The sequence below is a fragment of the Antechinus flavipes genome, chromosome 4, assembly GCF_016432865.1.
Source record: "Antechinus flavipes isolate AdamAnt ecotype Samford, QLD, Australia chromosome 4, AdamAnt_v2, whole genome shotgun sequence".
Taxonomy (NCBI): domain Eukaryota; kingdom Metazoa; phylum Chordata; class Mammalia; order Dasyuromorphia; family Dasyuridae; genus Antechinus; species Antechinus flavipes.
In genome coordinates this window covers 138,248,928-138,321,016 of record NC_067401.1, presented here as the reverse complement: position 1 = coordinate 138,321,016, position 72,089 = coordinate 138,248,928, and the positions used below count along the sequence as shown (strand labels likewise).

At 42.4% G+C, this 72,089-nt stretch overlaps 1 protein-coding gene across 1 annotated transcript; it reads right to left on the bottom strand.

The window, feature by feature from the left end:
- Window positions 1-23,255: 23,255 nt before the first annotated feature.
- NGFR (nerve growth factor receptor) lies at window positions 23,256-54,226 on the bottom strand. The gene is made up of 6 exons (XM_051994778.1): window positions 54,061-54,226; window positions 47,923-48,064; window positions 36,633-36,992; window positions 28,570-28,822; window positions 26,211-26,371; window positions 23,256-24,641 (listed from the first exon to the last, which is right to left on the bottom strand). The coding sequence occupies exons 1-6, from the start codon at window positions 54,109-54,111 to the stop codon at window positions 24,340-24,342; spliced, it is 1,269 nt and encodes a 422-aa protein (XP_051850738.1). The 5' UTR covers window positions 54,112-54,226; the 3' UTR covers window positions 23,256-24,339.
- Between the last annotated feature and the right edge of the window lie 17,863 nt (window positions 54,227-72,089).

Here is a 72,089-nt window from a genome sequence, read left to right as displayed (position 1 = left end):
TAGTAGCTAAATGGCAGAGCAGATTCAGCATTATTTCCATTGTTCCATGCTGCTTCTCTTTGTCTTTCCTCGCCAGTAATATTCCATTATATTCACATATGACAGTTTGTTCAATAGTTTCCCAGCCTCTAGGTAGCTATTTTCTTTATTGCTTTTAGTTCTTAAATAATTTTGCTATGAACATTTTTGTATAAATGAGTCTTTCCTTACTGTCAATAACTTCCTTAGGGTATAACTTTAGTGATGCAATCTCTAGATCAAAGGGTACAGACAATTGAGAAATTGTTCTTGTGTAAGTCCAAATTAGTTTTCATAATGTTTAAAGCAATTCAAGTCCTACCAAAAGAGAATTAGTCTTTCTGTCTACCCAAAAATCGTCTGATGATAATTTTTCCATCTATGCTACTTTAATGAATGTGAGAAGATGTCTCAGGTTTGTTTTAATTTGTATTTTTCTCTGGTTACTAGTAATTTTGAAAATGTTTAATGGTTACTGATAGTTTTTATTTCTCTTGAAAATTGTTCAAATCCTATTTACTTCAACTCCCCCAAAATTAGGGGTGTCAGACTTTCATCGGAGATTTTTTAATATGGATAAATCAACTCAAAAATATTTATTTCAGTCAGATTTCAATCCTGTCTGACTCTTTGTGACCCTTTTGCGGTTTTCCTGGCAGAAATAGTGAAATGATTTTCCATTTCTTTCTTCAGCTCATTTTACAGGTGAGACAACCAAGGCAAATAGGGTCAAGTGACTTAACCCAGTGTCACAGCTAGTAACTATCTGAGATCAGCTTTGAACTCATGAAGAGGAATCTGACTACAGGACTATCATTCTGTCTACCACACTACCCAACTGCCCAAATAGTTTATGCTAGAAATTGGATGAGGTGTTAGAGAAACAAAGACAAAATTAAAAATCTCTGCCTCACAGAACTTGCATTGTATCAGAAAAAAGTAACATGTATAGATATAAATAGACACATAATAAATACAAAGAAGATACATGATAATGTCAGGGAGTTGGGAAGCTCAGGCAGCTAAGATGATCAAAAATTTAAAAAGTCTCAAAGAAGAGATAGTGTTTAAACTGAGCTTTGATGGAAGCTAGGAATTTAAAGAGGCTGAAATAGAAAGGGCATCTCAAGCATAAGGGACAGCTTATAAAAATACCTAGATATAAGAGATAATTCATATGTGATGGTCTAGGAAAAAGATGAGTTGGACAAGACTATAGAATATATGAAAAGGAATCATTTGGGGGCAGCTAGGTGGCACAGTGGATACAACATCAGTCCTGAAGTCAGGAAGACCTGAGTTCAAATCTGACCTCAGACACATAACACTTCCTAGCTGTGTGACCCTGCACAAGTCACTTAACCCCAATTGGCTCAGGGAAAAAAAAGGAATCATTTGTAAAAAGTATGAAAAAGTGAATTAAAATCAGATTTCAAAGGGCTTAAATGGACAAACAACAAGTTTACAAAGATATTTTCCCCAATCCATGTCTTTTCTTCTGATTCTAGTTGATTTTTTTATTTTATTTCTGCAAAACTTTTTTAAATTATGTAATTAAGATTTGTTTGGTATTTTATGATCTATTCAAATTGGTTTAGTTACAAATTGTTCTGTTATCCATAACTACAATAAACAACCTTTTATTCACTTCTATTTTTTATGATAGAACTAGAACTTTTTAATATTACTTTTCAATGAACAAAAATAATTTCACCTTCTTCCCATCTCCACCCCCTACCCACAACTTTTTATATTTAGATAGCTCATGCTTTGGAGGTTATTGTAGTATATGATATAAAGTGCTTATCTAAACCTTTTCTCTCCCAGGTCATTTTCCAGTTTCTTTAGTCATTCTTGTGCAATAAAGAGTGTCCTCCCTAATACTTTGTGTTCTCAAGTTTATTGGATTATAGATTACTGTATACATTTGCCTCTAGTTCTTTCTTTTTGAGTCTTCTCCCCTTTTTGGCAGTTAAATATGTATCTATGGGCCAAAAATTCAACCCCTAGAGGCAAGCTTCTGATGATTGGCCTCTGCTATATTTGGGCAGATGCCCCATCTATTATCAGATCTCTACTCAAAATGTTTCCATCTGACCTTTCAGGGCATCTGTTCTGTTCTAACCTTTAAAAACCTCAGCTCACCTGCTGTAAGATTAATTTAGATTCACAATTCACATTCAGCAGGCACAGTTTTAAAGGGGGTGAGTACAAGTTTATTACTGCTCAGAGCCTTGATTTAAATAAGACATAAGGGAAGAGAAAACTCATAGAATAAAAATAATATACAACTAACAAACCCAATGGCTGCCACAACAATAAAGACACTATAACAAATAATCAAACAACATATAACACACATCATCACCACTCCAAGGAAGCACCAACATCTGAATTCCTTGGCTGAGAGAATCTATGATCACAGCTACTCAAGAGTCTTGACAGGGAGGCTTTCCCAGGCAAGTTGTACAGTACTTCCTAGGTGAATTTTCAAAGTTCCTTTCCACTAAAGGGTTTTCACAAACCTTCTACAAAGAAGAAAATATAGTGAGTATTCTTATTTGATTTGTGACTTAGGATGGAGGAGCCTCTCAGGTACAGAATGCTCCATCACAAGAGGCCCATCAAGTAGAATATTTAGGATTATGTTTATTCAGGGAATTCCCTAGGTTTCTGGGATAAATACAGTCCTGCAATAAAGGAAAATCATTAGTCCATTCACAAGAAAGGATGGCCTTTCTTTTTTAATACTTTTTAATAACTATCAGATAATTTCAAGCAGGTTCTCATGTTCTCAGCAAAAAGTTACACAAAGGTTAAATTCCTTACTCACTAGGATTTCTTATCCCTGAATACCACACTGAGGCATAGATATGAAGAGGATAGATTTCACTAAAAGGAAAAGTCTATAGCTTACATTTATATTCAATTTTATTTTATTTTTAGGTCCACTTTTCTCCCTCAATCCTTCCATCCTCCTGTTAAGAAAGCAAAAATAAAATAAAGTACTGATGTCACAAATATGTATAATTAAGCAAAGAAAATTCCTGCCATGTTAATATATATATACTTCACTATTCCTCTGATTCCATGAGCACTCTGGAATTGTGGCAGGTAATTGGGCTGCTCAATTTTAAAGTCTTTCAAAGTTGTTTGTCTTTACAATTTTGCTATCATGTAAGTTGTTCTGATTTTGTGTACTTTACTTTGCATCAGTTCATACACATCTTCCCAGTATTCCATCTCCTTCATTATCTCTTACACCATAATAGTATTCAATCACATTCATTTATCATAAGTTGTTCTGCCATCCCTCAATTGATCAATATCCCCTAAATTTCCAATTCTTTGCCACCTCAAAAAAGAGCTTTTATAATTTTTTTTTGCATATATGGATCCTTTCTCCTTTTTCTTTACTTTCTAGAGTAAAGAACTAGTTATAATATTGCTGAGTAAAAGGATATGAACAATTTAATAGCTTTGCAGAATGGATGAACCACTTCAACTCCACCTACCTGAGCTCTACCAACAGCACATAATTTGCCTCTTTTCCCCCAGCCCTTCCATTTGTCATTTTTCTTTTTTGTCATCTTTACATGGTTCACATTTATATAGAATACCTCAAAGTTTAAGAATCACTTTTCCACCAAAAGCCCCATGAATTAGACATCATAAATATTTTTATCCATAAATATTAAACATAAATGTTTATCCTACATATGAGAAAACTGAGGCTTGGAAATTAATTGCTTTGCTTAATTACCTGCTAATGGAAATTATTCAATGGAAAAATTGAATTCAGCTCTTTTGATTTCAAGACCAAAAGCTCTTTCCCCTGAACTCTGTTGTCTCTCAATATAACAATGGATTCTATAGGGCTTCAGTGCCAAGCTTTGCTAAAAGATACACCTGTCTCTTCACATATGTAGACTTGAGATTTGTTAGAAAAGGGAAGTGACTGCCCAAGATTACAGAGCTAATAACAGGCATTGCCAGAATTTGAAACTAGCTCCTTTGCCTCCAAGTATTATGTTCTTATGTTTAACCTATATGCGATTGCTTGCTGTCTTGGATGAAGGAGAAACATTTGAAACATGATATCTGAAGCTGGATCTGAACTTAGGTCTTCTTGATTCAAGGTTTGGTGTTCTTTCCATTGTACCATCTACCTACCCTCTTCACGGAGGAGGAAGAGGGGAGGGAAAAGAGAGCATTCAGAACTGAAAATAAAATAAAATTGAATTTGAAAGGAAGAGAAAGAAAAAAGAATGAAAAAAGGGGAGGAAGTAAAGAAGGAAAGAAAAAAAAGAAAGGAAGGAGGGAGGTGAAAGATAGGAAGGAAAAGTAAGAAGAGAGGGGGAAAGGAAGGAAAAAGGAAAAAAAGAAGAGGAAGGAAGGATGGAAAGAAAAAAGGAAGGAAAGGAAGAAGGGAAGTAAGGAAGAAAAGAAGGAAGGAAAGAGAGAGGGAAGGAAGGAGGGAGGGAAGAAATGAGGGGAAGGAAGGAAGGAAGGAAGGAAGGAAGGAAGGAAGGAAGGAAGGAAGGAAGGAAAGTAGGAAAGAAGAAAGGAAAAGACCAGATTTAAGCGGCTATAGAAAGAGAAGTTTTTGTTTGGAATTGAAGAATACATCTGTGACCTATCAAGAAAGCAGAGAATGATCTCTAAGAACCAAGGCAATAGAATGAGCATCTGGTCTGGAGCAACTGTTGTTGCTGATGTTTTTGCTAAAAACCTGATGTTTTTACTAAATCCCATCAAGGTGGATTAAATGAAGAGACAATGCACTTGAGAGCTTTCTAACATCAAGTGCTTGATAAGTGTATTTAAAAATAACTCAGTAGCTAAAGCTTTACAAAGTGCTTTTCTCACAACCACCCAGGGAAGCCAAAAGACATTAAAAATACAACTATTATCATCCCCACTTTACAGATGAAAAAACTGAGAAATAAACATCAGAGAAAAGATAAGAAAACAGGGTTCTTCTGACTACAAGGCTCTTGCCATTATGACATGCTGCCTGGTTGAACGGATAATGGACAGATATATAATTTAACTAACTTCACATGGTTTATGGCAAGAATTTTGACCCCTTCTTTAAGCAACAAAGTCTTTGCTGACCAAGCACAGATAATGCTAAAACTTGGTAAAAAGAGTGAGTCTCTGGGAGATAAAAGAGAGCAATTTCAATCAAATATACTATGAAGTCCCACTCTCGTCCATCCCTATGGAATCTCTAGGGTAATGTTAGGAAGTACAAGTGACCATCAATAAATACTGAAAAACAAGGTGGTGTAGTCCATAAGAGTACAGTGCTAGAGTTACAGTCAGGAAGATCTTAAGTTTAAATCATGCCTTAGACACTTACTAGTTATGTGATATTGGGAAACTATCTCAGTTTCCCCATCTATAAAATGGGAATAATAATAGCACCTATTTCCCAGAGTTGTCAGGATCCAATAAGACAATGTATCTACAGAGCTCTGAAAATCTTAAAGTACTATATAAATGCTAGCTATTATTAACACTCTGTTTGCTGGGATCCTGTGTGGTTTTGGAGACTTCACACAGATTAACAAAGTCCAGACTATTTTTCTGAATGGAGCCAACACCTGACTTCAGCAAGGGACCACAAGAAAGGGAAGTTAGAATTGGGAGCACTGTTATTATGCTGTGACATGAAGAGAGCTATATTGTAAAATATATGCAAATGATATGTAGATCCTAAGCTAATAGCCTGCCCCCCCTCCTTTTTTTTTTCTTTAACCTGATCAGCAGTGAAGTTAAGGAGTAGGAAAGAGTAAGAAAGAAGCAGGTCCTCTCTAAACGGAAATGCCAAGCCAAAGGGCAAGTTGCAGCGAGCTTCTTCTCCTGTGCCCAGCTTCACATGGCAATGTGCCAGGTCTTTCCTGGCGCCAGTTTCCCTTAACTGGTGTAAAGCTGGGGGTGGGGAGGCTGATTGGGAATGACTGGTGGCTCAGGGGTTAAGGAGACAGGCTCTGATCTGGGATCTACTTTCCTTTTCTCAGGCTCTACAGCTGTCCCTGCCAGTCTTTGGAGTTGGGGGTTGGGGATTGAGGGAAGAAGAGGACCCTTGAAGAGAATCAGCTCCTGGATAACTGTGAAGGGAAAAAAATTGTTCTCAGTCACCTCCATTTCCATTCTTAAGCACCCACTTCAGACAACATCTCCAGGGGCTTATTATATCCTCACAATTTCCCCTTGTTCACCCACTCACCTCTATGAATATCACCACTCAGGCCAAGGCATGTCAGACTGAAGCCTCCTCTGTAGAATCACAAAACCAAACTTTGCCAGAGTTCAAAAGAACCATAAACGCCATCTTATCCACATGCATTCTCCCTACTTTTAGTGTTTTGTGTGTTTTTTTGGATACTTTCTGTTTTGGTACTACAATTGATTTCCCGTTTAAAAAAAAAAAAGTTAGGGAAAAACTATGGCGACTCTTACACCACATTTAACTTCCTGCTCTTAAAGTTGACCATTTCTTCACAGAAAATAAAGACATATTTTAATCTCAGTCATCTGGAACCATCATTCAACTCCTTCATTTTGAAAAGGAAGAAGCTGAGAACCATAGAGAAGTGATTTGCCCAGCTAACTCATCTCCCTAGGGCCCAAGGTGACAGCCAGCTAAGCTGATGAAGGATTCTGCCTGAGCTGTTAATAGGGGTCATAAAGCCCAGTCCCAAGTGAATATACTTTTCCAACTGGAGCGTTCTGAAAACAAGGAGAGGGTTGGTGGGTGAACCTCTGGGATGCTAATCAGATTCTTTGCCTTGCCTTGATTATAAGAAAAAACGAAAGTTAAAGAGATGGCAGATTCAAAGTACAGATTTACATGTGTATTTTTGGTCAGAGACAAGGTGGGAACTTGTTTTGCTTGCCTTTGACAGGGTAGCTATGTGCCTTAGTGGACAGAACTTCAAGTCTAGAGTCAGGAAGACCTGAGTTCACAACCAGCTTCAGGTATTTATTAGTGAGATTCTGAGCAACCCTATTTATCTCAGTTTCCTCATCTGTCAAATAAACTGGAGAAGGAAATCATTCCAGTATCTTTGCCAAGAAAACTCCAAATGGAGTCATTGAATTAGACAGATTGAACAAATAATGTTATATTTACAACACATTTTACATATTGGGGGGGAGGTTCATAGTTATATGTGGATGAGATTTATGCTTGAAAAACTTAACCTCTAGTCTTCAGCAGGGTTAGCTCTGCGGCAATGTTCACTCCAGTGTTGAATAGACCATTCCCCCTCCTCTTTCATCTATAAATGATCTCATTTGCTCCTCCCAGAAGTCCTGTGAGATAAGTGTTATTAATATCTCCATTTTAGAGATGAGGAAAGGACTAAAAGAGGTTACTTGCAGATGCAAAGGCAAGATTTGAACTCAGCTCCACAAACAGCATTTATTCACTAACTTCACCTGCCTCTCAAATGAAAACATCACCGTGGTTGGCACTCAGCCCACAGCAAAAAATTGGCCTTAGAAACTGATCCCTTGCCAACATCTTGCCATTACTCTTGCTCCTGGGAAGGGGTGAGAGGAAGTACTGCAGGGGCATCAGGCTGTAGCCTGACTCTGTTCAGTCACCTACTAGCTGAGTGATTTTGAGCAAGTTACAGCTCTTCTTTGAGCCTCAGTTTCTTCCTGCGTAAGATAAGGAGGATGACTAAATAATTCCTCAGGCCCCTCTCAGTTCTGACATTCTATGCCTTTGTTACATCATGGGGTTACCCTTGGCTTCACCCCCAACTCTACGGGAGCCAAATTACTTTGCCGCTGGCACCAGTACCCTAACACACCTATCCTCCCGTGGCAGGGGCACCAACAAGCCCAGTTTGGATCTCAGTGTTCCCTTCTTCATTTCCTAGCCTGACTCACCACCTTAGGTTTGCCCCACTCCCAGTCATCTGGCATCTGCCCAAGAGAGAGCTGAGGCAGGCTGGGGCCTGATGGGCATGTGGCACCAGCCGGGCACGTGCCCTTCCCACATGTTAACCCAGGAGGACACCCTGGGGAAGGGGGGGGGCACATAGTGCACAGAGACTGTGCCTGGTTCTGTCTTGTTCCTGCTTAGATCAGAGAGCCAGGGAATGTTGGAACTAGAAGAGAACTTAGAGGCTGACTCTCTTCTAACTCTCTTATTGAATAGATGAGGAAGGTGAGGTCCACAAATGAAGTGATTTGTTTAAAGTCACATTGCCACTTACAGAGATTCTAGGACAGCTGGCTTACCCATCACTCCTTTCCCCTAACCCTGCCTCCTTCCCTCACTCCAGCATTATCTTCTTGTCGATCTTTATTGCTTGTGGTACCAAATGTGAGGATTGGGATTTAAATCTGTTTCTTTGACTTCAAATCCACTTTTTTTCTCTCCATTCTCCTCATTTAACAAAGGAGGAAAATGAGACTCAGAAACTGCCTCCCAAACTCATAGCAGATCTGGGAAGAGATAAGACTGACACTGGGATTTCTGGTGGCAATTCAGGAATTTTCCCTCCACTCTGTATTCTTTCTTGGGGATTCTGGAGTTTAAGATGTCACAGGTTAGTGATTTGACCCAGTGGGCTAAAATCTATGGGTTTAATTTCCTCTGTCTTAGAATCTGCTTTAGGCGCTGGTGGAAGTAAACAGTGGCCAGTACTAGGTAGCTGCTTATATAAGTGTTATCTGAGAAGTTTCAGAAAAGTCATTTTAGCCAAATATGCCTCCCCTAATCTTGTGGGCTGATTGAAGCAGAGAGCAGGGAAAACCTGGGGAGATTAGAGTCCCAGCTCTGCCAGTGATTCACTTTGTGATGATGGGCAAATCCCTTTATCCCTCCTAGCATTTCCTCATTTGCAAAATAGACAAGAACATGGCAGAATGAATAGAACATTGGATCAGGAGACAGAAAGATCTGAGTTCAAATGTGGCCTCAGATACTCACTTGTTGGCTGCATAAAGATAGTTGTCATTTAATCTCTCTGTGCCTCATGTGTTTTCTCATCTGTAAAATGGGAATAATAATACCTTCCAAGATTGCTGTAAAGATAAAATGAAATATTTCCAGTTTTTCTATCTCTTTAGTTTATTTTTTCTTAATAGCATTTTATTTTTTCCAAATACATGTAAAAATAGTTTTCAATATTCCTTTTTGTAATTTTGTATTCCAAATTTTTTCTCCCTTCCTCCTTTACCTTCCCCATCTCTAAGACAGCAAGCAACCTGATATGTTATTCATATACAATACTTTTAAACATATTTCCATATTTGTCATATTGTACAAAAAGAATAAGATCAAAAAGGGAAAAAAAACATAAGGAATAAAAAGTAAGTAAACAAATAAAAAGGTGAAAATACAATGCTTCAATCTACATTCAATCTCCATAGTTTTCTCTCTGGATGCAGAGGGCATTTTCCATGAGACAATATTTGTAAAGTGCTTTGCAAACCCCATAAAAGTGCTATATAAATTCTAGCTTTTCTTATTTTTATTCTTCTTATTAATAATTTCTTATTCAAAAATGGTTATGACAATCAAGAGACAATCTAAGCAAAGTGTTAAATGTTAAAGTAACATATAAGTTCTAGCGATTATTATTGCTATTATTTCTTACCTCTCTGGGCCTGCTTGCTCAATGGTAAAATGAAGCTAATAATAGCATATTTCTTCCAAAATTGCTATAAAGATAGAATGAAATATTTGTAAAATCCTTTGTAAACCTTACAAAAGTGCTACATAAATGCTATTTCCTCCTCTTTTTCCTTTTCTTCCTCTTTATCGTCCTCTATGCTCTTTTCTTCCTCTTCCTTCTCCTGTCTTTTTTCTCCTTTTCTTCTTCTTCTTTTCCTCCTTTTCCTCTTCTTCCTTTTCCTCCTCCTCCTTCTCCTTCATTTCCCTTCATAAATTTGTACGAGGATCAAATGAGATAATCCTATATGAAACAATTTGCAAAGTTTAGAATGTTCTATGAATTCTAGCTATTATTAGTAATAGTATTGCTTCATCTCTGATTAAAGACTCAATTTCCTTCTTCATGTTACATGGATAAGAATGAAGAAAGCAGTTTGAACATCAGTTGGAAAGTAAAAGGGAGCCATGGAAGGGAAGAGGAGTTGATCAAAGAAATGATATGATCAAGTTTATGTATAAACATGTCAACTTTTTGCAAAATGAAATCTAGGTCAAGAAGGTGAGATGGAGAAGGGAAGATACCTCAGGTGACTGCATACATTCAGGTACAAAAATTGTCCGAGGAATTTTGTCCATGGGTTTAAAATAATAACTAGTTTATAAAACACATGAGGTTTTGCAAAGTCATACATACATACATATATATATATATATATATATATATATATATATATATATATATATATGTCTTCTTAATTAAAGCCTCACAACAATCCTATTAAGTAGGTGTTATTTTTTAAATTCTCATTTTTTATATACAAGGAAGTTAAGGCTAAAGAGGATAAATAACTTGCAAAAGTGTCCAAGACAGGATTTGAACTCATTTTTCCTGATGTCTACTCTAATGCTCTATCCATTACACCATCTAGCTGGATTAGAGAGAAAGATAGCTCAAATGGTTAAGTGAATGCCAGAAGGAAATAGGGTTTTTGACTCTGTGTAAGGAAAAATTTGCTGGCAATCAGAGCTGCCTAAAAGTGGAATACACCACCTTGGAAGGAAGGGAATGCCATGTCACTGGAATTTCTCCTCCAGGGGCTGGATGGGCTATTCATCTTTGATACTGTAGCGGAGATTTTTGTTCAGGTAAGACTGGCTAGAGGACTGGGTGTTCCCTTCTAGCTCTCTGATTCTTTGCTATGTCTTCCCCTGCTCTGCCTGCCTCACAGAAACAAATGACAGCATGTTTGGTGAAAGCTATTTCAAAAACTGTTCTCAGAAAGGATCTTTCTTCCTGTTTTATACTGAAGTGGCTTTATGTCTTTGGATCAAGACACAAGAAGCAATAAAAATCTCAGCAGTAAGTTAGCACAATAAACTTTTATCAGACAGTTTCGGGCATCTTAAAGGAGTCTTTTTTTTTGTTTTTTGTTTTTTGTTTTTTGTTTTTTTAGATTTAAAAGAAATTATTTCCCCCAGTTACATTTAAAACAATTTTTTACATTTGTTTTTAAAACTTTGAGTTCTAGATTCTCTCCCTTATCCCCACTCCCAGCCCCCAAAAGCACATGTGAAGCTATGCAATACATTTCCATAAAAGTCATATTGTGAAAGAAAACATAGATCTCTTCTCCTAAACAAACAAATAAACAAAAAACCTCAAGAAAAATAAAGCGAGAGAGAGAGAGAGAGAGAGAGAGAGAGAGAGAGAGAGAGAGAGAGAGAGAGAGAGAATGTTTTAATCTCTGTTCAGATACAATCAGTTCTTTCTCTGGGTTTGGATAGGATTTTTCCATCATAAGCCTTTCAGAATAGTCATGTATTGCTAAGAATAGCAAATACATTCACAGTTTACTATCCCCAAACATTGCGAATTCTTTGTATACAGTACATTTCATTCTGCTTGAGTTCATGAAGGACTTTCCAGGTTTTTCTGAGAGCATCCTGTTCATCATTTCCCAAAGAACAATAATATTCCATCATAATCATATGCCACAATTTATTTTGCCATTCCCCTATTGATGGTCTCCCCTCAATTTCCAAATTTTTGCCCTGAGAAGAGGGCTGCTATAATTATTTTTTTCTTTGTAATATAGGTCCTTTTCCTTTTTAAAGAAAATCTCTTTTGGGATTGATGCCTAGCAGTGGTCAAAGGATATGCATGATTTTATAGCCCTTTGGACACAGTTCATATCTTTCGATCATTTATTAATTGGGGTATGACTTAGAGGAGATTCTTTAACACAATGCTGCCTTAGGGACAGGTAGGTAGTACAGTGAATAGAGCACAGGCCCTGGAATTGGAGGACTTGGGTTCAAATCTGACCTTAAACACTTACTAGATGTGTGATCCTGGGAAAATCATTTAACCCTGATTGCCTAAAAAAAAAAAAATACACACACATATATATATAGTGACATAGAAGTGTGAGCTGAAAGTAGGATCCTGTTTTCAACAGAAATGCCAGAGAAAAATGGAATATGGAATAAGAAAAGTGCCAGTGGAGATCATCTCTAATAGAAGTCCTCTCCAAGGAGGGCAAGGGGGGGCAACAGGTCATAGTACAGAAAAACAGGAGATACTTTGGAGGGAAAGGCAGGAGAAAATTGAAAGAGGAGGTCTAGAAACATTGGGAAAGTACAGTCTCCATCTCTGTTAAATTCACCATATGCTAAAATGACTTTTTAAAAGACTCTGTGTAATCTGAGGGTGGGAATAACAATGTAGTTATTATTTATGTAGCTCATTGTAAATATTTCTGTGCCATGTGATAGCAATTATTTGGGGAGAATAGGCAGAGTTATACTACTTTGGGAAGGGAAAACCACCAGAAGTTAGTAGATGAAGCCTGAACATCCCAGGAGGTCTTTGAATGTGTGTTGGGGGTGGGGAGGGCAGGTATTCTGGAGCTCGGAATCCATCTGGGATGGCCTGGCAGAAGGAAGACTTATCTCCACTGGGAACGGTAATTACTTCCCTTTTTCTTCCTTCTCAGGTCCTAAGTAGATCTAGAACCCATCTAGGACAGTCAGGAGCTAGGAAGACTCCCCATTACTAGACACTCACCTGCCCCTCCTTATTTCCTCTTTTGCTAAGACTATTTGAGTATTATTCACAAGGTTTGAATGAAATAGGAGTCAACAATTGGGTTCCTTCTGATAATATGGAGGACCCTAAAGCATTTCCATTTGCTCAGCCTCTGCACACTGCAGGCTCCCAGCACTGATTCTGATCTCCTGACATCTGTGAAATCCTAGATCTCTGGACATTTTAAAGTATAAGGATACTAGATTATCATGTGTATCATGATCATTCTCAAATTCAGCTTTTCTATAATTACACATAAGATCATATGCTTATATTTTTATCTTTTTTCCTGAAAGAGAAGAAAATCCCTTTTAGCCTTTGGGGTCCCTTCTCTGATATGTGGATCCCCTAAGAAAGTTTTCCAATATTGAGGATACTCTGTGGCTCAAACTTTGGCTCACAAACCCCACCAGTGCATTTCTATTTACCTGTTTGCCAGAGAATGCATTATTAGTTCAAGCAAGACATTTAAACAAAGAACATGGCAAATAAAGAGATAAAATTCCTATATGCATATGGGGTATACTCTCCCACAGGTTATCACACTTCCAGTGGGGAAGAAAACATACACAGGCAACACAAATACCTGAGGACCACACAGGAAGGAAACTGATATGGTAGCTAACAGATATGGTCAGGGAACGTGTAAAAGGACACATGTTGTGAGTCCATGTATTCAGGAAGTATATGTGGAAGGAATTTACACAGAGAATACATGTAGGGGAAACACATATCCACGTCCAGATTAATTCACATCTCTGACCCTGCAGAGTAACTAAGTGTACTATTGATGTCTCTTCTCCCCACTATGTAAATTGCCTCTATTTAATATTTCCCTCTGGTCATTGCTGGGCTGCTCCACTTGGTGGGTAGAAACCAAGTTTCTACTTTTGTCTTTTTTCAGGGCTGGGCTGGTCATGTCATTATCATCTCTTATGGTGAAATGAGTTTTCATTTTTAGGAATGAAATTTTTTTTAATTTTGAAATTTAAATTAATTTAAATTTAGGAAGAAATGAGAAAGTTTCTTCCTAATAAGAATAGGTTGGTATCTCTTTAGTCATGGCCAGAAGCTATTAGAAGCAATTATCCAAGAAGCTGCCAAAAATAGCCAGCAGAAGGTACCTAAACTGAGATTGTCTCTTCTTTCCCCCTATCCTGATAGATGCTACATAGATGCTACACTTCGAGGCTGTTGTATGGAGAGATGTATCCAAGACAGGAAGACCTAGGTTCAAGTTCTGCCTCTGATACTTTTTGGTTGATTGATTTTGAGCAAATCACTAAACCTCTCATAGCCCTTGGCAATTGTTTGTGACCATAAGTTGAAGAGAAGGTGTTGACCTGCATTAATGCAAGGAGATCCTTTGTCCAGGAGTTTCCTCTACCTATGAAATCATCGTGATTTCGAGTCAATACTTCCCTTCAGTTTATGGTCCTATGTGTGTGAATACATATGGAAAAATGCACATACAAACATATGTTAACAGGAAAAAAAAAAAGACAAATAAACCCAAGAAGAGCATTTGATTTAGGAATGGATTTTACCCGGCCAAATGCCTCACTGTCTCTGACTCCATTTTGAAAACTCACTTCAAATGAGATGAGCTGGTTGCAATAAAAGAGAGGGAACACAGGAATGAAACACCCTCAAGAACGTTTCTAGGAAACAGACATACAGTGCTAAAGTCAGAGCAAACTGGAGAGAATGGTAAAGTGAGTTATAATTGGGAGCTGCCTTTGATTTGTTCTCTTTTCCAGGAAAAGCTAGAAGAGCATTCTCTCACAGCAAGTTTCTTAATGGAGGCATTTGTACCATCGGAAGCCTCCCCCCCTACTAGTCACCATTGTGTGTGGGGTAGGAGTGGGATTAAAAAGAAGTGAGGAGGAAGCATTCCCGGGGTCATTCCATAGGGAGTAGACCAGAGCCAGGGAGGAGTCTGAACCCTAGATATCAAAAGAATTCCATAGGGAATATTTTGGGAAAGAGCTGAAGGAAAGATTGCAGGGAAAGGGAATCTGGGATTAAGATGTGCTGGAAGACAGCAGAACAGGGCTGGACTGGGTACACTTTGAGTGGGTGGGGGGTGGGATCTGGAATGTTCCTATATGTAATTCTCTAATGGAATCATTTGGACATTCTTTTGGCCTTAGCTCCAGATGGGATTATGTAGGGAGGCTGCAGGGGGAAGAGGTTAGGGTTTAGGAATGGAGATCATTAGAGGAAACCACATATTGGGGCCGTGGAAGAGCCTTGACAGGACATCAGAATAATTCCCCTTTTTGGAGGAACAGAAGGATTCTTCCAAATCAAGAAGTTTCACAGATGTTTGCCTTCAATTTTCACCTTGAATAAAGATACTAAACAGTAATGCTGGTAATACAATAACTGATACTTTCATAGCACTTTAAGGGTTAGAAGAGGCTTTACACATATTATTTCATTTGAAACTCATAGCAGCTCTATGAGACAGTTATACAGATATTATTATTCCTATTTTATAAATGAGATAATGAAGGCTCAGAAAGGTTAAATAACTTGCCCATAATCACATAAATAGTAAATCGTTATAGGAAGATTCAAACCCAGAACTCTTGCTACAAATTTACAGTTCTTTTTAATACACTAGTGTAACACCCCCTCCAGAACCACTTTCCCTACTCCCACTCACATTGGCAGGTTGGTTCTCCAGAGGATGGCTAGTTTTTCCCCCTTCTCAGAGTTCTAGGGGTAACCTTGAAGAATTCATTTGAAAGAATAAATTCACCCAAAAGCCTCCACTGGTGTGCTTCCCATTGATTCTCACCTGTGCTAATTGGCCATTAGAAAGGTATATTTGCTAAGAGTTACACAAAATAGTAATAATTACTGAACTATAGCAAGGACAGTTGTTATAGAAATATTTCCCCAAACTGAGGGCATACTCTTCCCTTCCACACACAAGAACCTTAGGGAAAGCAGGCTCCAACTTAAGAAGCACATGTGACTGAAGGATAAATGCAGATTCTCTGAAAATCTTCCTTTGTCCCTTTCATCAAATACTCATGACATTCACCTTAGGGATTAGCTGGATTCTGAGGGTAGGGGCCTTTTTAGAATATTAAACTGGCTTTCCTCAGGGCACCTAGTTTGTCCTTGATGTTCTTATCAGTTACTGACACAGATGCTACTATCAGTCACTGGTGCTTCTGGGAGACTGAGACTGTTAACCAATGAGAACCTTAAATCTTTGACCTTTCAAAATGAAGATCATCACCTGGTGAATGGGGAGAGAAAGGAAGAGTAAATTAACTACAAACTCAAGACTAAGCCTCTTTCATGAATCCTTTACCTTTGACCACCACTCAACTCACATATTGGAATGTTTTATTCCAACTTTCTGTAAGCCCGGGAGTACATCTAATTCTTTCAGCCAATCACAAGACATTTTCTTTGTGGCGTCATTGATCTTTACCCAATGATCAAAGTATTTCACTCTACCCAAAATGATGAATTGACTAGTTTGAACCTAATTTATATCCTTGAATGTTTAGCTATCTGAACATTCTGTGATTACATTAATTGGGGCGAGGATAGAGGAATAGGGAAGGGATTTATATCAGTCAGCCTTTGTAGTAAACAATCTATTTGATAATTTGATGTTCAAGATGAAATCTCTGAGGGCAAAGCCTTAGTTGGGTGGCAATAAGAGATTTAGAAGAAGGAGACAGATGGTCCATACCTTCCAGTAGTCCCCAGGTCTTATGTCAGCAGCAGATATAAAGCTTTATATCAAAGATTCTACTTAACTGTGCAGAGCATCCTGGGAAGATAGAAAAGAAATGAGAGGAACAGGAGGATTTGTTTAAAAGAGTCCTAAGAAACGAGGAGAAAATGGAAGATCAAGGCTAGTCTTATACCAGGCAGAATAAGATAGCTGCTTGAATCACAAAAATTGAATAGTAAACCCGCAAAGACCTCTCCCAAGGAGAAATAGCTCCCCAGGCGGGTCTGCCCTACAGTGGCTACAATTCTTACATAATCATACCCTTATAGAACCCTAGAATGGCAGACCTAGAAGGGAGCTGAGAGAACATCTAACATGCTCATATTTTAGACAGAATAGAAGCAAGAACACTGAATGGGGAAACATGGGTTTAAATTCAAGGTGGGCAACTTGTCTCTTGTGTCACTTTAGTTCCCTCATCTTAAAAAGAGGGAATTGAATTCAATGAAGCTCTAATCTGTGAACTCTAATGCCAATGGGAAATATGATACATAAAGTCATTATTAGCTCTTGATACTTCATGGATTTAGGCAGACTAAGAGTGAGAGCTTTAATGGAAACAGGAAAACTTTAAGGCCTGGGACACTTCAGGAAAAAGGGTAACCTCAGGTGGGGTGCAGAAATATAGGAACTCTTAATAAGGGTACTAGGAGTATGAGGGGGAACAGCATGAAGTTACTGGAATCCTGAGAAGAGAAGAAAGAACTGCAGGAAGAAAAGGGGAAAGAGCAATGGGGGTAACTCTTGGCCAGTATCTCCTAAGACCCAATTTCTGGGTCTCAAACATTGCTGTACCCAGACAGACAGGGGGCCCAAACCCCCTTCTTCCCTCTCTCCCTTGGCAATCAGCCCACCAGCTGCCAGAGAGAGAGAGAAAGAGAGAGAGAGAGAGAGAGAGAGAGAGAGAGAGAGAGAGAGAGAGAGAGAGAGAGAGAGGAATCTGCTTTGTATTATTAAGAAGCTGCCTCTCCATCGACATATGGTCAGCAGACCCTACTCCCACCCCCACCCCAGGGCATTTTGGGAAGTGTCTTTTCCTGATTTAAATCCTAACCCTGGTTTCTCCTCTCCAAAGAAGAGCCCCTAAAAGTGACCAAGTCCCTGAATTCAAATGATTTGTCTCTTTTTTCCCATCTCCATCCCAAATTGAGGAGCCAGATTACTGAAGAGGGATTAAAAGTCTAAGTTTCTCTACTTTTCACTTCCCAAACTCCAAGAAAGAGGGACTGTGATTCAGGAATGTGATCAATAGAAGAGTTGGAGTGACAGAATCATGTATTTTAGATCTTTCAAAAGTGTATGAGGGGGAAAGGCAGGAGGATAGCCCCTATAATCTGATCATACTGCGGTCATAATGAGAGTAGATGGGCCACGGCCACGCTGAGAACTAGGATCAGATCCTAGTGTCAAATATGAATTCCCAGAGCTTGTCATTGAGGTAAAGCCAAATGAAAGGAACTATAATAGGAGTTAAGATTAGATATGAGGAAAGAAGCTTCTTCTTTCTTTCCAACCCCCTAAATCCCCCAACCCTGAAAAAGTTTCCCAGAATGAAAATTAAATTACAAAATCCACAAGCTATATATTAGTGTATGAGAAATTGCTCCCTGTCTGTCTCTTTTTGTTTCTATCTCTCTGTCTCTGTCTCTTTTTCTGTCCTTGTCTCTCTGTTTCTTGCTGTCTCGCTCTCTCTCGCTGTCATCTGTGTGTGTGTGTGTGTGTGTGTCTGTCTTCTCTCTCTATCTCTGTCTCTGTCTGTGTGTGTGTGTCTCTCTCTGTCTCCTCTCTCTCTCTCTCTCTCTCTCTCTCTCTCTCTCTCTCTCTCTCTCTCTGTCTCTCTCTCTGTCTCTCTCTCTTTCTCTGTCTCTGTCTCTGTCTGTCTCTGTTTCTCTCTCTGTCTCTCTCTCTCTCTGTGTTTCACTCTGTCCCTTGCTGTCATCTGTGTGTGTGTGTGTGTGTCTCTGTCTCTCTCTATCTCTGTCTCTCTGTCTCTGTCTCTCTCTGTCTCTCTGACTCTGCCTCTATCTCTGCCTCTGTCTCTCTCTGTCTCTGTGTGTGTCTCTCTCTGTCTCCTCTCTCTCTCTGTCTCTCTCTCTTTCTCTGTCTCTGTCTCTGTCTCTCTCTCTCTCTCTCTCTGTGTCTCACTCCGTCCCTTGATGTCATCTCTGTGTGTGTGTGTGTGTGTGTCTCTGTCTCTCTCTATCTCTGTCTCTGTCTCTGTCTCTCTCTGTCTCTCTGTCTCTGCCTCTATCTCTGCCTCTGTCTCTCTCTGTCTCTGTGTGTGTCTCTCTCTGTCTCTCTGTCTCACCCTGTCTCACTCTGTCTCTCGCTGTGTGTCTGTCTCTGTGTGTGTGTGCCATTATCCGAATTCTGGTCCCTCTCTTCCAAATACCTTGACAGCATTGTAGGGACACCAACTTCTCAGGAGGCTGAGTGGGATGTCTTTGAAGCTAGAAATCTGGGTTTGAATTGCAGTTCCTAGGAGCATTGATTTAAAACTGGAAGAGACCCTAGAGACCACCTAGTCCAACTATCCAATTTTACAGATAAGGAAACTGAGGCTGAGAGGTTAAATTACTCGCCTAAAGTCACATAGGTGGTGAGAGTGCCAGCTCAGGTCCTCTGACTCCAGACACTCTACTTTGAATTGCTATTTTCTTACTACCTGTATGATCTTATGCTCTCTGGACCTCAGTTTCTGCATCTGTGAAAGGGGGATCTGTAAATCTCCAAATCCCAGCTAGATGGCGCAGTGGATAGAGCATCCTTCCTTAGTTCAAATCTGACTTCAGACACTAGCTTTGTGAGCCTGGGTAAGTCACTTAACTCTGCTTGCCTCAGTTTCCTCATCTGTAAAATGAGCCAGAGAAGGAAATGGCAAACCAGTCTAGTATCTCTGCCAAGAGAATCCTAAATGAGGTCATGAAGAATCGAGCCTGACTGAAAAACAACCAAGCAAATGCAAGTTCCAGTTCTGGAAGATCCTTCAAAGTGCAACGCTATATTTCCTTGATTATCTTCCCTGGATCCTCACTGCTCCTTTGCCTCTCCCTTCTTGAGATTCATTTTTATGTTAATCCTTTTACTGGTTTATATATTGCTTTGTTCTGAATGTGTGCCCTCCCTTCCTCCAGAGAGATCAGGGCCCTCCTCTCTGAGGTTGCTACAAATATTTTGTTTTATACATAAGACCTTTCCTTTGGTCTTTGGTCCTTCTCATGGCAAATATTAATACCAAAGATAGTCCAAATACTTTTCAGAATAACTGGACCAATTCATGGTTCCGTTCGCAGGTAAACTCTTCCCCTCTCATATTGGAAACTCTTCCTAGGACATTTAGGCTGACAGCATATATTCAGTGTGTGAGTTTAAAGGGTAAGGAAAGAGTGGTGAGCCTAGATACCCCTCCTCTCCTCATTCTCTCAATGATCTCCAACCCCCAAACTGTCCAGGCTTCTGGCTGAAGCAATTTTGGCTTCTCTCCTTGGGCTCCAGAGGCTGATGTTTGTTTTTCCTTTGGAGGACTGAGTCTGATGCTCATTCCTCAATCTTCCCAGCCTACCACAGAGCCAGAACCTCCAGTGGACAGAGCCAGGTGGCTGTAGAGGGCTGAAGAACGCTGTGAAGACTCCCAGACCCAGCAGCAGGAAGAGGAGGAGGAGGGGGAGGAGAAGGAGGAGAAGAAGGAGGAGGAGGAGGAGGAGGGCAGGAAGAGAGGAAGAAAAGGGGGAGGAAGAGAAGGAGGAGGAAGAGAAGAAGGAGGAGGAGGAGGAAGAAAAGGGGGAGGAAGAGAAGGAAGAAGAGGAAGAAAAGGGGGAGGAAGAGAAGGAAGAAGAGGAGGAGGAGGAAGAAAAGGGGGAGGAAGAGAAGAAGGAGGAGGAAGAGAAGGAAGAAGAGGAGGAGGAAGAAAATGAGGAGGAAGAAAGGGGGGAAGGAAGAGAAGGAGGAAGAGGAGGAGGAAGAAAGGGGGGAAGGAAGAGAAGGAGGAAGAGGAGGAGGAAGAAAATGAGGAGGAAGAAAAGGGGGAGGAAGAGAAGGAAGAAGAGGAGGAGGAGGAGGAGGAAGAAAATGAGGAAGAGGAAGAAAATGAGGAGGAAGAAAGGGGGGAAGGAAGAGAAGGAGGAAGAGGAGGAGGAAGAAAATGAGGAGGAGGAGGAGGAGGAGGAGGAGGAAGAAGAGAAGGAAGAGGAGGAGGAAAAAGAGGAGGAGGAGGAGGAAGAAAAGGGGGAGGACTGACTATGGGAGAGGAGGGCTGGGAACAAGAGTGCAGCAGAGAACAGCGTTGGAAGAACTCTGAGAGCCTTGCCAAGAGCGGGCACCAGCTGGGTCAGGATCAAAGCGGAACCAGGCTGGCAGGAGCCAAGGAAGGATTCAGGGGATTTGGGAATTCTGGCCCAGGCTTTTCCCTGGAGACCTGGGAGGGGTCACCTCCTGCTTGGCTGCGGGACGAGGTCCTGACTGACATCTGGAATCAGACTCATTAGGAGGGGCTGGTCCGGGGCCAGACCATCTGAGCGGCTGGAGGTGTTGGAGAGCGAGGAAGCTCCCTTCCTCACATCCATTGTTCCCTGTGATCGGTTTCACTTATGACACACAGGTCAAGTTCACTGCTGGTCACTTTCATGCCTAGTCAGTTCCACTTTCCCTCTCCAGCCTCGGGGGAGGGGGTGGAAGTGAGAGCGGCTCCCTGCTGCCCTCCAACTTTCCTCATTAGCTTGAAATTTTAACCTCTTCGTGACTGCAAAATTTTACTTGATTTTGCCTAAAATTTTCCCTTATTGAGGAGTGAGGGAAAACGATCTTCAAGTTGGGATGAGATGCCGGGTTCCCCTTCCTTTTCATTTTTACTTCTTCCCCAATATTTATTCCAAAAAAAATCTGTACTTTTTTTTGCTATTTAATTATCATCCTTTATGTTTTATGTGTTGGTTTCAAGAAGGTTCAAGAGACAATTACACAGGATGCAAGGGGACAGGGTGTTGGGGATGGAGGATGGGCGAGTAGAGGGACAGATTTGGAGACAGTGGACAAGAGCCCCCTCCCCTTCCCACGGGAAAAAGGGGGAACGTCACCTCCAGTCTAATGAGGGTGGGGGTAAAAAAGGTGATTCCAGGGCCAGGGGGCCAAGCACCCATACACATGCTAAAACATACTTGCAAAATCTTCTCCCAAGTGGAGCAGCCCCCCCCCCCCATCCCCATGCCAACTCCCTCCTTCTCAAAGGAAGGGAGAAATAAATAAAACTCTACTTCTTCAGGGAGTGACCACAAGGACAAGCCTCTCATTCCCTCAAACAGAACCGAGTCAAAGAGATGGCATTATGTACAGTTAGCTTCCGGGTCTCCACAGTTTCCTTCATGATCCCGCCCTGCCTCCGTGCCAAAAAAAAAAATTCTTGCTTTTTTACACAGAGCCCGGAGAGCCCTCTCCCAAGCCAAGAGAAAGGGGCTCCCGGCAGAGCTCCCCGGGCCCGGGATCTCTTCTTCTCTCCAGGATCAGTAGGAAGGGGATCACAGTTATTGCAACATCACTTCTCCAGGCCTGAGGAAAGCAGAATGGGAGGAGAGGGTGGTAGAAACCCCTTTGATAAAAATGAGTCATTCCCCTCTGTCCTTCATCTGCCTGATTGATGATTAAGATGGGAGAAGGAGCTCCCTCCAGGTCCCAATTCCTGGCAGGGACCCTCCCACTGTCCGGCTTCTCTGATCCAGAAGTTTAGCCCTCAAACTGATCCTGCTCTGCCCCGGCCCCAGCCTAGATCTGATCAGTCTTCATCCTTCATCCCAGACCTAACTGGGCTCGCAACCGCAGTGAGAGTAATTGTTGCCCCTCCCTCGGTGCGGGGGGGGGGGGGGGGAGAGAGAGAGAGAAAAAGGCTCCGCGGGCGGGGTGATGGGAGGGAGGGATCTCTGGCTTGGTCCAGGGCTGGGGCCGCCAAACCCAGGGTGAAGAAAATAAAGAGGGAGGATCAGTTCCAAATTCCCTCAGAATCTTCCCTGGAAGCTTCCCGAGACAGGATCCTGTCCCAGCCCAAGAAACAGAAAGTGGTTGTTGAAGAGAGGAAAGTGTGTGTGTGTGAAAGAGACAAAGACAGAGAGACAGAGACAGAGACAGAGACAGAGACAGAGACAGAGACAGAGAGAGAGACAGAGACAGAGAGAGACAGAGACAGACAGAGACAGAGAGACAGAATCAGAGAGAGACAGAGACAGAGAGAGACAGAGACAGAGAGAGACAGAGACAGAGACAGAGAGACAGAATCAGAGAGAGACAGAGACAGAGAGAGAGAGAGAGACAGAGATAGACAGAGACAGAGAGACAGAGACAGAGACAGAGAGACAGAATCAGAGAGAGACAGAGAGAGAGAGACAGAGACAGAGACAGAGAGTGAGAGAGACAGAGACAGAGAGAGACAGAGAGAGAGAGACAGAGACAGAGAAAGAGAGACAGAGACAGAGAGACAGAGAGGGAGACAGAGACAGAGAAGGGAGAAAGAGAGAGAGAGAGACAGAGAGGGAGAGAGACAGAGACAGAGAGAGAGAGACAGAGAGGGAGACAGAGACAGAGAGAGAGAGAGAGAGAGACAGAGACAGAGACAGACAGAGACAGAGACAGAGACAGAGAGAGACAGAATCAGAGAGAGACAGAGACAGAGAGAGAGAGACAGAGACAGAGAGACAGAATCAGAGAGAGACAGAGACAGAGACAGAGACAGACAAAGATAGAGAGACAGAGAGAGAGACAGAGAGAGAGAGAGACAGAGATAGACAGAGACAGAGAGACAGAATCAGAGAGAGACAGAGACAGAGAAATGTGGGGGGACCTTGCAAGGGTAATAGCCACCAGCAGGATTACTCAGTCATACATTGATCAAAATAGCCTTGTCTCACAGCCCTGGTCCCTTTGATAAAGGAAGAGAGACATCTAGAAGTCTAGGCTAGGGGTGAGCCTGTATCTGCAAGGGAAGCTGCACTCTTCCCCCCTTTCCTACTTTCCTTATAGGGAGAAGAATCTATCATCCCCAACGGGTGTTTGTGAGATCTAGGGCAAGTAATTCCCCCTTCTCAGGCCCCCAGTGTCCTTGTCTGTAAGAGGAGGGGAGCTAGATGGTTGCTTAGGTCCCTACCACGTCTGATCAGGTAATAGTCTATAACTGTTTACTGTCTGGGGCTCTGACCAGCGGGGTAGGGTTGAAATAATAGAACAGTTGGGAATAAAAGTTCACCAGAGAACAGTGTTTCACTCCCGGGGTTCACAGTGTCAGTCCATAGGACTCCCACCTTCCTGCCTCTTACTGCGTCCCCTTTCTATCATGGAGCTTGTGGTCATGGGGGGAGGATGTTTTCACCCCGTACCCTCCGGCCCAAGCCCCTTCTCCATAGCCAGACATCCAGTGCACCATGAGGCAGGTGGGGGTAGAGAGCGGGGAGCCACACAAAGAGAGGAAGGTGGAGATGAGGGTGGAGCGGACGCTATCACAGGTGAAAATCAGGATGGTCAGGAGAGGGAAAGTGAGGAAAAGACCTGGAAGCCCACTCCCTGACTTTTGGCCTCCACTCTCTGGAGAGAAGGGGGCTCGCTCTCCAATGGAGCTCCTTGGGGGTTTGGCTCGAGTGTCAGACAGTCTGAAAGGGGGCCTGAGGACCTGCTGAGGGAGTGAGGGAGAAGACCCCCGGTGGGTAACCATTAGCCAAGAGGTGAACGTCCCCTTGGGTAGAAGGACTTTCTCCTCCCTCTCCAGTTTCCTTCCCATCTGAAGGGCTCCGCCCCGTGGGATGCTGAGGGGAGGGGGTGGAGGGGAGGGAGGGGAGCCCCGGTGGCCGCTCAGACGGGGGAGGTGGCAGTGGACTCGCTGTAGAGGTTCTCCACGATGTCTCCCCTCTGGATCCGGCGCAAGGCGGCATAGAGGGCGTCCAGGGTGGCGCTGTCCTGGGCAGCCCAGCTGTCGAGCAGAGCCCGGACAGGGCAGTCCTCTCGGTTGAGGGAGTCTATATGCTCAGGCAAGTAGCCCAGCTCCCCGGCCAGGTGTCTCCAGGTGTCTCCCGAGGAGCTGTTGAGCAGCTTTTCCACTTCTTCCCGTTTGGCTGCGGGGAGGCTGCTGTAGAGACCTCCATCCCCCTTGAGAGCTGCAAGAGAAAAGGAGGCTAGTCAGGGAGGGAGAGAGAGGCAGCCCGTGCACGTGGAGAGCAGGAGACTGAGGAACAAAGTGACCTTGAAGCAGCAGAATCGGAAGATTAGAGACTGGCAGGAGATAGGTTGTGTCACAGCAGCGAGGTAGATAGACATGACCAAGTCACTTAATCTCCGTTTGCCTTAACCCACTAGAGAAGGAAACAGCAAATATTCCACTATCTTTGCCAGGAAAACCATGGACAGTATGTTCCATAAAGTATTGAACACAGCTGAATCTATTGAACAACGACAATGGTTGTATCATCTTTCCAAAAGTGGTTCGTAGACTTAGAGCTAAAAGTATGAAGACTCCTGAGACATTCATTTTTGGCCTCCCAAAAGGAGGTTTCTCCTTAGATCAAGTGAGGGATTTGATTAGATCAGCAGTTCTTGAACTTGAATTCATGGATTCGAGGAGTCCAGGGAGATATTGCTGAGGTTCTGGGAACTTAGGAAAACAATTATATATTTATTTCAAAATAATCGGTTTCCCTGGGAAACCTATATATTTTCTATCATGCATTTGAGAAGCATTATTCTGAGATGGAGTTCATAGGTTTCGCCGGACTGCCAAAGTGATCCGTGACACACAAAAAAGGGTCATGATCACTGGTCAGGATGATCCCAAAGGTCCCCTTCAGTTTCAAATCCTGTGAACTGGAAGAAAAGCTCAGGGAGAGAATGGGACCACTCCAAGTGGGGGCATGGCCAAGACAAGTTCTGCAGTTCGTGTTCCCAGCTCTGCTCCTTCCCTCCCCAGCCAACCAATGAGGGGAGTGAGGGCGATGGGGAGGAAATGGCATGTGAGACAGAACTCAGCTCTGAATAGTCCATAGGAAGGTACAAGTGCCTAGTGGGTGAACTGGAACCAGGCTATGGGTGGTTAATTAGGGACATAATTAACCACTTGTCCATGGGAAGTCTGGGGCAGGAGGCTAATTGCAGCCATTTTCTGGGGTAATTAGCCCTAGGTGGGCAATTAGCTTGATAAATCTGGAAGTTCTTGTTTAGAAAAGACCTCCCAGCTCTGTCTGGAAAGGGCTTCCAAGGTCATCCCGTCCATTTCTCAGAGTCCAGGCTGACCACTCTCCTCCCTGGCTCTGGATGCTTGACGTGAAGTCTGGAATATTTGAGTTCAAATCCCTGTTTCAGACACTTACGAGATGTTTGAACCTGTGCATGTCACTTAACCTTCTGTGCCTTAGTTTCCTCATCTGTAAAACTGGGATAATAAGATTGCTATAAGGATCAAATGCAATGTGCTTTGTAAACCTTAAGGTGTTGCACAAATGTTAGCTATTGTTGTTGTATTACAGGAGTTTCTCCCATTCTTTCAGATCGTTCCTTGGAAGAAGATGACGCCATCTGCTTGCCTGGGTTACTTGCCTCCTCCTGAAGAATAATTTCTATCCCGACTGTAAGAGCCTGCTGTACCAGGAGCCAGGGGAGGAGCCCCAGCCGCAGTCCCAAGCTGTCTGGGAGCCCTTCCCCCCTCCCCTCCCACGGGAGCCCCAGCCCCATACCTTGGACTTGCGCTGTCTGAGTCTGAGGCTGCTGGTCATGGAGGCTCTGGCTGTCCACAGAGATGCCACTGTCACTATGGAGCTTCTCCCCTTCTGGCGACGGAGTCTGGTTCACAGGCCGATTGTTGGCGCCCTGCTTATTCTGCTTACAGCTGTTCCACCTGTGGTCAGAGAGGGACCAGATCAGGACCTCAGGGGCTGCCAGGCCCCGACTGTCTATTCGTTAGATAATTGTTGGGGGGGTGGAGAGGAGGGAAGGAGAGAGAGAAAGAGACAGAGACAGAAGAGGGAGAGAGAGGGGAGGACAGACAGACAGACAGACCAAGACAGACAGAGACAGAGAAACAGAGGAGGGAGAGAGAGGGGAGACAGACAGACAGACAGACCAAGACAGACAGAGACAGAGAAACAGAGGAGGGAGAGAGGGGAGGACAGGCAGACAGACAGACCAAGACAGACAGAGACAGAGATATAGAAACAGGAGGGAGAGAGAGGGGAGGACAGGCAGACAGACAGACCAAAACAGACAGAGACAGAGATATAGAAAACAGGAGGGAGAGAGAGGGGAGGACAGGCAGACAGACAGACCAAGACAGACAGAGACAGAGATATAGAAAACAAGAGGGAGAGAGAGGGGAGGACAGGCAGACAGACAGACCAAGACAGACAGAGACAGAGATATAGAAAACAAGAGGGAGAGAGAGGGGAGGACAGGCAGACAGACAGACCAAGACAGACAGAGACAGAGAAACAGAGGAGGGAGAGAGAGGGGAGACAGACAGACAGACAGACCAAGACAGACAGAGACAGAGAAACAGAGGAAGAGGGAGAGAGGGGAGGACAGGCAGACAGACAGACCAAGACAGACAGAGACAGAGATATAGAAACAGGAGGGAGAGAGAGGGGAGGACAGGCAGACAGACAGACCAAAACAGACAGAGACAGAGATATAGAAACAGGAGGGAGAGAGAGGGGAGGACAGGCAGACAGACAGACCAAGACAGACAGAGACAGAGATATAGAAAACAAGAGGGAGAGAGAGGGGAGGACAGGCAGACAGACAGACCAAGACAGACAGAGACAGAGATATAGAAAACAAGAGGGAGAGAGAGGGGAGGACAGGCAGACAGACAGACCAAGACAGACAGAGACAGAGAAACAGAGGAGGGAGAGAGAGGGGAGACAGACAGACAGACAGACCAAGACAGACAGAGACAGAGAAACAGAGGAAGGAGAGAGAGGGGAGGACAGACAGACAGACAGACCAAGACAGACAGAGACAGAGAAACAGAGGAGGGAGAGAGAGGGGAGGACAGACAGACAGACAGACCAAGACAGACAGAGAAACAGAGGAGAGAGAGAGAGGGGAGACAGACAGACAGACAGACCAAGACAGACAGAGACAGAGATATAGAAACAGGAGGGAGAGAGAGGGGAGGACAGGCAAACAGACGGACCAAGACAGAGACAGAGAAACAGAGGAGGGAGAGAGAGGGGAGGACAGACAGACAGACAGACCAAGACAGACAAAGACAGAGATATAGAAACAGGAGGGAGAGAGAGGGGAGGACAGACAGACAGACAGACAGAAGGAGAGAGAAACAGACAGACCAAGACAGACAAGAGATAGACAAGAGAGAGACAGAGATTAAAAAACATCAAGAGCTCCTTTCTCCTTTCTTCCTATACTCCCTTCTCCCTCCTTCCCTGCCTTTCTACCTCTCTCCACATAAATCCACTTTCTTCTACCAGATCAAGTGATTGGGAAGCTGATGGGAAAATTGACTTTAATTCTCAACGGCAGTGAAAAAAAAATGTGTATTGTGGAGTTCAGGCCATGAGTCAAAGACTCAATGTTCAGAATCAAAAGCTAAATATCCATAACCGCACAATTATGGTTTTCCAAAACTGGAGGGAGCTACCACAGGGAGAAATTATTTGTGGGACATGTTATATAGTAGATCCCTGCTCAGGTATAGGCTGGACAAATGTTTTCTGAGACATTTCTAACTCAGAGATTTAACACTCCAACCCACTAAATGACTAGAAAAAGAAATTTGATTGTCATTAAGAAGAAAGAAGCCTCAGTTTCTTCCTCTGTGAAATGGACCCTATAATCTTTAAGATCCCTCCCAACTCTGCTCCTTTCCCGTTCTAAAGTTCCATTTAGTTCTAACATCTTTTGTTCTAAGGTTCCATTGTGATTAAATATCTTGTGATTTTGTGATTCTGGATCAAAGGTCGAGAGAACAAATTACATTGCTCCAGAGGCCTTCCATTTCCCTAAATGTAGAAAAATCTAGACCCAAAGGTAAAAGTCAGGTATCTGAGCTGAAAGGCTTCAAGCCCTTTTACTTACCTCTTGAAGACAATGTAGGCCAGCAGACCCACGACCACGGCAGCCAGGATGGAGCAGTAGACAGGGATGAGATTGTCAGTGGTACCTCGGGTCACTACAGGTTGGGAGCTGCCCATCACAGTGGTCACCACGTCAGCCACCGTGCTGGCCTCGGCTTCAGGCTCTGGGGGCTCAGGAAGGTCCTGGGTGATTGGGGGCGGGCTGTCAGAGCCCAGTAAAGGGGTGGTCCGAGTTGTCCAGCGGGCTGGGATCTCTGCCCAAGGATCAGAAGACATAGGAGGTAGGTAAGTCCTCCCCACCCTGTACTTTGCATTCTCTCCTTCCACTACCTCAGACTTCTTATCTTACGCTTTCCCTTTGCAAAGGTCCTGGCCCAATGTAAAAGCCCTTGTCACCTTGAGACTTCCCCACTGCACAATTCAGAGGCTTGGGGTAATAGGAGTGGAAAGGGTTTGTGGAGCAAGATGTCCTGGCGAGTGGAAGAGCCTGAAGTTGCCGTCTGACCCGGGAGACCAGACTGTGGTATTTACTAGCTGTGTGACCTTGAGACAATCATCAAGCCTCTGAAAGTATTTCTTCATCTGAAAAAGGAAGGTTTTAGAGCCTCCTAAAGGTTGTTCTGGAGAGCACATAAGATAATGTACGCAAAAGGCGTTGCAAAATGGAAACTCCACAGGACTGTCACCAATTATTGCTTTGACTGTTTGAATAGGTGTGTTATGGATGTGTTCAAATGCCAGGAGTGAAGGGCCAGGGCCAAGAACATAGACAGGAAATGGACAACAGCAGTGGCTGTGAATCAGAACCCTCAATCCCGGCAGTAAACCTCAGTGCCATTTGATTCTGAAAAACAAGCTCTCTTCCCTAGGTTTTGCTCGGCCCATTCAGCCCCCAGCAAGCCTTAGCCTGAAGGGCAGGAGACACTTTCTCAAGTTTAGACAGGAGAGGGAACTTCCACAAGCAGCTGGCTTTGTCCCTGTCCCTCAGTGCATTCTCCTCTCCCCTCCCCACGCCACCAAGACTTCTCGGGAATTGAAAGACTTGGCTGGGTCTCTCTCCTTGGCCAGTGACTAGGCAAAGCCCAACATCTGTTTCTAAACTGGCAAGGGTCCTGCCTGGCACAAGCCCTACAATGTGTCTGGTCTTGCCACCCAAAGAAAAGCCGAAGGGCAGACTTAACCCTTCATGGGGAGAAAGCAATCCCCCGCGCCCTGAGAACCGAAGGAAGGTTGTAGCGAGCCGAGCCAAGAAAGCAAACAATGCCCACTGGTGGGAGAAGGGAAAGGATGGATCCCTTGGCCCCCTGCTTTGTGCGGCTGAGCTAGATCGGGATCTCCTGGCAAGAGCAGGTGGGATTTTCCATTTCGTCACCCAGCTATTGTAGCCTCTCGATGCCCTGGAGAATCTGTCTGGGCATGGAATGCCTCCCCTCTCCCGAGTCAGCGCTGAGGGGAGCGAAGAGACAGGATGTTTTACAGGCAGGCACCTCTCCCTTCCCACCCCGGCCACTCCACCGCATCCCCTGGCTCACCCACCCAAGCAGGAGCTACCTATTTGCCTTCCTGAATTTTCTTGACTTGAGGATAAAGGCACTTCAAAGCATCTATATTTCAGTTCCCGCTGAGATATGTGTCTTCCAGATGTGTATCTGGAGTCCATCTGGTTGGGAGGGATGGTGGGGAGGGGTACACCATCTGCCACAACCCAATCATCCCACCCCTGGGGTGAGACACCAGCCGAGTCGTCTGGCAGCGTCAGAGAAGGCATCAGGGCTTCCTGAACTCTTGCCATGACCACGCTGTATGACTTTTTTGGGAAAACTGGTTTCCTTTGGGGGCCTCCAGAACCACCATTTACACTCTGAAGGATGTCCCCATAGCCTCTGCCTCTTCCCTCCCAAATACTGTCCTTCAGACTTGGTCATGCCCTCGTCTCAGAGGAAGCAAACATCCCTAATCAGGCTGAAGGGACTGGATACCAACAGGCTCGATCAATTTGCAAGGAAGCAGTGGCTAGTCAGGTCATTATGGTAATTACCAGGGAGGTCCAGCCTCTAGGAGGAAGGGAACAGGAGAGGGACTTTCTAAGGCCAGAATCTGGATGGAATTTGGGTCAAGAGCCAACAATGAGTTTTATCCCCACCCCCAACCCCCTTCTCCCCTCCATCTTCCCAATTCCCTCTAATTTGTGGGGGGGGGGGGGATAGGGAGGTGGAAAATGAGATCCAGATGTGGCCACGTCCCCTAGCATCCCAACCTGCCAAACCCTTGGCCTCTCTGGATAGCCGTTTCCTGGCTAGAAGTTGGCTCTGGGTGGCAAAGAGGAGGGAAAAGCTTGGGGTGGTAAACAAATAAATATAGTTTTACATCTCCCCTACCCTATTTTTCATTTTAAATCTAACCTGGTGGTTATCTCAGGTGGGACGGTGTCATTTCACTCTAGAGGCAAATCACCTTATTAGCATCTTATACATCCAGGAAACTATGTTATCCTAGGGATGCAGGACAATCAAATCAAGGTTCCATTGCCCAGAACTCTATGAGTCTATGAAAGTGGTTGTTCACCTTTTGACGTTCTTGGAGGAAGAGGCTCAGAAGGAGCCAGACTGTGAGAGCTAGCAAGATGTTTACAAATGTCCCCCAATGGCAAACCATCCACCCCTCCTCCAAACATCTCCTTCCTCTGCTTCTAAGCTCTTACCTGGCCTTTGCCCAAACCTGGGCTGTTCCAGCTTGCCTAAGGAGAGACGCTCAGGTAGGGAAGCCCTTCCCTTCCTTGCTCTGCCCAGAAGCAATGAGTTTCCATGCTTTTATTTTTTTTCTCCTTCTCCCCACCAATCACCTACTCTAATATCTTCTACCAGGGCACAGCACCCTACTCCACACACACACACACACACACACACACACACACACAGACACCCAAATGCAAACATGCAAGTAACACACACACCCTGGTTTGATCCCAGATGAGGGGAAAAAAATAAAACTTCCCCACCCACTTCTTTGTGGCTGCCTTGCCTCAGAGAGATCTCAGGTCGGTTGAGGAACTATCTTAGAGCATCCTGAGGCCAGGAACTATATATAGGTCAGACTGGAAGTCACCTGGGGGTGGGCTTAAGTTTGGACTTTTGCCATCCACTTTCAGCAAAAGAACTACAAAGATTGAATGTGGATCAAAGCACAGTATTTTCATTTGTTTTTGTTTGTTTTTTTTTTCCTTTTTGGTCTGATTTTTCTTTCACAACATGACAAACATGGATGTATGTTTAAAAAGAATTATACATATTTAAAATATATCAGATTGCTTGCTATCTTGGGGAGGGAAATGGGAAGGAAGGGAAGGAGAAAAATTTGGAACATAAAGTCATATAAAAATGAATGTTGAAAACTATCTTTACATATATTTGGAAAAAATAAAATATTATTGAAAATTTTTTAAATTGCAACTAAGTTTCCTCTTTCCCATTGCCTAGGACAAAAGCTCTGTTCACAGTGAGTGCTTAGCACTAAGGGTTAACTAAGAATAGGTTAAATCTAATCCTTTGTAACACTGCCACTAGAAATCCCTTGAAACTCCCAGCCAAGTTACTACCTTAAGGGACACTGTCCCTAAGAGAGCAAAGCTCTCATTTGCCAACTTCCCTTTTCTCCTTTTCCTGATGTGGGACTTCATCACTGATTTTCAGGTTGGAACTGACCCTTTCCTCTCAGGCAACCATCATATTTCTGGAAATAGAAATACTAAAACCAAGAACCAAAAATAACTTTGAATTTCCTTTTGAGCTTTACTCCTTTTTTTCCTTCCTGGTCTTCATGTTTCTAACATTCTACATCAGAATGATACACTATCATTTCCCTAGTTTCATTCCTGGAAAAATTCCTGTTGCCTACTTTCTATCACCTCTACTCCATGCTTCCTGCCTCCATTCACGACTGATACCTAGAGAGTTCTAGTCAAACAGTTTTATTTCTGAGTTCCATGAGCAAAGCCTCCTTTTCAAGTTCTAAGTCCGCTCACATCCTATGACCCTTGTTGTCCACAGCTATATGTGTCCCTTCCCTTTCTTTTAAGGATTTGTGAGCAGAGCACAGTTCTCAGAGGCTAGATGCATGTGTTAGGACTGGCTCTGCCACTGAGTAACCGTGTGATATTCCACAAATAGTTTCCCTTCCCTAGATCCCAATTTCTTCTCTGTAAAGCATTCATTTTAGAAAGGCTCCTTGCTCAGTTATTCTGATTTCTGATTTATCTTTTATTCTGATTATATTATTCTGATGATTTATAATTCTGATTCTATGATTCAAACCTCTATTCACATCTTGTTCTCCATTCCTTGTTCTTAAGACTTGCCTTGTGGAAAGAGTTCAAATTCATATTTAATGGATTTAAATACTGGCTGTGTGCTCCTGAGTAAGTCATTTTACCCCAGTTTTCTCAAAAACAGGGTTATCATAGCACTTATCATGAGAATCACATAAGATAATATCAATAATGCTAATCATAACGCACAATGTGCCCATAATGTACAGTAGATGTATATGAGGAAAAATTCTTTTCCCCTTCTCTTTCAATAAGAGACTTATTTTACTATTATTCTCAGTGTACATTCCATTCCTAGACTAACCCCTCATTTTACTGAGGGGGAAAAACTGTCATGCAGAATTTACTATTATTCTCAGTGTACACTCCATTTCTAGATTTAGTCTTTACTTCAATATTCTCTTGCCTAACCTCTTCATTTTAGGGGAAGGGAAAAAACTATCACATAGAAAAGTGATTTGACTAAGGTCACACAGTGGATTAATGGTCCCCAATCCAGGGTTCTTCTCCACCATATCCCAGCACTCCTGGAACATCAATATCAGAAAGGGATTCAGAAACTATCTAGTTTAATTAATTCATAACTGCACAAGAATTATCTCTACAGAATAAATTCCTGACCAGCAGTCTTCCCGTCTTCACTTGTGTACATCTTAGGTGATTTTTAAGGAGGATTCCACTATTCTTAAAACAACTTCTTCCTCTTTGGCACCACTCTTATAGATGATTTTGTGGTTAACAAGCCTACATTTTCCTCTTTGGATCTTCCATTCAATGCTTCTAATTCTGAGGAGAAACTCTCTGAGGTCATGATGAACAAGTCTATTCCCCTTTCCATGTGGCAACCTTCCAAATACTTGAAAATGGCCCTTGTTTCTCCTTAAGTTTTCTTATCTCCCAGATAAGCTACTCCATTTACTGCAAATGATCATGAGCCAAAAACCCTTTTGAGATCCTGCTTGCCCTTCCTCTGCATGATCTCCAGCTTATCAGTAACCTTCCAAAAAAGTAGCACTTACAACAGAACACAATATTGCAGATATGGTCTGACCAGAGCAGAATTCTAAGAAACTTCCCTAGTCTCAGATATTATGTTCCTCTTAAGCAACCCAAGATTATTAGATTTGTTGGTCACCATAGTATACTTCATACTGCGTTTTCAGTCTTTGGAAACCCTCAGATCTTTTCCCACAAACTATCTAGCCATGTTTCACTTATTTCTTATTTGTAAACTTTACTTTTTGAATCCAAGTCTAAGACTTTACATTGATCTGTATTAAATTTCATCTCTTTTGATTCCTCCCAACATCCCAGACTGTCTAAGTCTTTTTGGAACCTGACTATTATTTGTGCACTGGGAATCAAGAAGTCCTGAGTTGAAATCCCCATTTCTTTAGTTATGTGACCCTGGCCAAGCCATTTACAGAATAAATTCCTGACCAGCAGTCTTCCCGTCTTCACTTGTGTACATCTTAGGTGATTTTTAAGGGGGATTCCACTATTCTTAAAACAACTTCTTCCTCTTTGGCACCACTCTTAAAGATGATTTTGTGGTTAACAAGCCTACGCTTTCCTCTTTGGATCTTCCATTCAATGCTTCTAATTCTCAGTTTTTCTGCCTATCTCAGTTTTTCTATCTGCAAAATGGAAAATAAACAACAATTATTTTCCAGGGTTTAGCACAATTCCTGATAACTCACTACCTGGCATTTAGATAATGCAGTGTTAGAGCACCAGCCCTGAGTCATGAAAATTCATCTTTCTGAGTTCAAATCCAGCCTTAGACACTTACTAGCTATATGTGACTCTAGGTATGTCATTTAACCCTGTTTGGTTCAGTTTTCTCATCTGTAAAAAGAGCTAGAGAAGGAAATGGCAAATTTATCAGAATCTCTGCTAAGAAAACCCAAATGGAATTACAGAGTTAGATGAAACTAAACAATAATAAATATTTATTCATTCCCTTTCCTTTATTTATAACCTTCCCAAGGTTGTCATTTGAAAATTTGGCAAGCATGTCACTTATGCCTTCTTCCAAATCACTGACAAAAGCAGCAAAGGGTCAAGGCCCAATCTCCTACCTAGGGCACTCCATTGAAGACTTCCTACCACGTTGGCCTGGGCACATTAGCAACTACTCTTTAGTTCCAGTCATTCAACCAGTTATAAAACCACCTAAAATCATTATCATCTCGACTGTCTCTCTATCTTTTTTTGCAAGAATAACAAGAGTGACTTTCTTAAGTGCTTAGATAAAAATCTAGTCTCCTAACCTATCAGCTTAGCATCCCTCCCTATAAAAAGAATCAGGTTAAGAAATGACTTATGTTTTACATGGCTGCACATGTATAACCTATATCAAGTTGCTTGCATTCTCAATGAGAGAGGAGAGAGTGAATTTGGAACTCAAAATGTTTTTAATGTTAAAAATTGTTTTTATGTGTAATTGAAAAATTTTTTAATATTTAAAAATAGCTCAGCTCTCCTTTGTGATTACAACTTCCTTTTATAAATGTTCACTCACTCATATGTCTTCAATTATATGTTCTACAGAAATACTGTGAAATATTATTGCATCCTAAGAAGCGATGAACATGAAGAATTCAGAGAAACATAGAAAGATTTATATGAGCGGGGGCAGGTAGGTGGCGCAGTGGATAGACCACCAGCCCTGAAGTCAGGAGGACCCGAGTTCAAATTTGATCTCAGACACTTAATACCTCCTAGTGGTGTGACCCTGGGCAAGTCACTTAACCCAAATTGCCTCAGCAAAAAACTTACAAAAAAAAGCTTTATATGAGCTGATGTGGAATGGGGTAATAAGCAGGATCAGAGAAACAGCCTCCCCACTAACTACAACAATGGAAAGAACAATAAAATGAAACTGAACACTATATAATTATATTGACCATGTACAGCACTGGAGAGTAGAAAATACTCCAAACCCTAGCTATTGAATATGACATGTAAAGGAAGCTAGGTGGTGCAGTGTATCACCGCCTGGAGTCAGGAAGACCAGAGTTCAAGACCCTCCTTTCATTCATACTGGCTGGATGTCTGGACAAGTCAATTAACCTCTCAGTGCCCAAAGCATTTTCCTAAAACTCTACATTGCACCCTGGATTGGTGAAGGGACTTTTCTCCAAAGATCTATTAGGCCTAACTTTTCTAATATTCTTTTTACCTCCTTAACTTCTTTCTTATTTATTTTGTGATTCGATTTATTTCATTCTGAGAAAGCAAGGTTGAGATCCCCCACTAGTATAGTTTTGTTGTCTATTTCTTTTTGCGGCTCTCTTTACTTCTCCTCTAGCAATTTGGATGCTATATTACTTGGTGCATATAGGTTTAGTTTTGATATTTGAAGAGACTTTTCTCATGCAAGTGTGTCCTATAAAATTAAATCACAGTTAAATTGTTAAGTACTGGGAGATGGAAATGCAAAGACTCCCCCGCCCCATAAAAAGTTTAAACAAAAATTAAATATGATCTAGAATTTTCTGAGAAATTGAAATCACATGTAAACTATTTTGTTTCCTTTTTCAGAGCACTGAGCCAACATTCACCCTTCCCCAGGAGTCCTATTTTGTTCCTCCCATTCTCTTCTCTGGAAGATTCTCCCAGGAGACCTTTTGGGCCCTATCGGGCCTGCCCCCAATCCTCATGCCCATCTTTGCCTCTGCCCACAGGCCTGCCAGGATCGATCCCACTCTCCATCCCTCCGGGCGTTCTTTGCTCACCCTCACATTCCCTGTCTGACCATCGGGTACATTCCCGGGTCTCTCGCTCCGTCTCTTCACAGGCTGTGCAGGGCAGGCAGGGGTCCACGTGATTCGCCTCATCTGAGTAGGTCCCCTCCGGACACACTTCGCAGACAGTATTCTGCTTATCTTGGCAGGAGAAGACAAGGCCAGAGCCCGGCTCGCACACGCTGCAAGGTTTGCAGAGCCCCGACTCTTCGTCTTGGTAGTATCCGTAGGCACAGCGGCACACAGCGTCGTCAGCCTCCACGCAAGGCGCCGACATACTCTGCAGCCCCACACACTCAGTGCACGGCTTGCAGGCTTCTGTGGCACTGATTGTGTCGGAGAAAGTCACACCTGTAGAATAGAAAGAGTGCAGCGTCAGATCTAGCCCTCCCCAACACCTGGCCTTTTTCATAATCCAGCCATGAAGCTTCTTTCACTGGCAGCAGACCTCCAGAGCACGTCGTCTCAGGTACTGTGCCCTCATCCAAGGTTAGGCAGAGTTTTAAAGTATTAATAAAGTTAATTAATTATTATCGATAAATAAATAATGTTGATTAATTATTGATATAAATAAATTTATGTATTCATAAAATAATAAAATCCTCAATTCAAAGCCCTCTAACACTAACATTTAGCTTCCAAAGTTGATCTACTATCCCTTACACACAGAAACAGGAGGCACCAGATATTGAGCTCTCTCTCTCAAATCCCAGACACCAAGCTGCCCCCCCTCCCTCAATTCTCAGGCACTAACTGACCTTCCTAGTTATTCTCCAGACTCTGGAGTCTTTCCTCCAATCCCAAAAATTAAGCTATCTCTCATTTCCCCAAACAACTGACAAGCCACAATCCTCAATCTTCCCACCTCATCATCTCCCAACATTACACACACACACACACACACACACACACACACACACACACACACTAATGCATTGTTGGTGGAGTTGAGAACTGATCCAACCATTCTGGAGAGCAATTTAAAATTATGCCCAAAAGACCATAAAACTGCAGATCATTATTAGGTCTGTATCCCAAAGAAATTTTTTTTTTTTTAAGGGAAAGGAAAGATCCATATGTACAAAAAATATTTATAGCAGCTCTTTTTGTGGTAGCAAAGAACTGGAAATTGAAGAGCTGCCCATCAGTTGGGAAATAGCTAAAACAAATTGTAGTATGCAAAGGTAATGGAATACTATTGTTTTGCAAGAAAAGATGAGCAGATGGATTTCAGAAAAACTTGGAAAGATGTACATGAACAAATGCTGAGTGAAGTGAACAGAACCAAGAAAACATTGTATATAGTAACAGCAACATTGTGTCATGATGAACTGTGATAGACTTAGCCCTTCTCAGCAATAAAATCCAAGGCAATTTCAAAAGACTTGTGCTAGGAAATGACATTCACATCTAGTCTGAATGCAGATCAAAAGCATACTATTTTAATTTTTTCAATTTGGTTTTTGGTTTGTTGTTTCTTGTGATTTTTCCCTTTTGTTCTGATTTTTCTTTCACAACATGACTAATATGGAAATATGTTTAACATGATTGTACATGTATAGACTATATCCGATTTCTTGCTTTCTTGGGGAGGGAAGGAGGAAAGTGGGCGAAAGAAAAAATTTGGAAGTCAAAATCTTACAAAAATTAATGTTAAAAACTATCTTTATATGTAATTCGAGGGGAAAATTATTAAGGGCAAACAAACCAAAACTTATCCAGTCCCCACAATTCTAAAACATTGAAACTTTAGGCATTCCCTTCCTCTTCCTCCATTTCCAGCCCTTGAGCTGCTCCCAAAGCAGGACACAATTTATGAACTTACTTCCCATGGATCCAAAGGGGCTGAAATTCTCATTCTTACATGAAAAGCCTCCAGCCATCAGGGTGGAGGGGCAAAGTGCTTAGTTAGGATGCAGAAATGATTGTTGCACCTCAGGCCCTGAAATCATCTTGCCTGGATTGGTATTCTGCTTTAGGTAAGATTATAAATTAATCTCTTTGGGATTCCCAAGACCTGGTCCAGATCTCATGGGAACCACTTGGGCTACAAATCCTTCCATTCTCCTTTTACTTCCTTTTCTTTTCTTCTTTAGTAACTTGGAGAAGCAGGAAGGCTAGGATAGCACAAGGTTAAAGAGCAAAATATTTCACTTAGCACAAAAAGAGGGCCTAAGAAACAAAGAGGGGATTTGATCTATAGAAGGAGAAACTAAGGTTAGTTAGACCACAGATAGACTTCTCAACCATGCTCCTTACCCAAACCTCTGTTGCTCTCCATTTTGATAGTAATTCTACTAATTCTTAGCTAACTCCATCTAATCTTGTAGGTTTAAATTAGGAAGGGAGAGGCTGGATCAGGAATAGCAGAGAATTATAAAGTAAGGAAATTGAAGCACAGAGAAAAGGGATTCATTTGGAATAGAATCAGATTATTTAAAACTAAGTTCTAGGTTCCAGTCTTTTGGTTTTCTCTGAAAATGGACCCAAAAATAAAGGGAGGAAGGGCAGTTAGATGTATAGTCGGTAGAGCACTGCTCTGAAATCAAGAGAACCTAAGTTCAAATCTGGCTCAGATACTTACTTATTAGGTGAGTGACTCTGGGCAACTCATTCGACCTATTTGCTTCCCAAAACAAACAAACAAATAAATAAACAAAGGGAAAAATAACAGCTTTACAAGTTTACTTTGCATATTTTGGTGGGAGTATGTTACTGAACATGTAGATGAAGAAGGGATAAGAGAAAGATGGAGGTTATACAACAAAATAATAATGATAATAGTTTAACATTTTAAAGAATCCTAAAATGTCTTTTATTTCTATTTAGTAGATGAGAAACTGAGGTCAAAGAAAAGGAAGTGATTTGTCAGAATAATACAACCAACACTGGTACTATGCTATCCTCCATTAGATGAGAAATCATATCTCTGAAGGGTTAAGAATGCTAAATGAGAAGTAGTCAATGTTTAAATGCCAGGAATGGGGGAGAATTCTGAGATAAAAAAGCTGAAACTTCTCTCCACTAGAGGAGAATAGAGGCAAAACTAGGATTTGGAATTCAGGGCTATGCAATTATATGAAGACATGAAAAATAGTCTAAAGGTCATAAAATAGAAAGTGGGAGATGGGAGGGCAGGGACCAGAGAAAAAGAAGAACATGGAGAAAAGGCAGAAAGGAGAGGAACGAAAGTAGAAAAAGAAAGATTGACTGTGTCAGAAAGATTAAAAGAACTTCAAGTATATCAGGAAAGAAGTCTTACAAAATACAACCACTATTTCTTTGACAAAGAGAAGATCTAACTCAGTTTCAATTGATCAAGGATGGACAAAAGCAGCTACACCCAAAGAAAGAGCACTGGAAAATGAATGTAAACTGTTTGCATTTTTGTTTTTCTTCCTGGGTTATTTTTACCTTCTGAATCCAATTCTTCTTGTACAACAAGAGAACTGTTCGGTTCTGCACACATCTATAGTATCTAGGATATACTGTGACATATTTAACATGTATAGGACTGCTTGCCATTGTGGGGGGGGGAGGGGAGGGGATGGAGGGAGGGAGGGGAAAAATCGAAACAGAAGTGAGTACAAGGGATAATGTTGTAAAAAATTACCCTGGCATGGGTTCTGTCAATAAACAGTTATAATTATTAAAAAAAAAAATACAACCACTGAGGTTCCTTTCAGAGAAAGAGTCAGTGTGGATGGTGAAAAGAGCACCAGGCTCATTTTAGAGTCAGAGGAGTTTAGTACAAAAATCCTGGTTCTGCTACTTACTACTTATATGATTTTGCTTATACTGAACCAGTCCTGCATTCCTGGTATAAATTCCACTTGGTCATAGTGTATTATCTTACTGATAAGTTGTAATCTCTTTGCTAATATTTTATTTATTTATTTTTGCATCAATATTCATTAGGGAGATTGGTCTATAATTTTCTTTCTCTGATTTGGCTCTTTCTGGTTTAGGTATTGGCACCATATTTGTGTCATAGAAGAAATCTGGCAGGACTTCTGGTTTGCCTATTTTCCCAAATAGTTTACATAGTATTGGAATTAAATGTTCTTTAAATGTTTGGATGGAATTCATTTATAAATCCAACTGGCCTTGGAGATTTTTTTCTTAGGGAGTTAATTGATGGCTTATTCAATTTATTTTTCCTAAAAGGGTTTTTAAGTAATTTATTTTTTCTATATGATTTTGTATAAACTACTTCTTTTTGGGACTCTATTTGCCCAACTGGAAATCAAGGGAATGGATTAGATGATCTTTTAGGTTCCTTATAATCTAAATTTATGATCTTTGAATGGGTCAAGCAACAAGCATTAAGATTAACTTGCAGGAGGGCCAAAATTGGTTAGGCAGCAGCAATTCATTCCAGCAGTAGCTAAAGCAGGCAATGAGATCTCCAAGAAGAGAGCTAAATGAGAAGAAAAAGTGTAAAGATAGGGGGATTGATGCTTGTTATGTGTTGTGTGTGGAAGGGAGGGTGTTCTCTTCTGCCTCAGGGGGTGAAATTTGGCAGGCAAACTCCTGGGAACATGTTTTAGGGGTGTGAAGTATGTGGTGGTTTGTTTTGTTTTTGTTTTGTAGTGTTTTGTTTTTTAGTTATTGGGGAAAATGAGAGCAAAATTGATTTCTGGGTGAAAAATGTTTTAGAAATAAGGGAAATTCTGCTGGGGACTCTTCCTCTGAATAAAATAACTCATTAAGCCCAGATCAATGATGGAGTTCAGGGACTAAGGTAAATTCTTGGTATAGATGTAAAGACTTTAGCTCCAAATAAAGGACAGTCATTTCTTTACTCCAACTCTTTTCTGGGGGAGGTGGGAGAGGAGAAGAGGAGTCTTCTCTTTCTAGTTTACTCTGGACTCTCTAGCAGGAGGCAAGAAGTCTATATTAAAGGAAGAAGTCCTCTGCCTAGTTTCCATGAGTAGTAAACAAGGAAAGTGCTGCATAAAAAGGCAAGTTCAAATAGGCCCAGTGATAGGGATGTCAGTTTTGGGCATGGAGACTTCAAAAATTGCTTCAAGCCTAGGAATTCCTTTGGAAACTATAATTGATCTTCTGTTACCAAGCCTTCCTTTTCTCCCAAGATCAAAAGACCATATATTTAGACTGAAAGGGATTTTAGTGGTATTTAGGGCCAATAGCTGAGGAAACTATAGCTATGAAATGTTAACTTGACTAGGCTCACACAGCTAGGAAATATCTGAAGCAGGATTTGAATTCAGGTCTTCCTAACCCCAAGCCCAGTATTCTAAATACTGTACTATTTGTAAGACCCTTCATAGATACTTCTCTCTTCCTCTCAGGAGCTCTTGCTTTCTCTAACCAGCTTAGAGAATATCCCCCCACCTCCTAAGCCCCATGAGATGTCTCATGAATAAATAACAGGCCCCCATTAGTTCTGGTCTGGAAGAAGAGGCTGAGTGGGCATATTTCAAAGCTGAGAGAGGGAGAAGTCGAGCTAGGAGACTGACTTGCCCTCTATGGATACACCTGAACAACCCCACCCCCAGCATTTCAAGATGATCAGGTCTCAGAGGACAAAGAACACAGTGGTGAGGCAAAAGAGATTGTGGAGGAGGGAACTAATGATGGAGTTTCCTAAGGTATATGGAATGGGGGAGGAAAGAAAGCAGGGAGAGGAGATAGCGACAGACATAGACACAGAGAGAAATAGAGACAGAGAAAGACAAGAGAGACAGAGACAGACAGACATATATAGAGAGACAAAAAGAGACACTCAGAGACATAAAGGGAGACAGGGAGACAGACAGAGAAAGAGATAGAGACACAGAGATAAACAGAGACAGAGAGAGAGGCAGAAAGATAGAGACAGAAACAGAAAGAAAGAGACACAGAGACAGAGATAGAGACAAAGAGAGAGGCAGAAAGAAACATAGAGACAGGGAGGGACACAGAGACAAACAGAGACAAAGAGAGAAAGAAAGAAGAGACAGAGGGAGAAGAAGAAGAAAAGGAGGAGGAAGAGGAGGAGGAGGAGGAGGAGGAGGAGGAGAGGAAGAGGAGGAGGAAGAGAAGAAGGAGGAGGATGAAGAGGAGGAGGAGGAGGAAGAAGAGTGATCCCTGAAGCAATTATCTCCAAAACTGTGACTCTTCAATCCCTGTCCTTGATACTGAACTCCATCCCACCCCCCAAATGTCCAAATGGGACATTGCAGAGCCCATACACACAAGACCTCCAGCTTCTAAGTTTTGTGCTTCTTTCTGCTCCCTATCCCCACCTGCCCCTTTATGAGGAAGACCAGTCCTTTGAGTGGAGTAGGGAAAAGGGAGAGATGTATTTTCTTTTCCTTTAGAATTCTGACAAGTCCTGGGACTGGGGCCAATTGAAAGGCTGTTCTAAAAGGGGTCCTGGGGGGGCTTAAAGTACCCACCTTCCGTCAAGGGCAGATTAAAGGTCTGCTCACCTCCTGGGGACAAACCGGAGGTACAGAAAAGCAGGTCTGTGCTCTGGAAAGTCAAGGTGGGGGAAGGGAGGAACAGTATCCCACACTCATATGGAAAGGAAATGACTTCCAGTGGACCAGGAGAGGTGCTAGATTGTTGGACCTGAGCAGACTTTTTTGAATTGGAAGTCACAGGAATGAATTAAAGCCCCAATCTCTTTTGGAAAGCAAAGAAGAATGGGACTGAGTCCAAGAACCTGCCTTCCAGTGACTTGGAGGAAATTCCTTTCCCTCACTGGGCTTCAGTTTTTTTGTCTGTAAAATGAAACAGTTTCGACAAGATGACCTCTAAGGTTTTCCCCAGTTCTAACCCCAAAAGTACAGCTCTTGCTATTTATTGCAACTAGACAACACAGTGGATAGAGTGCTTTTAGGAGTGAGAAGCTCCAAGTTCAAATCCAACCTCAGACATTTAATAGCTCTGTGACTTAACTTCAGTTTGACTCAGTTTCCTCAACTGTAAAATGAGGATTACAATAGCACCAATCTCCCAGGGTTGTTGTAAAGATCATTATCATTTCTATTACTGCCACAATGTATCTGAGCCTGTTTCCTAGTATCCAAAATGGGCATCATAATATGTTCATACAGAAGTGAGTGCAAGGGATAATGCTGTAAAAAATTACCCTGGCATGAGTTCTGTCAATAAAAAGTTATTAAAATAATAATAATATGTTCATAAACTTTAAAGGGCTATGGGAATGTAATGATCATTATCATCTTAACAATACACAGGGATCCAAAGATGCAGACCCAGGATAGGATCTGTGCCCACTAGACAGATGTGGTGGGATCATGCTGGGCACAGCAAGAGAGAGCATTCATTCCCTGTCTGAACCAGACTAAGGCCCTGCCATGCTCTGGGCTTTTTCCCAGAAAGTATTTCGTCTCGTTCAGGGCACAGCCTCTTCCATTCCTGCCCCTCTCCCCCCACTTTCCTACTTCTATACTGAGGACATCACCAGCGAGAGAGATTGGCCATGTCCTCGATGGGATCCCCCAAGGTCAGACTCCCCAGCTTGGCGGGGATTCGATCTTTCATCCCCCAGCCCCACTCACCAAAGTGAAAGAACAGCCATTGATTTTGCTGCTTAGCTGATATTTTTAGCCCAGATCTTCATCAGCCCCTCCTCCCTTTGCCTGACCCAGACACAACAGGGGGCATTTCTCTCAGGAGATTCCTTTGCTTTCCTCCAAGACAGGGTTATGGTTTTGTGTTGGGTTTTTTTTTTTGGGGGGGGGGAGAGAAAAGATTGCTTTTTAACTATACTACATTCCTTTTCAAAATCCTATTCAATTCAGTTCAACGAGGATTTATTAAGTATCTGCTATGTGCCAGACCCTGGACTAAGTACAAGAAAAATCAGAGATAAAGATGAAACAACAGCCTTCAAGGAGATTTTTTTTCTATTGGATTATCCCTCATTCCCTCCAAGCCTAGAGGCTTCCCACAGGCCCAGTGGAAGGAATGGTAGAGTTGGAGGCAGGAAAATCCAAGTTCAAATCTCCCTCCAATACATGATAACCATGCAATCCCAGATAACTCATTTAATCTTTCTGAGCCTTAATTTTTTATTTATAAAATGGGGATAGTAATGCTACTTGTAGCTCTAATCTCTCAAGTTTGTTGTGAGGTTCAACAATTTAGAAGGTCTGGAAAATCTATTAAGTAATTAGAATTACGCTAAGACTTTTGGGACTCCATTTACATAAAGCATTTTGTAAACACTAAAGCAATATACAAATATCAGCTATCTATTCATTATTATCACTACTCCTATGCTTGAAAAGACCTGAACTCTTTCTGCTAGATGGGGTTAATAATGAGAGGTTTTCTTTTTCTCACATCTACCTCTTGGAATCCTTGCATTCTTTCAAGGATCAGTCTTAATGCCATTCCTTATAGATGGCCTTTTGCAATCATCTGATCATTAGGATCTTTCCCTTCACTTTGTGTTTATTTTGTATATAATTTAGATTTCATTATTGGTGAATATGTACTATTCCCCTAATATAATGTAATCTCCACGAGGGCAGAAACTAACACATTCTGGCATTGGTAAGATCAGCTGTAGGCATAGGGTTTGATGTACAATAGACATTAATGCTTGTTGATTGCATCAGCTCCCAACTCCAAGCCTAGTACCCCATCCCTATAAGTCATGCTGCTTCAAAGATAAAATATTTAAAGCTGTAAAGAACCTCAAAAGTTTATCTAGTTGTGTTGTTGTTCAGTCTGACTCTTTGTGACCCATTTTGAAGTTTTCTTGACAAAGATACTCTAGTAGTTGGCCATTTCCTTCTCCAACTCATTTTCCAAAGAAGGAAACTCAGGCAAACAGAGTTAAGTGACTTGCCCAGGGTCATGTACCTAGTAAGTGTCTGAAGTTGAATTTAACTCAGTAAAATGAGTCTTCCTGACTGTTGAATGACTAGCACAAGATCATCCAAGTAGTGTCAGAGTTGGAAAAATGACAAATCTATTTATCAGACATAGTGTTCTAGGAAAACAAGAAGAGGGAGAAAATAATTTTATGGAAGGAAAGGATCAAGAGAGGCTTCTTTTGATGTCATAGCACTCAAGCTATGAGTGCTTAAAGAAGATTTGAAGAGGTTTCAGTTATTTGAGATGGTCAGGAAAGAACCATATGATCATGAGATCATAAATTTAGAGCCTGGAAGGACTTAAAAATCCATCAAAGTCCAACCCTCTCATTTTAAAGATGAAGAAACTGAAGCATGAAGAAGTTAAGTTATTTGCCACATAGCTAATAGATTCTAAGGTAGAATTTGAATCAAGATCCTTCTAATTATACATCCAGTAATCTATTCACTGTGCTATCCTGCTTCTCCATGATATCAGGAAATAACTGGTAGTCTAGATTGGTTGAAATATATGAAATGGAGTAATGTGTAGTAAGCCTGGAACCCTTCCCTTCATTGGGCAGCCACATGTCACAGTGGGTAGAGGGCCTGAAGTCAGGAACACTCAGCTTTCTGAGTTCAAATCTGACCTCAGATGCTACCTGAGCAAGTTTGCCTCAGTTTCCTCTTCTGTAAAAAGACCTAGAGGAGAAAATGGCAAACTACTCTAATATCTTTGCTATGGAAATCCCAAATGGGGTTAGGAAGAGTCAGACATGGCTGAACAACAAAAACCATTTCCTCCTCTGTAATAAGAAGGAGAAAAGAAATCAAAAGTTGTCCCTCATATGTCTGCAGTATTCTCCCTCCTCATCTCACCTCCTGGTTTCCCTAGTTCTAGCAAAAATCCCATGTACCACAGGAGGTCTTTCCCAATGTCTCTTAATAGTACCTTCCCACTGATAATTATTTCCAGTTTATCCTGTTTATATACATAGCTGTTTTCATGTTGACTTCCCCATTAAACTGTGAGTTCCTTGAGAACATCTTTTTGTCTTTGTTTGTCTCCCCTGAGCTCAGAACAGTGTTTAACATATAATAAATGTTTGTTTACTTGACTTGACATCAGAGAAAATGCACAAGAATATTTTTGGCAGTCAAGACTGGAAACAAAATGGCTACCGATCAATTGGAGAATGGCTGAATAAGTTGTGATATATGAATTAATGGAATATTATTGAGTTGTTTAAAAAAAAAAGTGACTACAAAGAATCCAGAAAAACCTGGGACAGTTTATATGAACTGATGCAGAGTTAGGCCAATCAGTTAAAAAGCTCTTTATAAATAATTCTAAGAGAGAGTGAGACTGAAGACTTTGAGCAACTCCACCTCTCTTCAATACAATTTAAGCTCAAGTCAAGACATCACTCCATGATGTCATTGGTTCTCTTCTAAAGAAAGAACAAACAACAACATTAAGCACAGAGACAGGCATTATGCTAAGCCTAGTAATAACAAAAGAGTGATTTGCATAATAACTAAGATAATGGAAAGAAAAATAACATTGAAAGACTTTAGAACTCTGATCAATTAAACAACCAATCCCAACTCCAGAAGACTGACATAGAAAAGCTTTCTCTCAGCAAAAAGCGAGCTAAGTGGTGTACAAAATGTTTGGCATTAAATTAAAATACATCTGAGTTTGAATATGATTTAGGACTCTTATTAGCTGTGTGACCTGTGTAAGTCCCTGTTTGCCTCAGTTTCCTTATCTGTAAAATGAGCTGGAAAAGAAAATAACCAACCACACCAGAAAACCAACCAAGTAATTGGCTTGTTTTGTTTAACTGTAAGGGAGCATTCTATTGTGGACAGAGGTTTGAGAAATAACGACATAAAAAATCATTGAAATATTTCATTATAAAAAATAAAATGAAAGAAAAACAATGCTCCCCCTGGGAATAAAGATACCATGGGTTATGTATCAGTTTAAAAATGGTTTGGGGGGCAGCTAGATAACACAGTGGATAGATCACCGGCCCTGAAGTCAGGAGGACCTGAATTCAAATTTGATCTCAAGACACTTAACACTTCCTGGCTGTGTGACTCTGGGCAAGTCACTTAACCCCAATTGCCTCATGGGTGGGGGTGGGGGAGTGGTTTTGATTAATTATAACTCTAAATAGTGACTCCCAAAATAGATAAAACAATATTTTTGTAAAACCTAATAAAATAAAATTGTTGAACTGGTTTACCTCTAAATTCCTCCCAGCACTGCCATTCTGGAATTCTATGTTCCTATAGCAGATCACCCCAACCAGGGATCAGAGGCCCCTTTTGAGTATTCTGATTTTTTTTTTCTGCTTCTGCTCCAAGTCTCTACCTCCCAAAGCACCAGCCCTATCCCACCACTCCCAGTCTCCACTTCTCAAGGTACTCACTGTCTAGGCAAGGCTCACAGACAGTCTGGTTGACCCCACAGGGCTGGGCCACACCTTCACCCAGGTTGCATGCTCGACAGCACTCGCCACTCTCGGTGTAAAGATTAGTAGCACAGTCTTCTGTCACTTCCCCCATGGACACCTGTGTGGGGAAAAGGGAGCAGGTCAGGCTGGGAAGATCCTCAGGAAGTCCGGAGAGAAAAAAGGGGGGAGATGGGGAACAGAGTGAATCTTCTGGTAGATCAAATGCCCTTTTCTAATTCACTCGATTAGAAACACCTGGCCTGGGGATGAGCTCACTTGGGAGGCATTAGGAACATCAAAGCCTGAGGAAGAGAGGGACACTGGGTGCCTCCCTCCACTGATCCCCCCAAGTGTGAGGGAGTGAGGTCAGAGCACTTATAACTAACCAGCTGCTGAGTTCACTCTTAGGTTAGGTCTCCTTTGGATCAGGGGAACTTTCCCTTACTGCTAACCCTCTTCCCCAATTCCTGGTCTCTATCCTGGAAGTATTAGGGAGTGGAGATGGGATCCTTGAGGACCAGCCTCTCAGCTCCCACAGTCCTCCACTTTCCCTTCCACAAAGAGAAAACAGGCACATGCATGTGGAATACAGATCTGGGTTCCAATTCTCTCTCTTTATCCATGTCTTTTCAAATCCCTTTCTGGGGTTCAGTTTCCAGTTTCCTTCATCTGTCAAAAGACATAGACAATGCCTAAATAGCAATGAGCTGAAGGGAAAGAGTCTGGAATACATAAAGAGAGTACTTGTTATAGATGATGGTAAAATAGCCTATAACCATCAGGCTATCCTGCCGCACAAGGTTTTGATTTTCAAAGAACAGAGGACTCCCCCGCCTCACCACACACATACATATAGAGAGACACTTGGAACAGCTCAGTAACCAGGGGAAAGGAGAGTCAGATTCCTGCCGCCGAAGCATCTTTGGCCAGGGATAGGAACAATTTAGCACTAGATTCCCTTGGGGGTGGGGATGGGGTGGGGATAGGGGGAGGGCTGCTGAAGATTTGTTTTATTTTCTGTCTCTTAAAAAAAAAAAAAAAGAAAAGAAAATTTAAAGTATCATAAGGCTTATGGAAATTCCAAAATCTACCTCCCCAGCTATAGATCACCTCCCTTTAGGGCCTAGTGTTGTGGGACCAAAAGAGAAGTCACAAGGTCATTTCATCCATTCCACTGTTTCTGCATCAGCTGGCTTGAATTTTACCCCAATGTCTCAAAATAGACAAAAAATCTGGACTCTTTGGAAAGGGATGGAAGAGTGAGGGGGATTGACAAATTGGAACCTCATGGGAGGCAGCTGCTCTTTAGATGGACCTGTGTGGCCCAAGGAGGGGATAGCAGATGTCCCCTCTTCCCAACATTTCACCCTTCCCAGAAAGCAACGATCTATTCTAGTTCTGGGAGGAAAACATCTGCAACCCAGGAGGCTTCCTGTCCCAGGTCCACAGCTGCAGGTGGCTTCCTAAATCTTTCCCCCCACACAAGACAATAATCTCTCCTTGACATGATGCAATCACAGGCTCGTAGAAAGAGCTTTGGAGATGGAGTCAGGGCAATCTGCATTTGTATCTCAGCTGTGCTGTGCACTTGTAACCACTGTGACCCAGGGTAAATCACTTCCTCTTGAAATCCTGAGCCAGAACTTTGCTTTGCAAAGCAAAGATGTAAAAAAAAAAAAAAAAAAAAAAAAAATTAATTGAAATAAAAAAGACCAGCCAATCCTACCAAAGACCATATGGGAAGATTGCCATCTATCTGGGATAATGTTGGAGGCATATATCTATCTCTAACAATAACAAGAATTAGCATTTATATAGCAATTTAGGTTTTGCAAAGCACTTTATTTGTTATCTCTGTTTATCCTCCTAACAACCCAGCAAGGTAGATACTAGTTTAACATCCTCTTATAGTTTGGAAAATTGAATCAGACAGCAATTATATGACTTACCCAGGTTCACACAGTGTCTGAGGTCATATTTGAATTCTGGTCAGATTCTGTACTCTACATCCAGTGTACAATCCACTGTGTCACATAACTGCTCTACAGATCCCCTTTCAATGGTCTAATGCGATATTTCACAAACCTTTTGGTCTCAGGACCACTGACACTCAAAAATTACAGAGGACTCCTCAAAAGATCTTTAGTTTACATAGATTATAGCTATCTCTATTTACTGTGCTAGAATTTGAAATATATTGTTATTATAAAATTAGTTTTATCCTCAAGGACCCCTCAAAAAGATTTTGGGGTCCCCAGGGGTCCCCAGACCATACTCCAAGAATCTGTTTTAATACCTTAGCAGGCTTCAGGGGGAGGGTTGTGGGGCAAAAAGAACAGGTCTTCAAGAGGGGAATAAAGTCCAGGTAAGGGGAACTGCTAGTGTCTTGGATTTAGAGAAAGTATGCCATAGTGGGAAAAGCACTGAATTTGGGAACAGAGACCTGTGTTCAGATTCTTCGTTAAAAAAAAAAAAAAGTGTTCAAATTTTTGGCTTGGCAACCTATTACTTTAGTGACCTTGAGACTTTCTGAGCCTCAGTTTCTACTCTGTAAAATGGAGATTGGACTGGTTAAGCCCTTCAGGCTCTAACTTCTAAGAGCTTTTTGAAATGACTTGACTTCTGAGACCTTCATGAGTCTATGGAACTCACTTACAAATGCCTGAGTATATGAGTGTGAGATCTGGAACTAAGGATCCAGTTTGAAAGGTGGGGAGCTAGGGATATGGTGTTTGTTTGACTGGGATTTTGCTAGAGAAGGGAACCAAATGTCAGTTGTACCGTATTTTAGCTCATTAGAATGGAAGAACTCAGTTGGCTGGGAGGGAGATGGTTGGAAGGACTGTGTCCCAGGTCTTTTTTCTGCTACCTTTAAGGGACAGGGGGCTAACCCCAAAATCTTGCCAACGCCACTTATTCTGTCCCCCTCTCCCTGCTGGGCCCCCTGCCAGTTCCCTTCCTCCCCTCCGACTGTCCTGCTCATTTTCTGCCTTTAGCTTCATCCCTATTAGAGGCTGCATTAGCTTCCTAGGCAGCTCCGATTACAGACATCTGAATGACAAAGTGCCTCCATTACCCCAGCTCCCTCCCCCTCCTGTTTGGCCCGGGATGCTCTGGTTTCAGCACTTTCTTGCCAGGACTCAGGAAGAAACCACGACAGCATGAGAGCGCTGCCAGGCAGCATCCCCAGCAGAGTTAGGGGGATGGAGATTCCTGAGCCCCTAACACTAACCTCTTCCCCAGTTGCCCTCCCTGGCACTGTATCATCCCTGATGCTTACCTGTCTAACCCAGCACTCTATCCTTACCTATGGCTGGCATAATACATACCTTATTCTCAGAGTTACCTCGCTGCCATGGCCTTTTTCTTCTAGCCTCTGGTTCATATTTCCCCTCTAGTTTCAGGAATTTGAAAAATAGCTCATCCTTTCCGGCACAAAATTCTCCTACTGGGCTCTTCCCTGCCCCCCTAGTTCTCTCAGACTTCTGTCACAGAAAGGCCCAGATAAATTCCCAAGAGAGGAAGAAGATGTGGGCTCCTGCCCACAAGGTGATGTATTAATCTTCTAGAAGTTCTTAACCTGAAATCTATGGACCCCCCAAAGGATAGATTTCATCATGAGAAAAAAAAATACATCTTTATTTTCAACAACCTCCAACTGAAATTTAGCATTTCCTTCAGTTTCTTAAAATCATTCTGAGAAGGGGTCCGTAGGTTTCACTCTGGGGAGAGCATTCATAAGCGTTCGTAACACACACAAGAAGCTTAGGAACTCCAGATCCGGTAAAATCCTACAGATAGGTAGCCAGGGAAGGAGCGGTCGTTGGGAGTGCAGGGTGGGAGTTCAGCCCCACACCTGGCCCAGAACTGGATATTCTCCTGAGTGTCATTCCTCAGTCTCCCAGATGACATTTACCACCACCCCTCAAACTACGTCAACCGCCCCCTTTCCAGGCACTTCAGCCTCAAAATCAATGCCATCCGAGCCGAACAAAACAAAGTGCTCTGGGAGGCCCCAGGGAAAGTGTGGTCTCGGCCACCACCTCGCGCAGTCAAAGCCTTCCGCGATTTGGCCACACCCACTCCATAGGGCCAATTTTGTAAGAAGGTAGCCCCGGGATTGTAGTTTCGGGGACCAAGCTATTGGAAAGTGTTTTCTTATAAGGACTGAGAAGAAATCCTCACCTCCCTTCCTCTTCGTCCCTGAGCCTGATTTAGAACTATCAGAGCCTGATTAAAGGTTGACCCCTAGAAATAGAAGCTAATCTGACTATTCCACTTCACGGAGTTTTCTCGATATTTTGCAAGACTGTGGGCCCTTTGTGGGGGACATTCTGCCCTTCTCCTGAGACAACTCCCCTCATGACTCAGCAAGAGAAGGATTGTGGAGAGCCTGCCACCTTCTCTCTACCCCCCGCCCCAGTCCCTCGCTAGTTTCTCAAAAGCCAGCCGTCCCTCGGTGTGATTTCTTTATTCTTGGAGAGAATGGCTTGGACACAACAAACTCGGCGTCGGCCCATCAGTCTCCCTCCCGGCTTCTCTTTTCTATCCCTCAAGGACAGGGGCTTCTCTAAGCCTTCCCTCCTCACAACTCCCAAGCCTGGAGAGTAGACTCCGGAGGCACCAGGCAGCGGACCCGATTAGGGGAAGGTGGAGTGTAGTATAGGGAGTGCGGGACTGGGCTGTAGGATTTGTAGATTGGATAAGCAGAGCAGCGCAGTACTCATTTTTTAAGGAAATGGACTGGACGGGAGGGATGGGACTAGACTGGACTGCAGCTGCTGTGATTGCCCCATTTTCCCCTTCCCAGAGCGCCCTCTCTTGGCCACTGACCTCCCAGGTTCTGCACTTTATTCATTACTACCCCCCCCCCTCAGCCAGAGTTAGCGGGTATCCCCCCTGGGCAAGTCACCTTATTTGGTGCGTGGGCCAATACAATCTCTGTCCCGTACTGGAGCCCGGACAACCGGCCAAGAGATCCTCTTTCTTTGCCTCCCTTTCTGCTTAAAGACAGCTTAAAGGGGGCTACCCCTTAGCCCGCTGGCTGGGAAAAGGATGATGGGTGGAGTGCGAAAGGGTTCTGGGAAGCACACGCAGGATGGGAGTGGGAAAAAGAGTTAGGAGGATTTCGAGAAGAGTGACCGAAGGTGCAGCAAAAGGATGGAGAACCCTGGCGAGTGGCCGCTATAATGATTAGGGCTCTATCCCAAGTCCCTCCCCATCTGCAATCTCCGGACTAGGTAAGTCATAGAAAAAAAGCATCCTGAATAGTCTCTTCTTCAGCCCTCTGGTTCGTTCATCTCATACCTCCTTCAAATCCTTCCCCGTCCTCCGCCCCCACTTTTCGGCTTTCCCCCCTTGCCTTACCCTTACTCCATCACTCTTTTCATGAACCCTCTTCCTGCCTATCTGCTCCTCGAACGCCCCTTCTTTGCTGCCATCCGGCTTCATGCACTAGCGCATCCCCTCCCCTCCACTCATTGTCCTGCCCTGTCCCTATTGTCCGAAGTCCCACCCTTGATACTTTCTGCCTGCCCCCTGTCCCCAATTCCCGATTCCCATTCCCCATTCCCCTCTGCCTCTTTTGCAAGGTATAGCTAGAGCCTGCTCCCTCATTCCGTCTGTCCCGATGCCCAGTTACCCCACCCACCCTATTCCCTTTGCCTTCTCTGTCCAATTGAAGCTTCTCTCGGTCATGCAGGTATCGGAATACCCTCTTACCCTAGCCAACCCACTACTTCCAGGGACCAAAGAGTCGGAGCACCTCTCCTATCTCCCTCCCTTCGTGACCCCACTCCGGGGACCAAAGAGCCCGAGTCCCCTTCTTGACTAGCTGCACCTCCACATCTCTTTCCGCTTCCAGAGGGATCCATGCATCTGAGTTGCCATCTCCCCCAGAGGCGCTTCTCTCAGAGATCGGCATCCCTGTTCCCTTCCGTGACCCCCCCTTTTCCAAGGTTCCTTGGAAAGACCCAGGATTGGTTCCGAGTTTCTCCCACTCTATTTCAGCGCACAGACACCTCAGGAGCGTCGTCTGCATTAGTCTCTGAGGGCTCTGCTTGCCCTTCCAGTCCCAGTGCGTGCGAAGAGAGGACACCTTCCATTTGAACTTACCCCTAAGAGCAGTAGCAGCAGCAGCAGCAGCAAGCGGCACGGCCCTTCCATGGCTGGGTAGGTGGACAAGACCACCTTTGGGTGCCCAGTGGCACCTTCCTCCCGCCCCCACCCAGCTTCCTTAGCTCAGTCCTTCTGGTCTTGCTTCTGCACTCGACAGGAGCCAGCAGAGGCTCCGCTCCCTCTGGCTGCTGGCAGGAGCTACTCGAGAGAGCCCGGACTACGGCCCCGCCCCCTCTCCGCCCATACCGCCCACCCGCCCGGAACCACCGCTGCCCCGCCCCGCCACCCCTGAGCCCTGCTGCCTGGAGTGGGGAGGGGAGGGTGCAGGGGGGACCGGGACATGAAGCTGAGTCGCTCCTCCATCGCTTTGCCCACTTCCCACCTCCACCCCAGTCCTCTGCAACCCACCCCCTGTCCTGAGCTTCCTCTTTCTGTTTCTTTCTCTCTTGGCCGTGTTTTCAGGGCCTCCCTCTTTCTCTCTCCTACTCTGCATCCCTCGGCCTCAGTTGTTTCCTCATCACCTCCTATTTTGTTTTTATCCCGTGTTCCGTATCTCTTCTTCCCTACAACTCCTTTCCTCTCTTTACCTATCCTCTACCTGACGCTTGTCACTTCCTTTTCTGTTTGTGGTCGACCCCAATGATCAACTGAATTCTTTGCTTACAGCTGGGTCAACTCCAGGAGGTGCTGGATCACACACACACACACACACACACACACACACACACACACACACACTTGGACTTTGCCTTTGCTCCTCCCTCAAACCATACATGTCCAGTGAAACGCCAGGGAGAATCAAGATTAACCAAGCAGGCATTTACACCCGGGAGCTACCCCAGCCTAGCCTTGGGACATTACCAGGTATTGAGGCTCCTCTCCTTTTGCCTATCTCAGCCATTTTTAAATCCTTGTGATAAAGGTGGGGCCAAGCTAGGGAACCAGTAGGACAACAAGAGGAACAACTTGTCACCAGTGACTCACAGAGCCTAGAATCTAAGAGCTAGATGGGACCTAGTCTATTTTACAAAAGAAGCTGAAAAGTCTTGGTTCCTTTGTGCCTTTGGCACTTGTTATCTTACTAACTTATTACTCATTTCTCGTGGGACTACTAATAATTTCTTAAAGACATGAATCAAGCCCTTTTCCTTATCTCCCTCCTATGCTTTCATTTTAGTTTATCCTATACAAAATGACATCAGTAATCTTACCCACTCTTTGTTTGAGGTAAGTATTATGGATATAATTATTTCCATATTTCAGATGAATAAAACTGAGACATAGGTTAAGCAACCTGCCTATGGTCGCAGAATTTGTGTCAAAAGCAGAGTTTGAACCCATCTTTCTGATTCCCAGCCCATTGTCACATGTCTGGGGAAAGATCAGTGGAAACAAGAATTGGTTTCACTGGCTATTCCAAGGATCAAATTTACTGATGGAAGGATTAAGCTTTTTTTATTTATGGTTGTTCCCTCAAAATAAATATGCCACTTATCACTGGACTTGAATCTCTGAGACAAAGATTGGAGGAAAGAACTGTGTAAACCTTCTTAAGGAAGCCCTTCATGGGTTTACAAAAGTGTACTCCTTCCTCCTTATTTCCAACAGAAGCAGCAAATAGATGTAGTTCCCCCTATATTACTTTTATGGGTATGTTCCTCTCAGTGAATAGAGCATACAAGGAATTATGGAGTGTAGGGAATGCTGTTGTTGTTTGGTTGATTAGTCATGTTTGACTCTTGATGGCCCCATTTGGAAGTGGGTTGCCATATTCTTCTCCAACTCATTTTACCAATGAGGAAACTAAGGCCAACAGGGTTAAATAACTTGCCCAGAGTCACAGAGCTAGTACGTGTTTGAGGCTGGATTTGAACTCAGGTTCCTGGCTCTAAGGATGACACTCTATCCATTGTGTCACTTAGTAGTATAGTAGTACCACATTTGTACTGGCCCAACAGCTACTGTCAACAATGGTATCAAATGGTATTGACAGTATAACATTAATTTAAATACCTGCTGAGTATCAGGAACTTTACACAGCACTGGAAATACAAAGACAAGAATGAAAGAATTCCTGCTTTCAAAAAGTTTACCTGCTAAGGGAGAAATACTGTGAATATATATTTTAGAAAATAAACAAAATGAATACAATTTGTTTTGGAGAGAGAGGATCATAGCACTATGGACAGGGTTAGGAAAGTCTTCATATAGAAAGTGGCATCTGAACTAAATCTTGAAGGTGACTAGGGATTCCAAGAGGTGAAAGTGAGGAAGTGCATTTCAGACATGAAATGCAAAGGCATGGGGAGGAGAAATGAAATGTCCTCTGTGTGGAAGAGCAAGTAGGTAAATATAGATTGGCTGCAGATTTCATAGAAAGAAATAACATGGGGGCAGCTAGGTGGCACAGTAGATAGAGCATCAGCCCTGAAGTCAGGAGGACCGGAGTTCAAATCTAGCCTCAGACACTTAATACTTTCTAGCTGTGTGACCCTAGGCAAGTCACTTAACCCCAATTGCCTCAGCAAAAAAGAAAAAAGAAATAATGTGTATTAATTAAGAATAACACATCTTACTGTTGTTCATAAAAGCCCAGAATCATGGATTTAAAGCTAGGAGGGACTTTGGTGGTCAAATAGTCCAACACCTTAATTTTACAAAGCAGGGCCTTCAGCTTTCATTTTCTTTTCTTTTCTTTTTTTTTTTAAGTTTCTTTTTCTTTCTTTTTTTAATTGAAGCTTTTTAATTTCAAAATATATACATGGGTAATTTTCAACATTCACTCCTACAAAACCCCATGTTCTAATTTTTTCCCTCTTTTTCCCCCACTCCCTCCCCAAGTTGGCAAGTGATCCAATCTATATTAAACATGTACAATTCCTCTCTACATATTTCCACAAATATCATACAGCTTTCATTTTCAAAAAGGACCAATGATACCATGGGGTAATGTCTTGACTTTCAAGTGAATTGGATTTAAGTGAAGCAGAACTGCACAAAGTTATCAGTCTCACCCTCTCTTCCAGAGTCACCAAAGGGCTGCGATAGAGTCTTTGATGTCTGACCAAACTCTAAGTGCTCTACAATGCCTGCTTCAGCCATCTTCATAGTTGTTGTAATAAATTGTTCTTATCAGCCCGTTCCGCCAGGGGAAGTCTTCACATGAAGAGAAAATGGAACCCAAGGACCTAAGGTCATATAAGTAGTTAGAGGCAATCTAGCAAACTTCCTTTCCTCAACAGCATTTACAATGGAGTCATGGAGAGAGACCATATGTAATTGAATATAATCTTAATGTGTTCTACTGAAAGACTGCTTATTGTTAATATAACAGTTGTGTGGATGGTAATATATTATTAATAATTTTGATAAGACTGGTCTTTTAAACAGTAATTTAAGTTTTATGGATAATAATATTAAGAGTATAATAGAGAAGAGACAACTTGCCATTGTAAATAGAGTGCTGGACTCAGAATGAAGATGTGAGTTCAAATCCTGACTTTGAAAATTATTATCTGTGTGACCATGGGCAAATCACTTAAGCACTAAGAATTCAGACAACTAATACTCTATCTGGAATCCATTTTGGTGGAATTCTTTCATAGTAGAAATTACTCACAGATTTTGAAAGAGATCATAGGCATTATTTAATCCAAGGATCTGTGATTTCATGAGAATGGGATCTTCTTCCACTGATTCAGATCACAATTTACCCATACTTTGGAAGATTGTTTCAAGACTGACTCACATACATATAAAAATTCATCCCATGGCAACCAACTTTTGGTGATGAGAGACTCCATAGTTAGTTAGGCTTGTCCATGGATATCAGTCACAGTCAACAGATTGGGCTTATGCAAGCCTTTTGAACTTATTATCAGTTCATAGTCCATAGTCTTAAGAAATCCAGAATTATGTCTACCAATGCTAAAGAATTGGAGCGGGAATTATGGGATGGGAAAATATTCAGTGACACAGGTTTATTCAAAGATTATATGTTATAGTAGAAAAAGGAAACCTGGTTTTAATATTTTCATGGTTTTATCATTTCTAGACCTAGCTCAGATGCTCCTTTTTTCCTTCTCTAGGCAACCTTCCCGGACTATTCCAATCCTGTTACAATCACTTCTTTCCTTCCAAACACTTCCAGCATCATTGTCTCTGGTTTGCATTCTGTCTGCTTCCCGTATCCTAGGCATAGCTTCTATTTCCCCCAAAATATGGAATATATTTGCCAGCATTTCTTTAACAAATGTTGTTTATTATCAATGGGTGTTGAACCATTGAATTCAGATTCTAAGATCTGAGAACTGGACTGGGAGTCTCAAAACTTGAAATGACACTGTTACTTATGAGATGTGTAGGTTTGTCTCACTGGACTTCACTTTATTCATTCATAAAATGGGGGCATTGGACAATTGATGCTCAAGCTACCTCCTCTATCCTCCAAAGTCTATTAAGCAGAATATGTTACTAATTGGTTCTAAGTATACCATAGGAGCAAGCAGAAATGTCACTTATGGTGATGGGAAGAACAGCTGGGCCAGATCATATTCATATAGAAGAAAAATATGTTGAGGGACATAATTTTTAAAGCACTAAGGGGTCAGTTTTCAAGATATAAGAGAAAGAAACTGAATGATTAGAGGAAAAGATGCATATCATACTAACACCAAAAAGAGAGAGAGAGAGAGAGAGAGAGAGAGAGAGAGAGAGAGAGAGAGAGAGAGAGAGAGAGAGAAAGGGGATAATTGAGAAGGCATCAAGAAATGAATTGGAGTCCATAGAATTTTAAAGTCATGGAAGCCAATTAGGAGAATATTGTAGTAGTCCAGAAAAGAGGTAGAGAGTGTTTTCACAGGGGAAATAGGAGAAGGGGATGGATTCGAGATTTTGTGAAGATAAAATGGACAATTGATTAAATATGAGAAGTGAGAAAGTAGGAAGTTGAGGGTAAATATAAGGTTTCAGACTCGGAAGAATGCAAAAATAGTGGTACTTTCCACATGAATAGGGAATTTGAAAAGGGGGTAGGCTTGGGGCTAAAAGCAATTAATGCTGTTTTGAACATTCTATTATGCCCAGTTTGCAATGTCCAAAAGGACGTAGGTGAGGTGGAAGTGGGACACAGAAAAAAGTCTAGGGCTGAATGAATGAATTTGCATAGAGAGATGATAATAATTGAGCCCATATGAGCTGAATCCACACTGAGTATAGAGAGAAGAAAGAAGGGAGTGCAACCGAGAATTAGGGTTAGCAGACATGACATTGATGATGAGCCAGCAAAGGAGCCTGAGACTGAACAGCCAGAACCATGGATAAATACTGTCAGAAAAACCCAGAAAGGAGAGAATAGCAGGAGAGAAGATGATCAATTAATTTCAAAGAGTGTAAAGAGGTCAAAGAAGGATGAGAAAGACAAAGAAAAGGGTTGAAAGATTGGGCAATCAAAAGATCCTTGTTACCTTTGGGAAATAGTTTCTATTGAGTGATGAGGTTGGAAACCATAATCTTAGGGACTGAAAAGTGAGTGAGAGGAAAGGAAGTGGAGAAAATGAGAGTGCACAGCTTTTTCTTTTTCTTTTTTTTTTCACAGATTTTTCTAGAAACTTGGCTATGAATGGGGAGGAGAAGCAGAGAAGAGTTTGAATGTATGGAAGGATTAAAGTGAGAGGTTGGTTTTTTGTTGCTGTTGTTATTCCTTTTTTATTTTGTTTTATTTTTTAAGATAAAGGTCTGGACATATTTGTAGGCAACAAGGAGGGGATTAGCAAATAAAAAAGACTGAATATTAGAGGGGATGATGATTGTGGAGGAAATATGCTGAAGAAAATGAGAAAGGATGGGATCATGGCTACATGCAAAGAAGTTAGCCACAGTGAGAACCAGGGCCATCTCTTCATTATAAAATGGAAAAAAGGAGAAGAGAATGGGTGATGATGTTAAGGAGTTTTGAAATGTAGAAGTGAGAAAATGAAATTCACAGCTAATTTTCTTAATAAAAGAATAATCAAGGATGTGAAGGATGAATGAAAGAATGGCATGGGAAGTGGGGGGGAGCAATAAGCATTTTGATAATGTCTGCTATGTATCAGACACTGCTAGGCCCTTTTCAATATATAATTTGATCCTCAAAATAACCCTGAAATGTAGGAACTGTTATTATTATCCCTATTTTACAATTGAGGAAACTGAGGCAAACTAAAGTTAAGTGATTTGCCCTGTATTACACAGTTAGTAACTGACTGAGGCCAGATTTTAATCCAGTTCTTCCTGATTCCGGGATCCACTGTGCTAAGAGTTGCTTCAATGGGAGGCATGAGAAGAGAAGGATTATCTAACATGTATTTCAACATCTTTAGCCTGCCAGCTAGGAGAGGGGTGAAGGGAAAGAGGGAAAAATTTGGAACAAAAAGTTTTGCAAGGGTTAATGTTGGAAAAATTACCCATGCATGTGCTTTGTAAATAAAAAGCTTTAATAAAAAAAGAGATAGAGAGCGAAGGGTTTATAATCCTTGCTGAGAGGAGTGGACAGGAGGAAGTAAAAAGGTTTCTTTGCTACAATGAGAGTCCAATTGAGGTTAGATAACATAAATTTGTCTAGTCTGCATAGTCTCATGACTTCTACTAGCCCTATTCGATAGCATATGAATAGGTGTGAAGTAGATGGATGATGGAAGTAGCCCAGTTTTGTGGTTTGTCAAGGTGATAGGATAAGGGGTAGTATAATAAGATCTCCAGCTCATTCCCTAATGTTACAACCCTTTTAAAAAAAAATCAACATTCTTTTGCCAATACTGAATGGCTACAAATGGTCAAATACCATGATCTCAGAAGAATCAAAACATGGGCAACTGAAAAGACAATAGAGAGACACATGATGTATGTAGGCAGGGAATAGCAGATAACCAATGATGACTCATTTGTGAGAACTGTCATAAAAACATCATCTAGGAAATATATGCTCAGAAAAAGAAATGAGCTGGTTATAGACAGAGAGGGAGAGCGTAGCAACTGGACAGTCTGAGCATTGTAGTGGTACCCATGGAATGCTAAGACCTGGAGGTGTGGTTCTCAAAAGCATACTTTGACTTTGCTGTGAAACATTATTGCAGACAGAGCTACTGTTATTGCATCCAAAACAAAAAGAAGGGTACTAAGCACAGGGGTGTTGAAATACTCTTCCTCAACACTAAGGGACCTCTTTCAGCTCTGGACCATGATCAATCATAAAGAAGACTGGATCCTAAAAAGAATCCAAACCCTTTTACTCCATTGTGGTTCTTTATGGTCTCATTCTAAAGCTCGGGGGAAGATTACCCCCAAGTGTAGAAAGGTACTTCAATGAAAATTTAGAATAATACAGCCATTTATTTTCTCCACACTAAAGAAAGACTTACCACAACAGACAAGTGCTCCTGGATAAAGGCCTAATCAGCACTGATAATTGACTATTAACTGACAAAGATTTGAAACCATCAAAAAATAAAGCAGTTTACATGGCTGTCAAATTGGCACTTCACAGTTCAACTCCACTTTGCACTGTCCAAACAATTCCTTCTAGTTGTGTTCCTTCTGGCAAGCCCCTTTAGAGGTTAGATTCACTGTCCTACTACCAAGAAGTACTAGAATGATATCTAGAGGATAATCCCAAAGTGTAACTAAGGACTCAGGATCTTCAGATCTTTCAAGCTCATGAGGCTGTCTCCAAAACTAGGAATATGCATATTGGGACATTATTTCTCAGGCACCTGCACTGTTATTGTTGTTATTGAGCTGTTCAGTGACTGGCCTAGGATCACGCAGCTACCAAGATCTGAGGTCACATTTGAACTCAGATCTTCTTGACTGCAGGTTAGAAATTCTATCCTCTATACTAAGTGCCCTATTACTCATCTATTCTAAGGAATTATCAAAATAGGATACTCAAAACTCAGCCTTAGATTCATAACAATGATAACATTTATATAGCACTTTAAGATATGCAAAAAATGTTATATATGCTACTTCATTTGTTCTTCAAAAGTCCCACTAGGTATCCCCATTTAACAAATGAGAAGACTGAGGCTAGAAGATGCTAACTAATTTGCAGGTAATAAGCAGATGAGGTGAATGAACCTCTAGTTTCCAGACAGCAAGTCCAGTATTCTATCTACTAGGGAGAATATGTATTTTAGTGTCATTGTGCAGGAGAAAGGATACCCAGGTAGCACACTCCACCAATTTTCATGGAGAAGCTGATTGGAAGAGAGACAGGGAGGAGTCACTCCTTTTTGGAAGTCTGTTAAATCACAGGTTCTTCTAACTTAGTTGCCAATAAAGACATAGCTTGAAAATTTCAATGTCCCTTAATATTGTGCCAAATGTATCCCTGAAAGTTGCCCAGGGAACTGAGTATTTGCTCCATTGGATGGCCCTACAGGTCCATCCCCATGCATGGTTTATGCAGAGCAACCCTTTTGTGTCTCTGTTCCTCAGGTAAAAGAATGCTCCGTCATAAATAAAAAAATTGTGAATCACTCACTAGTAAAGTACCCTCTGCATTGGGTAGAGTTTATCCACAGCAGTTATAGAATGACCTATCGAAGTTTAAATGTCTGATGATTTGAATGGTAATATTCATAATCTTAATAATAAAAATGAAGACCTTTGTTGATTCAGATCACCATCATTATTGATTGGGAAAAATCATTGATGGGATCACTTACATGGCTTAGTCAATAATAATGGCACTAATGTCAATAATTATTCTGGATTCTCTCTTGGATGTGTTTTATTCCATTTCCTCACCTAGGATCCTCTTTCTTTTAGGCCCCAAGGGAAGGTCTGAAAAGAGGTTTTCCTTTCCTTTTCATCTTTGCCTTTCCTTCCTTTCATCTGAAAGATATTATGGGCCCAGGTGTTCAGACTGTTCAGTGCCACTCAGAAGAGGGCTTCCCTTCATTGTAGATTCTGTACCTGGCCTCATGGCCCATTCCTCTTCCGGTCCTGTACTCTACCCTGTTCTTTCCCCAGATTGGTCAAACAAAAGTAAAATAATAAATAAAGGATTTGGAATCAGGCTTGAAAGGCCTAAATTTAAACCCTGTCTTTATATACCATGCTAGCAAACGGTGTAATTGTAGCAAAATTTTTTAATTTCCTGGAGCTTTAGTTTTGACATCTGTAAAGTGAAGATATTAGATTGCTGTTGTTTTTCAGTCATTTCAGTCATGTCCCACTCTTTTTCTCATGACTTCATTTGGGGTTTCCTTGCAAAGATCCTGAAGTAACTTGCCATTTCCTTCTCCAGCTACTTTACAGATGAGGAAACTGAGGTAAATAGGGTTAAATGACTTGGCCAGGGTCAAGTGTCTTAGGCTGGATTTGATAAGCCTATTTGACATCAAGCCTGGCACTCCATCCACTGAGACACCTAGCTACCCTTATGAAACTAGATTAGATTATCTTTAAAGCTCTTCCAGATTCAATATTTTGCAGTTCTAAGGGCCATAGTAGTAGAAGGAGAGAAAGTTTTTGAGGGTTGATGCAAGTGGAGGCTAGAAAGGGGAGCCTCTCTGACCAAAAAGTCTATCATTCTTTCTTCAGATCCAAAAACCCATACTTCAAAGCCTGGCATCCCTATCTCATTGGTTAGTTAAAGGGAAAGAAGGGTGAAACACAGTCTTCATGAATATTGGGTCAAAATGCATCATTCCTTTCAAAAAAAACCTGAACTGATGCTGAGTGAAGTGAGCAGAACCAGGAGTACATTGTACACAGCAACATTAACATCATATGATGATCAACTTTAGCTCTCCTCAACAATACAATGATATAAAACAATTCCAAAAAACTCATGTGGAGAAAATGCTATTTATATCCATATAAAGAGAACTACAGAGTCTGAATGCAGATTTAAGCATAACTCATTTTTTTGTTGTTGTTGTTTTCTTTTTCATGCTTTCCTCTGTTGATCTGATTCTTCTTTTACAATATGACTGTGGAAATATGTTTTATATGTATAACCTATATCAGATTACTTGCTATCTTGAAAATGGGTGGGAGGGAGTAAAAAATTAGAACTCAAAATATGATCAAATGATGTTGAAAATTATCTTTACATGTGATTGGAAAAAATAAAATACTACTAAATGGAAGCCAGTGGCAAACAGTGGGCTATTTTTTGGCATTAAAATAGAAGTACAATGTATAACCTATATCAGATTGCTTGTCAGGGGAGAAAAAATGAAAATCAAAATCTTATAAAAGTATAAATGTTGAAAAACAAATAAATAAAATTTAAAAGATATCTAAGATATTTATAAAAAAATTCAAAAAGCATCTCTCCTTGTGTCTTTCTGTGTTATACTCAAGGGATCATCAATCATGCCCATTTCTGTTCCAGTTCTGGTTTCAGTCCTCAGATGGACCTCTGAACTGGAAGGGAATCTGGCATGATTTTCATTCTCATTGAGCCCTCTACTTTCTCTTTACCCTCAATCCCCCTAAATCCCAAATGTTTTCTTCTTGGCTCCAAGGAAAGGGGAGGGACCTCTAAGAGCAGCAGTTTCTGAGAGATTCCAGTGCTTCTCCAGATTTCCTTCCCCAGCTGTATCCCATCTGCCCCTAGACCAGGAGCCAGGCAAGGTAAGGAAAACCTACTGCCTCCATTAGGAACTGCCTCTGTTGACTTTGATAAGTGAAGTGGTGATTACCTTGTCAACAATCCCTTCTTCCTATTTCATTAGGAAACTTGGGAAGGCAGGAGAGATGGAAAAGTTGGAGGGGCGGGAGGAAGGATACACTTCTAATTACTCCTGTCCTGTGCAAAATGGTGGAGAAGACCAATTTTGTCTTCTGGACTTCTTTCCTTCCCTCCTCCCCACCAGCCCCACAGACTTCCAGGTACACATACTTCCCCTATCCTTCTTTCAAAGGAGGAAGTCTAATAATTTTTACATCCATTATGAATGACAGCTACTTGACTTGTTTCCCCTCTCTGAAACACTGACATTTTAGTCAACATTTACTTAGGGTTATATATCTGGGGTCTAAGGTGTTCAAAAAGGACTAGCAACTGCGGTGTGAGAACTTGCTGAGACCTTTTCAGTGTTTACTTATCCTTTTTTTGGTGTCTACCTTTACCCAGTTCTCACCTGTGGCTCCAAGAAGCTGTAGTATGCCCAGGGACCACACCCAGGGTAAACCATCTCAGCAGATGAACCAAACAAGGTTGAAGGTAATTGATGGACCTCAACCCCTTTGGTGAATTAAGGGGGTATCTTTCAAGCATATGAAGACTTTCCCTCAAGTACAATGGACAGGTGAGAACAATTTGTTCTAACAACCATAAAGGTTACTGAGCACTTAGAGCTTGGTCAGACATCAAAGACACAAGGTCAGCCATTGCATACTGGACCATTGCCCATTATCCTGAAGTTTGTCCTGCCACTGGATTTTTTATAATTCTGGAAGAAATAATGAAGTTGATGACTTCTCACTTACATCCAATTCACACCCAAGTCAAAATATCACCCTGGTTTGTCATTGGTGCTCTTCAAAAATGAAAGACAAACTATGTACAGAGCACTGTACACAGGAATTTGAAAAAGACAATGCTTCATCCAAAAAATAAAGTTCTAATGCCTAAAGTCATAGCTTCAGGAACCATGACTGAAAGGAGAAAGATGTTTAGGGGGCAGAGTAACCCTCTCAGCATTAAATGTATATCCTATATTCATCACTGCCTCCTCTATATCCAGTTGTCCCTCTTTTTCTCATCTCTTTTCCAGAAAGTCTTCCTTGACATTCTCTGCTGAAACAAGCTAGAGTTTTGATGGGCGCTGAGTTTGGCTCCCTGTGTCGGCTTCCCTTTTTTTTTTCTTCTTAGCTTCAAGAGAGACATTAAAGACTAAAAGGCTGAAGGCTAAAGACATTAAATGCAACAAAAAAAGGCAGACTATAGTAGGCTCCATTTAATTCCACTCCAACAGAAAGAAGAATTGAGGGAAGAAGTGCCCTACTAGATGAGAAGGCAATTCCAGGGCAGAGGCCCTACATCCGCCCTCACCATGATAAGAACCAGAGTTACAGGGAAGTTGTATCAGGCTGGAGTTCCCACGGGAATATTTGGGGGAGGAGAGGAGATGGAGGAGAGGAAATAATGGACTTATCTCTTCTTGGACTCGTATGGAAAGTGGGGTCAAGTATAATGATCTGAGTCTGTTCCCATTCTGAAGAAGTTAAGATCAGCCAACCAAACATTTAGATAAAGACCAAGTCCTCTTTTGCCTAATAGTCTGGAGGAGATATTAATGTCCAGGAAGGAGGAAACACAGTGCCTAATCCCAGGGAGTTCCCAATTTAATAGGGGAGACATTATGTAGGCACAAAGGAAAAAACGGAATCTCCTGGACAGACCTCTAGACATCAGCCAGATGTGTCCTTGTGGTGGTGGGGGAAGGTGTTAGGAAATGGAAGTTGATCCAAATTGAAATATCTGGGAAGGACTTCCTAAAGAAGAGGATGGAGTGGAACTGGGAAGGTGGAGACAAGTAGGACTGTGGGTACCAATGGAAAGAGTGGAGAGAAAGAAGAATGTCTTTTGTAAAGAGGGAGATTCTAACAGGAGATAAGTTTGCTGAGGAGGTGGGTGAATCCTATCTCAGAGGCCCTGAAGACAAGTGGATGAGATCTGTAGTGGAAAGAGGTAAAGTAGGGAGAGAAAATGGCCTTGGGCACCTCGGGGCAGAGGGCAGGCAGCTGGATCCAAAAGGCAACAAGAGTCAATCATGAGTGACCTCATGACCCAGGTTTGTCGATTGAGCTCCCTAAGGACGAGAGAAGGGGCCTAGACCCGGATTCTGCCCTGAGCAGGGGGTGGCAGGTGGCTGGAGAGAGAAAGAGGGTCCTAGAGGAGGGGGAGGGAAAGGGGGAGAAAAAGCCGGGTCCCTCCCGGAGCAGGAGGAGGGAGACAGCAAAAGCGCTGAGTTGGCGCAAGCAGCACTAGCCAGTTCCTCGGTTCCTGTTCCATTATTCATACAAGACTGAGGCTACTGGCCCACACCGGAGGAGGTGTAGATGCTGCTGCGCTGTCCCCCCTCCCCCACCCCGTCCCGACGACCCTCCCCCACCCCCTCAGCTGGAAACTCTTAAGCAAAAAGGTCGTCAAGATGATTAAATGCGAATATATTTTCAGCCCTTTTCCCACTTTAATTAAAAATCTGCTCTCCTTCGCGGGGAAGACAGCACAGAGACGGTGCGGAGGAGGGGGAAGGAGGGCAGCCCGCGCTCCCGTGGGACTTTCGACGCCTATTTGAAAGGAGGCTGGGGCCTGGCGTCTGGAGGCACTGAATGCGGGTCCCGCCTCTACCCCCCACTTCTGGCTCTCTGGCCTTGGGTTCTAAGAGCCAAACTAGGGTCCTGGTCAGAGCTGGGATGGTCCGGCCCGAGAAGGAACGTAGAGAGCAAAAAGCAAAATTAAGAGGGAGCTCTGTTTTCTCATTCAGCACCATGGACTGTACTCGGGCCAGAGAGGAAAATGGGAATCCAGCAACCGAAAAAGGGTGGCCAGAGTCCTGGCCCTCTGGGAGTCCCCAGCTTGCTTGGAAAGAGGTACTCCCTACCCTCGAGGAGTGAGGACACAGTTCTCATCAAACAGTCACGATCGGTCTACTGTATACCAGGCACTGTACTAAGCACTGCTGTACAAAGACAAAAGGGAGACATTCCCTGCCTTCAAGAAGTTATTATGTTGTCCTGCAACCTCTTCCAAAGGCCAGTCACCTCTATTCTGTGGCGTCCAAGGAAGATAATAGTGGAAGTATTCTTTTTCCTATGAGGAAACTGAGGCTTGAAGAAATTAAGGGATTTATTTGTCCATTATTACAACAGTAGTACTGGGAATTCTAGTAGTAATACTAATAATATGAATAGTACTAGTAATCAAACATTTATTCAATCAATACTAGCCATTCTACAGTGTAATATAGTGGAGGGTGGGATCTTGAAGTCAGAAAAACCTGGATTCAAGATAGACCTCTGATATCTGCTAGCTGTCCTGGCAAGTCACCTCGTCCTTCAGTTCCCTGGGTATCTCCCTAAGATCATAAATTGAAGAATAGTTTCCCGGGTACTTTAGTAGAGGAAGATTCCTCTGTGAGAATTCTCTGTTTCATAGCATTCCACATCAGGTTTTCCCTCTCCAGCCTTAGATTGTAAAGTGACAGAATATATATTTCCAATAGACAAGTATATACATAGATTTGTGTTCTCTCCACCCCTCCTCCTCCTCCTCCTCCTCCTCCTCCTCTTTTCCTCTTTTCCCTCTCTCCTTCTCTCTCTTTTCCTTTCTCTCTTCCTTCTTTCTTTCTCTCCCTTCTTCTTCTTCTTCTTCTTCTTCTTCTTCTTCTTCTTCTTCTTCTTCTTCTTCCCTCTCTCTTTCTCTCTCTCTCTCTCTCTGTCTCTCTCTGTCTCTCTTTCTGTCTCTCTCTCTCTCTCTCTCTCTCACACACACACATACACACACACACACACACACACACACACACACACACAGACACAGACTCCTTTAGCCAATTTTCCCATAGACAATTGAGTTCACTGAAGGTATTTGAATAAGGGTCATGATCAGACCTCAACCTTAGGAAAAAATCATTTCATAGACCATACCTCTGGAAGGTATGTTAGAAGTCTCTGAATCTACTCCCTCCCTGTGTAGCAGAAAAGAGCAGATCAGGAAAGAGTAACCAAGGTAGTGAGTGGCAGGGATGGAAATGATAGCCATGTTCTCACCTCCAAATATAGTACTCTTTTCTATTTCACCATTTTGGAAGTTTAATAGAGGATAGATTAGAGAGAGAATGGAGAAAAGGAGACCTGTTAGGAAACCATTACGGGAGTCCTGAGCTGGCCTGAAGAAAGGATAAGAATTTTGAATCAAGAATGATAGCGATTCCAGTCTACAGGAAGTCAGGTGTGAGAGATGTTGCCATAGACCTTAGCTGCAAGGGAAACATCATAGTTCATTCTGGGATGGGAGTGGAGAAAACAATCTTCAGGGGAGGATGTTGAAACTTATTTAGTTTCCTGGGCCTTTTCCTACTGAGGGAGGGCAGTTCTTTTCAAAGGTCTAAGTCATTCAGTATATGGGGTTGTGTCAAAATAGCAACAAGATATATATTGCATAGAGTTAAGTGATTTTTTCCCCTAAAAAGGCAATGAAACTGTCTTTGAGATTTAATTTGTCTAACAGACTGAGGCTCAAATCATTGAAATAGTTTTACCAGCTAAAGAAAAGTCAGCATGAGGAGTCAGGGTTCCTTGGGCTTGATGGACTCCCAGTTTCCATGCCAGTTAGTAAACTGATTTGGTGCAATTAAAAAAGGCAGTTGCAACCAACTAAATCAATTCTCTATCTTTGTTGGATATCTTTCCCAGGCTAGGCAGAGCAGTAGGTAAAGAGCTAATCTTAATAAACTTAAGAAGACCTGAATTCAAATCCTTTCTTAGAGAATTACTAGTTGGGTGACCTCTGGTGAGTAATCCCGCTATGACTCAGTTTCCTCATCTGTAAAAGAATAAAAATAGCACCAACCTCCTACAACTGTTGTGAGAGAACATGAGTTAATGTTTGTAAGGCATTTTGCAGACCTTAAAACACAAGATAAATGCTAGCTATTATTAAATACATTTCCTTTCTTGAAATGCTATGTGATGGATGAGTGTTTTATGTCTTTCCAAGCCTGAACCATTGGTCTAGTCTGAGTCAGGTCTGGCACAAAACAAATACTCACTTGTACCCCCGGTCTTATCCTAAGGGACAGCAGGGAAGAAACTGAATGAAAATTTCCTATGTCATTTTAAATGTGACCAGCTGCCCTGAAACTATTTTCTACTGGATTTCTTTGATGCTGGGTTTACTACTTATTGTTCATGACTGTCTGGTCATGCAACCCAGAGCCAGTCAGAGCTCTTCTATCCCGTGAGTTAAGGCTGCCAATCTCTCGTCCCATTTCCCAGTGAATCTAGAATGTAATATAAATATTATTAACATTTTTGATAATAAAAATAACAGGCATATGCATATGTAATAGCTATAACTACCTTGAACTTTGTAAAGTATTTTATAAACATAACATTGAAACTTCATCCCAACTTTATTCTTAGGGGAAAGACCTAGTCCTTCCTTTAGGAATTTCCTAGTCTGATGATAGAAAAGTGCCTGCCATAAAGGAACTCACAGTCATAAGAGTTTCTCTTATAACTAGGTGCTAAGCTCAGATGTCTCTATCTGCCAAGAAAGTACAAATACTGACAATGTCCTCTAAATTCTGGAGTCCTTAGGGATAACTTTCAAGGCTATACAAAAACACTTATCAATGAAATCAGTCCCTGAAATAGAGCTAAGAGGCGCAGAATGGAGGAGTAGCCAGAGAGGAAGATTTGAGTCCAAAAGAGGGAAAATCTATGGCAGAGCTGAAAAAGAGGGTAGAAATAGAGGTAGACAGCAAAAGGCAGAGGGAGGGCTTCTAGGTCTGACCTGAGAACTTTTACGAAGGGAGAAATTGGGATACAGGAATGGCACAAAGCATTGCTAACTGAGAACTGATCAGGGAGTCAAAAGCAATGATCTGCACCAGGGTGGGGCCATTAGTGGAAGAAAGAGTGATGGGGAAAAAAATCCCTCCTCCTCTTCTCCACTATTCCTCCTCCACTTCCTCTGAAACATCAGAGCACATTGGAGTCAGAGCTCTAGAGAAAAGAGAGAGGGCAGGAGGGAGACTAGGAGGCCAGGCTGGAGAGACATCTGAGAATGTTTGAAGGGGAGAGGAGATAGGAGAGTAACAGGAAATTAGGTACAAACTGTCAGAACACAAGAAGCTAAGCTTCTCTCCTGCCAGATTTACTCTTCCTGTCCAGCATCTATACCTTGGCAGGCCCTGGAGCCAGAGGCCACCAGGGAATCCCTTTTGCATCTGAACTTCCTGTTGTCTGTTCCCAGCCATTCTACAGAGCTCTCTCTCTCACTGGAGATGAAAGTGGAGACCCAATACCTGAGGGATAAACAAAAACCAGTATTGCCCCACCCTTTCTATTGTATCTCCCTGTGAAGGGGAGGTCAGGGCCCAGGAGAGCAATTCTGACACCTGTAACTAGTACAACATGGGCCTCAGGAAAGGCTCTCACAAATCAACATTTAGGTCTTTTAGTTGAGGAGAGAATAAGACTAAGGAGAGAGCCCTTGGACTTCGTAGTATTAGTCTCCATGAATAGGAGAGACCCTGAACTACCACCCTGTGTGTAGGAAATTAAAATCCCAGCACATGGGAGCTGCTACATGGGGATAGAGGAAGGGACCAAGAAGGGAAGCAGGCTGAGGAGAAGCTCACCTTTGGTGGAGGAGCAACCAGGAGGAAAAGGCACCATCTGGTAGAGTTCTATTTTAGCTAATTACTCTTGTTAACTAGGTACTCAGCTCAGATGTCTCTATTTGCCAAGAAAGTACAAATACTGACAGTGTCCTCTAAATTCTGGAGTCCTTAGGGAAAGCACTGATCACCCTATACTAGTAACGACTCTGCCACCAGCTCCTGTTGGTAATCAGGGTTCAGACTCTCTCTGCTGTTTGGGTGAAAAGATTCAAGGTACAGACCCCTGCCATGAAAGTAAATACTGAGCCCTTAAAAGCAGACACAGATGAAAAGAGTGCTGGGTTCAGAGACCTGAGTTCAAGCTGAAAAGTCTGAGAATTTCTGGGTGAATGAAGTCAAAGCCTGTGCTTTCTAATATCTCTAACTTTCATTCCTTCGAATCAACTGTTCATTCAGTTGGCCCCACGTCTTTTAAATGTTCTTCCTTTGCCCTACTTATAGAAAACCCTAGAAATTCACTATGGTAGGGAGCAGCCTTTCTTGATAGAGTCCAAGCAGAGCAATAGGGGAGAAGGGGAGGTGTTGGGGGAGAAGCATATCTCTCTAGGCAAGTACTAGATTCCTAGGAACTTGCTTTTCTGCCCCCGATGTTAATTATCAAAATTAACAGAA

Coding starts and splice junctions, on each gene's coding strand:
- NGFR (XM_051994778.1), bottom strand. CDS start 54,111: ATGGAAGGGCCGTGCCGCTTGCTGCTGCTGCTGCTGCTACTGCTCTTA. Junction 28,823..36,632: donor GTCAGACAGGGAATGTGAGG/GTGAGCAAAGAA, acceptor ATCCTTGGGCAG/AGATCCCAGCCCGCTGGACA. Junction 24,642..26,210: donor TCAGACAGCGCAAGTCCAAG/GTATGGGGCTGG, acceptor TTTCTCTTGCAG/CTCTCAAGGGGGATGGAGGT.